Source organism: Macrosteles quadrilineatus, unplaced genomic scaffold (assembly GCF_028750875.1).
Source record: "Macrosteles quadrilineatus isolate MER2022 unplaced genomic scaffold, UCM_ALF_1.0 Scaffold_3__2_contigs__length_128488019, whole genome shotgun sequence".
NCBI lineage: Eukaryota > Metazoa > Arthropoda > Insecta > Hemiptera > Cicadellidae > Macrosteles > Macrosteles quadrilineatus.
The window spans coordinates 35,791,270-35,852,100 of NW_026542596.1; the positions used below are offsets into that span (position 1 = coordinate 35,791,270).

General features: G+C 34.1%; 2 protein-coding genes across 4 annotated transcripts; both read left to right on the forward strand.

Moving 5' to 3' along the window:
* The first annotated feature begins 1,559 nt into the window (after nt 1-1,559).
* LOC128989975 (7-methylguanosine phosphate-specific 5'-nucleotidase A-like) lies at nt 1,560-18,899 on the forward strand. Of its 2 annotated transcripts, none has more exons than XM_054412156.1 (7): nt 1,560-1,786; nt 4,588-4,681; nt 6,845-7,016; nt 7,709-7,931; nt 9,411-9,654; nt 13,456-13,569; nt 18,646-18,899. In XM_054412156.1, the coding sequence occupies exons 2-7, from the start codon at nt 4,652-4,654 to the stop codon at nt 18,745-18,747; spliced, it is 885 nt and encodes a 294-aa protein (XP_054268131.1). In that variant the 5' UTR covers nt 1,560-1,786; nt 4,588-4,651; the 3' UTR covers nt 18,748-18,899. The 2 variants fall into 2 exon arrangements, with proteins under 2 accessions (XP_054268131.1, XP_054268132.1); XM_054412157.1 differs by having other exon boundaries at nt 1,560-1,708.
* A 7,142-nt stretch (nt 18,900-26,041) lies between these two features.
* On the forward strand, nt 26,042-55,433 carry LOC128988949 (caprin homolog). 2 transcript variants are annotated; one of them, XM_054410742.1, is made up of 11 exons: nt 26,076-26,283; nt 36,891-37,133; nt 41,942-42,103; nt 42,794-42,952; nt 44,656-44,767; nt 45,928-46,061; nt 46,926-47,150; nt 48,213-48,354; nt 50,136-50,301; nt 51,786-51,997; nt 54,321-55,433. In XM_054410742.1, exons 1-11 carry the CDS (start codon nt 26,167-26,169, stop codon nt 54,380-54,382), a joined length of 1,734 nt encoding a protein of 577 aa, XP_054266717.1. In that variant the 5' UTR covers nt 26,076-26,166; the 3' UTR covers nt 54,383-55,433. The 2 variants fall into 2 exon arrangements, with proteins under 2 accessions (XP_054266718.1, XP_054266717.1); XM_054410743.1 differs by lacking the exon at nt 46,926-47,150 and having other exon boundaries at nt 26,042-26,283.
* Nucleotides 55,434-60,831: the final 5,398 nt, after the last annotated feature.

Sequence of the window (60,831 nt, forward strand, 5' to 3'; positions counted from 1 at the left end):
CTCATACTTTAGTCTTCAGTAACATGGATTGAGTGAGTAAAAAACGCCAGATGAGGTCCCGGATGGGAGGTTTTATTCAGCTGCTGTCCTCGGAGAGGGTCACCTGGGTCATACTCCACCTTCTACCTCCTTGGGCTACCAACTGCCCTGCTTCTCCGGGCCCCTCCGCCATCTACCTTCCAGTATGGACCACTGCCGCCCACCACTAGTTTGAAATGACCTACCTACCGCAAGTTACCATTTTAAATTTTTTTGAGATTTTAGGACTGAAGACCAGATAGCAAATTAAGGCTGTGATAATCAATTGTCAAGCTTGTTGCTGACAAGTGACAAGCTTGTCACAAACTTGTTACTGAAAAGCGTACAAGCATGTGACAATCATGCGACAAGCTTCATATTTGACAAAAGTTGAGGTTGTCATGTTTGATTGTGACAACCTTGTCAGAGGCGAGATTTCCACAATCATGAATTATTTATTGTTGTGAAAAGCTTGACATATTTACAATTGTGACAAGCTTGTTAAAGAAAGTTTAATAAAACTTTTCATGACAACTCTTTAACAACCAAATTAATTTTATCCTGTAGACATAGTAGTAGGACTGTTTTAAATTTAAAAGGGGCAATGGTAGATTGGGTAAATGGTGCAACTTTCTAGTCATTCTTTAATTTATTTATTTGTTAAAATTTAATTATTTGGTATTTATTTAATTTTTAATTGATTCTTTGTTAATTTGTTCTCTTTGTAAGCACAGAAGGGTAAACCTTTTAATTTAAATATTTTAGAAATGCTTTGGGATAGTTGCACCTTGTTGAATTTTTGATATTATAGGCATTTGTTTTGTCTTTGCAGTTTACCCACGGCCTTTCACATTTTAGTTAGGGATGTGGGGCACTATCACTATGGGGCATATGCTTCATCTAGGGGACGGTGCGAGGAGGGGCCGGCTCACTACATTCAATGCTCAAACGTAAGTAGCACCATTGACTATGGATTGTTAGTTAATGGTTAATGGTTAATAAGTTGTATTGATGGTCAAAGCTCGCACCAGCCACGCGTCAAATAAGCTTGACAATTATTATAACACCGAATAACTAGAATTTAATTGGTTTTATACCATAAAATATGACTTGATAGTATATGACTATAGCAAAATATGACTTACCATATTTATCATCTTAATTCAAACAATAAATGCCGTTCCAATGGTTGACTTACAAAACAGCACTTTCAATGATTGTTACTGCCTACTGGCCCAAAATTAATTATTATTCTAATATTGCTGAAATGGGTCTGTATAACATTAACAAAATAGATGCATAATGAATTGCTTTAGGTTTTTGAATAGTATAAAAGTCTAATTACATTGTACCAATGACATTTGATATTAATTCACTGTTCATTGAAAATTTATAATATTTTATAGGATATAATCAATGCCAGAGGTTTTTCGATCCATGATGTTGTATTATTATTCTCACTTCACTCAACTCATTAGTCAGTCAGATCTCAGATTAGATTTTTTTAGTTCGATATTCGATATTCGATATTTTGATTTTCATAGGTTCAGTTCATAGGTTATGTTTTTGTTGCCATCTTAAGAAAGAAAGAAAAGAAAAACCTAGTTAGCGACTTGATTAGACTTAATTATCAAAAAATAATTTATTCAAGGTTGATACCCAGAAATAAGAAACGTCTAACAACTAATAAGTACGCTTTTTAACTTTTAGTAATTAGAATAAGAACTAAGTGAAGGCTAATCCAATTTCAGTTGTGATCGGAATATTGGTATGTACGTTAGGCCTTAATTATTTTTAAGAAAGTTAAATAGGTAAGTTATTATTAATGGGTTGCTTAAGATTATAGTTTAACCTGTTAAGTTGGTTTTCATGTGATAACATCAGGTTTGATGAGATGAGGATTGAGAATTTTTAAGTTGACATTAGCCTATGTCAATGTGGCAGTGAGTGGTACAGGGTTGGTTGAAGTTAAGCTAGACTAGTGATGTGCGATACGTATCGTATCGTATCGGAATATAGCGATACGCGAGGGACGATACGATATTTCGATACGATATTTGAAAAACGATACGTATCGTATCGCCTAAAACGATATTTGTATTTATATCGGCACATAGAGCGATACGATTCATGTCAAAACGATATTTTTAAGCTTTTTTTGCGCAGGCCGAGCAAACTGCAAAATCTGTACTCTGTGGATGTGTAGTTTGAAAAACTTGAAAGTGGTTTGAAATAGGAGTTTTTGACGTCTGTATTTTTGGTTTTTACTTGATAATGTACCAGTCCCATCCCAGTCCAGTCCATTTACTTTCCACTAGCGTGCTATCTGCTATCTAGCACTAGCAGTGCAGAGTGTAGGCGGCCGTGGTGGGAACTGTCTGTGGCAATTACATTAATGTATCTGCAATCCTAAAATTCTATGGGAAGAATAGGGAAACAGGTCCAAGACGTAGGGAGTTGTGAAGGAAGTAGTAAAGGCGAGCAGTGAGCAGTGTCGAGTGTGGAAATGGATTAATGAATGTATCTGCAATACTAAGACTGTTTTCAGAGTAAACTAATGATTTTACCCGAGCAAAGCTTGGTCCCCAGGTACTTATATAGAATAAATTTGCCGTTTCTAGGTTAGGTAGGGGAGGGGGAAAACGATACGATACGTATCGTTTTTCGATATTTTTGACGATACGATTCGCGTATCGCGATACAGACGCCCGATTCAATACGGCGATACGATATTTTTTTCCGATACGTATCGTATCGCTGTATCGCGATACGCGTCCGTATCGCCCATCACTAAGCTAGACTATTGTTTGCTAGATAGTCTTAAACTTCCAACTAGTGTTAATTTTCTTTTTGTTGTTGTTTCAGTTATAATTTGGTAGTTCATTTGATAAGTACGGTACCGGTAGCTTAGTTGAATAAAGTTTTATTTCTTATCACTGATTTAGGTATGTTTGTATGCCTCAACTTAAATTTTCTCCCAATTACGTTCACAATGGAATTGATTAATTCTGAACGAATCGTTCCAATACTATAGCCTAGAGTTTTGGACAAGAATGTCTAGAAGTTTTGGTCATGAGAGTCTAGGAAATGTTGAGGAGAAGAAGATTCTTGTAACCACTAAACTATGTTGGTCATATTGCTGTTGTGTGTGGCCCTTCAGAGGCACCACCAAGGACTCAGGTAGCCTACACAGCTTGCCGATGGTGAAGTTAACTTTTTGACGGTCCACCGACATTGTGTACAATTTCCACTGTCACATCCATTTTAGTTTAAGCATCGTCTTGAATGATCAGAGTGAAGAGAGATTCACATGGTCAGGTACAGTAATAAATTAGGTACCTTGACAATGTTGTCTTTCATCAGAGTGCTGTTTGCAGCATAAGATGTTGAAGCTGCTAGGTGAACGAATAACTTAGTGATATTCTTCTTGTACCGCAGCTGGAACGTTTACTCTTAGGTTTATTTTTTTCAAAATTTTTGGGCAATCGATTTAATCAGCCTAAGTTAACTGTTGTAAGATATTAAAGTAGGATCAACGTATCAGTAATATTCATCTACACATATGTTTCTTCAAACAAAACTATAGGCCTATTTATTAGATACTAGCTGGCCCGACAGACGTCGTCCTTTCCTAATGTGGTTTTATGTCAAATGCATGTTCATTTTCAAGATGAGCTCGTTCGCATGGCTCAATCACATCTTGGTTGACGTTCGTTCGCTACGCTCACTCACCTTTAGGTTGGAGCTCGTTTGCTGCGCTCACTTGCCTTCAGGTTAGCTCGTTTCCTATGCTAACTCGCCTCCAGGTTGAAGTTCATTCGCTACGCTCACTCACCTTTTGGTTGCAAGTTAGCTGTTGTCATAAATTTAAAAAAATAATAGTGCTGCGCCCTGTTGGTTAACCTATTAACTTTTTAATGCTATTGAACATCACGGAATCAAATTGTTTAGTTGAACCAGCTGTTAAGATTCTTTAATTCCATTTAAATATGAGTACTCATAAGGTTAACATGGGAAACTCCAGAGCCACTGGGGCGGAGCCCTTTTGACGGATCTGCACCAAATTTCACACAAACCATCCTTGAATAATGCTTAATAATGCCTGAAAGTCTCATTACAATCTGTTGAGCGGTTTCGGAGTCCATAAAGGAAAACATACGGTAGGCCTACATTGGATTATCTATATATATATATACCTAATAGATTGAATGAATTTCAAAAACTTTCTCAGATTTATAGAATCTCATCATGATAAAAAAGTAGTTTTAATTAAAGAGTTGGATTTGGCCCTGCCATTATCTCATCAGAATTATGCCCAGTAGATTTCAATATAGAGTTTCACAATAGGAAATGGAATGCTTGGTGACAGGATGTTTTATCCAACGATAACTAAACAGATTATGTCTATGACTGTAACCAATGAATATATAAAAATGCTGTAACTCTGTAACTATGACTATGACTGTGACATTGACTACTAATAATGACCGGTACCTACTAAATACAGTAAATTATTAATTATTATTCTGTAATATCTGTTTTTAATCATATTAAGTTATATTTTTCCAGACCCTATACAAACACAGAAACTTCAAAAAATTAGCAGTCAGTCTCCTCCAGTGGAAAACACAAGATGCCGAGGTGTCTAGAAGATTTAAAAGATGTAAGTTGTAAGTAAGATTAAAATGACTTGCAGTTTTGCTCTATTTTAATTGGAAAAGATCAAAGACCTGAAAGTAAGCTGTAGGCCTAATTTGTAAAATAAATGGTATCAGCTATCTGACACAATAGGCCTACTTTCTCCCATAAGCTTGTCCACAACTTTTATCATGGGTAAGCGGTGGGAGTAACTACAGTATGATATTTTATAGGGAAAATCACAAAAGTTGCAATAACTGTTAAACCGTAATTGTTACAGCAATGTGGGTTGCACTATTTTCTTTAGAATTATAAGGACCCACATTTAATTTGAATTAAAACCAGCTTTTTTCCTAACATCAGATTTTTTGTTATTTTATGGGTTCTTTTTATGGGAAAATAACATAAGTTACTGTTATGAACATATGAATCAGTTGTTACCATAGCAACCAAAATTTTAATCATCAAATGCTGTTTACTTTCCTATTCTGATCTTTAATATAACACAGTTACTTCTATTTCAGCATTTTGTCTTTTTATATTCTAATATTCCACTCGAAAGTCACCTCAGTTACAATAACTTTTGAGCCATAATTTTTTACGGAAATAGGATTTGTACCATTTTGTTCAGGACTAATATAGCCTACTAAATTTTATGAAATTGTTCGGGCCATTTTTTAGAAAATCTTATTTTTCCGTTATTTTATGGGTTTTTAACCCTCTGAGCGTCACTCATTTCATTGAGCGTGAACTTATTTTTTTAAAATTTTTCAAAGATAATTTTTTTTTTACCTAAAAAATTTTTTTGAAACAAATATTCCTTATGTTTTATGTATGATATTGAAGCCCATGATTTTCCAAACAAAATGGTATATAGAACAGAATGGTATATTAACATTGTTTTAAGCTTCTCAGATCCGTTTTAATAAAACCTTGCAAATGCGCCAAAAATAGGTGGACATTAAGGCCTAAACTACATATGGACACTCGGAGGGTTAAGGGAAAATTACCATTAAAAATCAAAATTTTGAAAAAAAATTCCTGGAGATATTCTACAAATGTTTCCCACTTATATCCGCATTAGGTTGTCCATGTTGATCTTCGTCAATGTTAATGTAGTCTGCACGGTACCACCCATTGTCGCCAGTACGTTTACAAATTTCAGTAGTTTTTTTAATAGCGAAAACATTTGTTTACATTACTTAAGAATTACCTGATTTCCTGCATAACCTCTCTGTCACAATTTTATTTGCTTCAATTGGCATTACTTTTGTTAGTTACTGTTATTACGTTAATTCTATTTACCTGAAAAAATGCAGAGTTGAAAGGCCTGATGTTGTTCAAATGTTTTTCCCCCCTTAAATGTGAATAATAGTTGAATCATTCAATGAAAGTTTTAGTAAAGGTTTCTTGGATATAGTCATATTCTTCTAAAATCACTTGACTTTTGATGGAAACACATAATTTAATGTCCTTGCCGTACCAGTTGTATTTAGCCTTATAGGGTTTTCCTCTGCAATAATAACAAAGTTAAGTCAATGTTTCCTACAAAAATAGTAGCACTTCGGCTAACATCCTTGTTCGTTGTTTGTAGGAATCTTCATATTGTATGTGTTCTTCATTATATAGGCTAATAACGATCCTATGTTTTCATAGTTAACAAATCGGTTCTTTCAACGATTGCTCAAGAAAATCCAGTACGGTACTATGTCAATTCATTTTTCTTATTTGGTGAAGTAGCCTATATCAAATTGTCCAGGCTTTCTCGATTTTTTACGTTGTAATATGTAGGCGACAAGAACCCAAATTCAAATACTAAATATTTCATTTAAACCAAATCAGTAAATGTTTATACATGCGTTTCCTTGAATTGCAAAATAAATATTAATAGCAATTAAATCCAGGTGAGCATAATGAAAACAAATATGTTCTTCACATGGGAACTTCAAAAGCCACTGGGGCAGAGCCCGAAGGACTTTAAAATAATAAGGCCAGTTTGCAAATCTACGTGACACACTCTTTCCATTGAGACGTAAATGGTCAAAATCGGTTAAGAAATGGCAGAGGAGTTCAAACGACAAATTTCGTGTTGGCGTAATTTTTATATAAAATATATAGATTAGTTGAAATGGCTGTTTTGTGCACATCTCCAGACTATTACCATTAATAAATTAATTTACTTTTTAAGGCTCCATCGTGGTTATCCCTGCCTCATGTTCACATGAAAAATCCATTTAATGTTTTGGAGAAAATCAATTCTATTGCTTCTGGAGGTCCAGAAAAATTGCAACTTATCATTGACTTTGATCGAACATTAACAAAGAGCCAGGAAAATGGAATACTGACAAAATCCACTTTCTGTAAGTAAAAGTTTTTATTTATTAGGCAACATTAATTGTTCTGTTGTCAAACTGTTGAATTGCTATTGTAATTTAACTTGTTAAATCGTTATTATTGTGTATTGCAAAATAACTCGGTCTGTATACCACTTACTACGGACAATCGCAGAATGATTGATTTTAAAATTGAATATGTTCAAAAATCATCTTTATCGGTGTTTTCAAGAAAACTGCCATAAAACAAATTGAGTGCTATGTGTCTTACTTTACTACATATTGTATTTTGCTTCATAGTTGGTACAGAATTTAAAAAGTTGAACTTTTTTGTTCAAAGTAAACTAGTAGTTGAATTGTGGTGTGCAGGAATAAAATAATGAAAAACATGCTTTTTTTTAAATTAATGACTGCTTAAAAAAGTTAGATTTATATTACTGTACTTCTTCCTCAATTTGTAGGCTCAATAGGCTATTCTTTTAAATGATTATCAAAGATTATTCATTTCATTTTTGCCTAGGTCTGCTAACCCTTCTGTAATTTTTAGCAACTTCAACACTTAAAACCTGAGTCTGTATGCTAAATTCCAATTACCAATTTGTTTAGTGCTGGAAATCGCATGTAAAATGAAAATACTGTTGACACCATTTATTATGTATATCTAACATGAAAAATAAATGGAAAATATTACAAATTAATGTTCTTATTTTCTATCATAGGTCTTCTTGAAAACTATCCCAGCGTTAATGAAGAAATAAGGCTTAAACTGAAACGTAATTTAGATAAATACCTCCCAATTGAAATCGATCCAAAGCTAACAGTAGAGGAGAAAATTCCCTTCATGGTGGAATGGTGGGAAATGGGAATTGAGTACATGAAGGGTGTTGAATGGAACATTGATGATGTAGATAAATACCTCAGACAAAATAGGCAGCCTTTCAGGTTTGTATGAACAAAAAATATATTTCTACTCTTAAAAAAGTTCTAGCCAGATGGAAATTTGACTGAAGTCAAATTTTTTACATATGAGGGTAAGGAAATTGCAATTACTGTAGTTTTATCCAGACTCATGGTGAAAAAGATAGTACTAGTAAGATATGAGTCATTTCATCTTTAAAAGTGCCGCAAGTTGTAATGAAGTTACGCCTACTTGTGGCAACTCTCTCAAAATTTCATGTTGATAATAAAATGAAGGCATTTTTTTTTTGTAGTGATAATAAGTATGTTCAGGTTGCTGTTTTAATGTCAAACCATGTTGGGCTTACTTCTATGCAGGGTTCAATTTGAGGCTCGGTGTTTTTATGTACAACTGGTGTCCCTGTTGCTCGAATTTGAGCAATTGCTAAGTATTACAGGCGTTATTTTAAATCGAATAACAATTATTATGTCTGATGACTTTATTAGATTCGACTCAAAGATTATGGAAATACTCTAGGTGTACATAACAGATCGATATAATCAACATTTCTTGTAAATATCTTATCATTTTTCAAAAGCTGATCTCGTGTTTTAATGTTTTCTACAAATAGCTTTACTCATAGCTGCATTAGGTTGTCCACAATAACGATTATAAATTCTAAAAGAAAAACCGTTATTTCTATTTCTTTTCCAAGGTTGTGTTCTATGACTTTTCTATGTTTCCATAGTTTGCAAACCGGCTCTTTCAATGATAACTAAGAAATGCAGCACAGTGTTAATTCAGTTTTCTTTTTAGTATATCAATCTATCCAGGCTCTCTCGCTATTTCCATTGTAATATTTAAACCCATAATGTTGTTCAAAAGTTTATTGCGGACATTTTCCATCACAATTGTAAAAAACAATACACATTGTTTGCAATAAACCTTTGAACAACATTAACCAAACCAACAATGAACTTCAAACAAAGTAAACCCATAACTTTGTAATAAAAACATTTTATGGAATAAAAAAATATACCAATTTGGTTGCTGAAAAGTTTTGAATTCTAAATACCATTTACATATGTATGTTACTGAACGGTCGCATGTAGACCTGCATTACAAAAATACAATTTATTCTTCAAAGCAGTTAAGAGAGAAACAACCTGCCATAACCAATGGAGCTTTTGCATTATTCTGTGTCTAACTTATATTTGGTAAGATTAAAGTAATTAAAATTCATTGTGTAGCCCCAGAATTTTCATGTCTGCCTCCGTACCGCGACCGGTAAATAGTAGGCCTACTAAGTGTTAAATGTTTCGTACAATGTATCGTGTTTTGTGAATTTATTTAAATGTTTTTTGACGAGTACAATGGACGAAACGTTCTTGAAGGACCACTTGACAATGCCTATGTATAGGCGAAACATGTAGTGGGTTTAACCATACATCTATGAACTGTGGACGTGAAGGTATGTACCTTAAATTTTAGTAAGATTAAAGATAAGTTATTCTGTTTTGCAGGGATCATACAAAAGACTGTTTGGAGCAATTGCAAAACACCAAAGTTCCGGTGTTGGTCTTCTCAGCTGGGATTGGAGAAGTCGTGAAACTTTCTCTCAAACACGAAGGTTTCCTGACAGACAACGTTCACATTGTGTCCAACTTTCTCAGGGTAGAGGACGGAAAAATTGCTGGGTGCCAAGGCGATATCATTCACGTCTTCAACAAAAATGAACAACTCATTCAGAACACAACTTACTATTCAGTATGTGGATTGCTTTAGCTAGCTTATTAGTTCCACAGAGAAGTTTGGTACAGAAACTTGCTTTTGGGAAGACCGTGCGCTTTCAGCTTTAGAATATTGTGCTGGAAATATACTTGTGATATTCTAGGAAGAGCCTGAGTGGCGAGCACTGTTCAGAAATTCCTATCGCACAGGTCACAACAATATAAACAAAAAACAATTTTATACTAAGCTATTAATATTTTACTAAAAAACAGACTTTATTATCCTCCCTGTAGCAGCAAACCTAGGTACTCGTTAAACCTAATGTTATTTGAATAGATTTAGTTTAAAATCAATTCAGGGAAATGGGAATTCTCTTAGTCTGCAGGTTTTCTGCAGCCTGGGGTATTATTATATTTTGTGTCTTTACTGGTCGATTGAAAAAGTACTCCTCAAAGTCTGATATACTGTTCTCTTGTATATCATCTTGTGTCATCATTTGTATATATCTGTTTGTATATCTAATTTCTTGTGCTACTGCAAGGCCACACTAAAAAAACAGGCCGTAATGCTCGTCAAGCATGACGTCACGATAGAAGACGGCAATGACGTAATGTTTGCCGTTTGTGATCAGCTGCTTGTTTTAATCTTTCCTTGGAAAATAAATAAATAAATAAATACCCTCTGTCACAAAAATATCAAACATTACGTCATTACCGTCTTCTATCGTGACGTCATGCTTGACGAGCATTACGGCCTGTTTTTTTAGTGTGGCCTTGGCTACTGTCAACTATATCCTCCTCTTGATGGGTATTTTTTAGTAAATTCTTCTTTGGAAATATTGTCTGTCAATGTAGACTACTTAACCCTCCAACTGGTCATTAAAATTTCCCGTACTGGTAAGGTTTTTTTGACCACCGCGCAAGCATTTAGTAAATACCACATTAAACATATAAAATGGTACAAAAAACATACATATTATATATAGATTTTTTCAGAAAGAAATAACCTATTCAAAAATAATAGTTTTAATGGTGTACTTACAAGTATGTTAACAGGTATTCCTCCTATGTGGGTACAGCAATATTGAAAAAAAAATGTTTCTTCTTCTTTTAGTATATTATCTCTGGTCAAATATGTCTTATATCAAAAAATAAGATAGCCAAAATGTTCACAGTTTCATTGTCTTTCCAACTATGTATAACACTTGCTAGTTTATATAAAAAAAAAGTCTATAAAGCAAATATGTGACAAAAACACGAAGCACTTTTTCCGCACAAACACAAGACCTGCTGGACCTGTGCTGGAAACCACTGCCCCAGGCTTCTCACTTCATTTCTCCATAAAAATATTGTGTTTTAGGCCTATATGTGAATTGAAATTATTTACAAAATAAAAAATACAAGTCTTAGAATCAACTTTGGACAAAGGAGCTAACCGTTTACAAGAAGAATTCTAGTCAGAATCGTTAGCGTTATTTTCCCTTGCTCTCTTACCCCTCTTGGGTGCTCTCCAAAAGTGCTCCAACTTGTGGAAACAGCCTGGGTGCACTCCTGAGTTACATGCAGGGCACCAAAAATGACTCCTGGACTTTTTTTGTGGAGTGGAACACACAACACACATCCTGAGTTGTACTCCAGGCAATCTCGTCAATACATGGGACGCAGAGGGTCCTGCATCTCCTCCAGGACTAACATCTGGTATCTGAGCTCTTGGGTTAGGCACTGCAACATCACTTGATAAACTTTCAACGATGCTAACCATATAGTTGTATCGTGTCATAGGCTGGTCAGTATTTTTCAGGTACAAAATATAACTGTTTAGGAGAGCCATGTCCAAAAAATTTTCAAAGATCTTCTTCCAATATTTTTTTGTAGCTCTTGTACAGGTGCTGTGATATATAGACTTATCTTTGCTGTCCACACCACCCATATGAAGGTTGTAGGCCCTACTCATTTATTAGGGATGGTTTTATAGCCTCTATTCCACTTTTTTTACTTTTTACTACACGGTCATCTGCGGGGAATCCAGTTGTTATAAGGTAAACAGGCTTGCGTTTTTTCTTTTGTTTGTAGCCAACAAGCAGAACTCCTTGCTTTCTAAAATAGATTGATGTCTCAGGTTGTAATTTAGCATCTAAAACACTTTTGGAGAGTTCTTTTGACCGCTTGTTGACGGTACCGGTAATGTAAGTTTCATGTTGAAGTAACTTTTTGGCAAGAGGTAATTTAGTGTAGTAATTATCTGTGTACAGATGATATCCTTTATTGAGTAAGTAGCATTTATTTAGTAGGTGTAAAACTACCTTTTCTGTAAATGCAATATCAGGATTTGTATTTTCAAGGAAGTCTTTACCACTGTACAGCTCAGAATGAAGTACGTACCCGGTGTCACTATCGCACACTTCAAATTTTTTTATACCGAAGCGGGCATGTCTTTTGTTAGGCATATATTTTATAAATGTACACCTATTCTTCATCCCTATCATAGACTCATCTAATGAAATGTTCTGGTTTGGAATAAAATAAACTTTAAAATATCCATTCATTAGCTCATAGAAATGTCGCACTTTGAACCATGGATCATGTCCGAGCTGTCCTTTTGGTATATACTGTAGAGAGCTAAGATGGAACATTGATCTCAGTGCCTGAAATCTTACTAGGCTCATATTATCAGGAAAAAAAGGTAATCTCTGAGATCTAACAGTTGACCAATAATTTTCAATGTTCTGTTTGTAATTCAGACCCATATTTATAAGAAGGGCCATAAAACGCTTCATTTCCTTGATAGAGGTTTCTTTCCACCTTCTTAGTCTACTGTTTGGCGTCAATGTACCTCCATTTATAGCTGATTCTATTTGTCTGCTTGCATAAGCATTTGTTTCCCTCACCATCATACCCCAGATAACATTAGTAAAGCAAAGATAGAAATATGTAATAGGGTTGCTATTCCGGGGAGGAAGATTTCGAGGACCTGGATTTCGTACCTGAAATTTTTCTGTGACGTCAAACATTTGTTCAGGTGGGTAAACCCTAACCCAGTGTACACCCGAGCTAATCCTAGGCCCTGGCAGAGTATAATTAGGTTGGTTCAAAGGGTTATTTACCTCAGGGATAGGATGGTCATCTGGATCTGGGTGTTCTGGAGAACTTGGCAAAGGCCTACGCAAGCCTACTTCATTAGGCCTAGGCCTAGGTCTTGGAAGATCAAAATCTGTAATAGATGTATCTGAGTTCTCATCTTCACTGTTTGGAAAGTATAATTCCCCACTCCCAGATGAAAAATCAGTCAAAGATATGTCAGAATCATACACATCAGAACCCACATCACTGTCATCAATTTCATTTTCATTTTCACTGAATACATCACTTTGTAGGTCAGATATTGGTTCAGCATCATTCAAACAGGCCCTAATTGCACTAGAATTACTTAGTTCACTCATTTTAAGTTAAAAACTAACCACAACTCACTAAAATATTCATTTTAAAGCATTCAAAGTAAAGGGTTAACAACAAAATGCGGCAGACTAGACGACGCAAGCGAACACAAACAATCATCTGAAATACAGGCTTGCCAACATTCTTTTTTTTTCAACAAATGCAACTAAACATATGATGACTAGATTGCTCAGTGTTTGCTCTTTAATACTATATAAAATACATAGATATTAAACGTAAAATAACGGAGTAAATTGTGTTTTACATAACGCTTGCAAATGGGTCGCGATCGCGATCTTACCAGTAATCGCGTGACGTAATTGAGTCGCGATCGCGACTTATACCAGTTGGAGGGTTAAGCAGGTCCTACAACTTAAATTACAATTTAAGTGTGTGTTTGCAGGAGTTGTCTGGGCGCAGTAATGTCATTCTACTCGGAGATTCAGTCGGAGATGCAAAAATGGCTGACGGTGTACCTCATGACACTGTGCTCAAGATTGGGTTTCTCAACAATCATGTAATGAACCTTTCACATAACATAACCTAATAATTAGTAGATTATATTACCTCTAGTAATGTGACAGGTGTACTATACTCTGTTAAGTAACAAGTCCAACTAGGTATCAAGATGACTCAAAGTTTGTTCCTTATTCCTTTAGTAATGGACTCCGTCGTTTGTTTAGGAATTTGTTGTTAGCTTCCCGGTGCATTCCTATGTCAATTTTTGTGTCGATTGAATATTTGGGCATAGATTTCTGAATCATCACTCCAAGTCCACATCGCTGAGTGATGTCGATGAGTACTAAGGACTCAAGTGATAATAGTTCCAAGCATTCAATTAATAACTCAAGTTGAAAAACAATGAAGTAAATTTTTGTACTTATACTTAACTTGTCACATCACTGATTTACTAAAAGTACAAAGCAAACTGGTAATTAGTATGCAGCATAGTTAAACATAGATTATTTCTACCTGATTTGCTTTGTGGGCGGTCTGTGGCACAACAGGGTCTGTGGTATTTTTATACGTTAAAGGTAGTTTTTGACAGAATCTGAATTTTCAATACGTAATGTAACACCTGCTTTTAGCGCATTTCCCTATAGGGAAGTAGCTATTACCGTAGGTGGCATAAACTAACTGGTAAGAACTAGGCCCAGGACTGATTTACTTTTTCATTTTGATGTCCCCAAAGGCCAAAAACACCATTCGTTCAAATTTTTATATATATATATATATATATATATATATATATATATTTATAATATTAGTAGGATGTATATAGATTTATTATGAAAACTGTAGTGATTAGGGCTACTATTTTTACATAGAGGGGGGTTTTATGGGGTAAAAATTTGTTTTTCTCATTTTTGACCCTCTTAACACAAAATTTCACAATTTCTCTCCAGACCTTTTTAAAGAGCTTAAAAAAACAAATAATTTAGTATTTCAAAGTGTTTTTGTACAACTATTGGTTACGGAGAAAATTCAAAAAATCTTTATTTTAAAATTCCCATGTTATTCTTATGGAGATTGTTGTAAAATGTTGTAGTTTGCTTGTTTATGGATATATTTTTATCAAATTTGGTAAATTTATTTATTTTATACTAAGTTATTAATATTTTACTAAAAAAACCCTGTTTTTACCCTCCCTGTAGCAGCAAGGCTAGGTACTCACAAAACCTAAAATCAATTCAGGCAAATGGAAATTCCCTTAGTCTGCAGGTTTGCTGTGACGGGGGTATTTATATTTTAAATTGTATATGTCATTCCATGTCCAAATCGTATATTTCATCACTAGGGCGTAAAGTGACTCTTTTCGACCCGAGCTCAAGTTATACGATCGAGGTGAAGCGAAGGTAGGTAAATAAGTGATGGTTGAAAAGGCACTTTTTGCTCGTGTGTTGAACTATATTTTTTTTCATGCTGCAACTAAATTAGAAAATAAAAAATACTTTTCATCTAACTAAAGATAACTTCTTGAAACGACTTCCAAATTGTTTTCAATTTTGCTAATGCAAACAAGCAGATTACTAGTAAGTGATTACATCATCTTGTCAATTAAGTTTGTTTTAGTGTACTTTATACTATTGATATGACGAACTACGCAACAATAAGCTACAACCAATTAAATCAATCTATACATAATTTTGATCTATTGCTTACGGCGTTTACAGCAGCTGACTTTTACTCCCTAGGGAGTAGAAGAGCTACCTTTGGACCATGTATTAAACACAGCTGTTTTTGCTGCAGCATGAAAAAAACAAAGTTTAAGATGATTCAAATGCTATTGTATCTTCAATAAAATTTAGTGTCATACAATAGTCCAGTCAATGAATGATCCAAAAGTGGGTGTAGAGTGCGTGAGCAGGTAACTAAGCGATTCCTTCAGAAACTTGTTCAGGGGGCTTAAGGTGTTAACATACCAAAAGTCCTGACTCATAGGTGGTGAGTCAGGGGGGTGGAGGAGAGAAAGGGGGGGGGTAAAGGTACGCATTTTGGCTTTTTTGATTATATCTCAAAAACTATCAACTTTTTGTATACTATACTAAATTATAAAATTGAAGATTAAATTTTCTACAAGAAAATTAAATAATGTGTTTATTTTGGTTAAACAGATTACGAGTTATTACTTATTTAATTAATATCTTATTAAAATACTCCTTCCATAAGAAATACATGTATATTAGTATGCGAAATGGGGCGAATCCTATCCGCCCAAAGGAAATATAACCAATATTCTGGAAATGTTGACAAAATTTCCAGTAATTTGACATTTTAATCATAAAAATTGTTCCAAAATTAAGGCAAGGGCGAGGTAAAAAAATTGTCGTGTTTCGTTGTTTTTTATTAAGAATTATGAAAAAACCCTCAAATCATCCCGTTTTTAAAAGCTTACCCACGCTTTAATTTTTGACAAAATTGTATGATTAAAGTGTCAAATTGCTGGAAATTTTAGCAAGATTTCCAGAATATCGGTTATATTTCCTTTGGGCGGATAGGATTCACCCCATTTCACATACTAATTTACATGTATTTCTTATGGAAGGAGTATTTTAATAAGATATTAATTAAATAAGTAATAACTCGTAATCTGTTTAACCAAAATAAACATCTATATATATAATACGTGAAGCCGTTTTTTGTTAACGCAACTCCTCCCTTATTTGTGGACCAATTTCAACGTATGAGGTGTCAAAAGATTCGTCTCAATATGCAGTTTTGCAATAAGGTTTTAGAATTCTAAAATTCCTGCCCTTAAGGGGAGTCGCTACTGAAAAACTACCAATTTTGTAAAAAACTTGATTTTTTTTATTATTTTTTTATCTTGTTCTATGGATTGTAAGGTTTCAGAAAAACATAACATTTGGTATAATATATATTTTTTTCACTGTGAAAAAAATATTTGAAGTGAAGCGCGCACACCTCTTTTGGGGCATCAACTAGGCCTAGTATAAACTAACGTATAAACTTCAACCGCTGTTTTCCGCGACTTTAAAATTTTGTTTTTTTTTATATATAAGTTCTTATAACTTTTTAACTATTGCAGCTATATGAATGAAATTTTTACCACACATTGTTTATACTATAAATCAACTTTCTGTGCATGGATATTGTAATTGGGTAAATAAAAGTACATGAAAAAAAATTTATAACCTATAAATTTTTCAAAAACTTATTTTTGAAGCCATAACTTATAAACTAATTGAGAAAATAACATGAGTATGCACAGAAAGTATGTGCTTTCCTTGCTCTTTAAAATAAGATATCGAACAATAAAATTGGTTCAGTAGTTAAATAGTTATAAGAGATTTAAAAAACCCCATTTTTTCCCGCCAAAAAACTTAAAAAACTCCAAAAAGTATGTAAAAAATTTTTTTTTTTTTACTTTAACGGCAGTAAATCTTTTTCTAAGACTAAATGAACTTAAAAAAGTATATATGATAATTTTTAAAAGGATTTTATTAAAAATCACTAGTTTCAGTAGCGACTCCCCTTAAGAGCGTGAGGCCCACTCAAAGGTCGGGTTTTACCCATAAGAAATACATAGAACAAATAAAAAAAAAAACAGCTGTTTATAAGAAGCTGTAGCTTTTTGGGAGTAAATATTGATGTTTGTAATATTTAGTAGGTTAAGACCAAGTTAAACAGTTCAAATCAGTTTTGTTGGAAGATCAGAAAATGCCTCAAGTTCAAAGAAGAAATATTGAACACGGTAGTAGGACACAATTGATAATAAGATATTTTGTGCGTATGAGGAGAGTAGAAAAAGAGAGACCTGGTCTAACAGATGCCCATCCAGATACACATTCACTTTGTGTGATGAATAATATTTGCCAGTTCTGCTATGCAACTTACTTTGGAAGTGAAAAAATATACGAAGCTCATAGTGTTGTCACGGTGGAAAAGTAAACTTGCCTAAATGTCAGATCAAATGAATGCATGCAAGAAATGTTTACTTCAGACACTGACAGATCGAGATATTTCAAAACATTTTGTTAAAATTACGTTAACCAACTTTCAATGGTGTTGCTGCTTTAGCCTATTCAAAGCAGGTTATGGCTGTCCAGTTGGTACAGCTCGTGACACATAAGCTGGCACTTGGCCTAGTGCGGGCAGTGTAGGCGGGAGGAGGGTGGAGGTAGGGAAAAGACCGGACTGCAAACATTTCCCCTGCCTCACGGGGTTGACTCCCCTTGCATTGTACTTGAGCGCCTTCATATGGGTCGCGAGGACAGTTGATGCAACCCGCATGGCGGGACATAATGTTTTTGAAATAGGTTCTAGTAGCGATAGACCAAGTGCCAGCTTAGATGTCACGAGCTGTAACCCCGAGTTTGTGGGTAAAAAATGAGCACATGAAATGGTTGACATCACCCCACTTTTCAGGTTACTCTACGGAGAAAATTCGTTTGATCGGGGGATGTCTCAAATCAAAGGAATAAAATGGCGCAACTTTAATTACTTAAGAAAGGTTATCAGTACGGCAACAGTGTTCTTCAATAATTCTCAATGCTCGAAAAACTTTGTTGCAACATATTAACTTGAATTGAGGCAGATCGTTTAGCACTCATTAGAAGTTATCAGTTAAAATCGAGAGCAGAAATGATGTAGGTGAACCTTGGTGACGCCATTAGAGATATTTAAAATTAGTTTCTAACAAGTTTTCAAATAACTCTAAGATGTAACTAAAGTAACTAGAATTTAAGCATAAGGTTTTCCTCGGCGTTATGTTTCATACTAGGCGGCTCATTGAGCCGCACGGGTTCCCTAGTATTATATAATTTGCTTGTAGGAAATTTAATCTTCTTCAATTTTATAGTTTAGTATAGTTTACAAAAAGTTGATAGTTTTCGAGATATAATCGAAAAACCCAAAATGTGTACCTTTAACCCCCCTTTCCCCCTTCCACCAACCTGGCTCAACACCTAGGAGTCAGGACTTTTGGTATGTTAACACCCTAAGCCCCCTGAACAAGTTTCTGAAGGAATCGCTTAGTTACCTGCTCACGCACTCTACACCTCATTCCTTGACTGGACTACAAGTATTTTAATTGTGATTATTTTCACTATAAAATTTATTTTTTTCATTACAGATAGAAGAGGCGTTGGAACAGTATAAAGAACTGTTTGACATTGTGTTGGCCGATGATCAAACGATGGATGTTCTGCTTCAAATTCTGAAACGAACTCTGTGATATTCAACTGATATTTAACCCAATAGCTTTATTTTTATTTACAGGCAAGAGATCAAACGATTTTAAATAACACGCTTATTATGTTTACTCTTAAACATTAGGCTTTGTATTATTTGTATACCAGTTGTTATTAAATTATATTTTTCTGTTTACAGATGTTATTTATAGCCTATGTCCTGATATTAAATTTGTCATCCATACTATTACAGTAGACTCCCTCTTTTTCGGACTCCTCGGGACCAATGCCGGACTGGATAACGGTTTCTCCGGTTAAACCGACGTCCCTAAAAACTCGTTAAAACGGATCGTTTACTGTGATATTCGACTTAAATTTAGGAGGGCATTGTATATAGACATCTCAAATATTTCCCACGAAAACATTCGTTTCAGTACTGCCCACCTCCTGCCGATCTAGTCCGGTTAAACCAATGTGCTGATAAAAATTGTCAGCACAGATCTGTAACTTTTTATGTTTTAAGTTAAAATAAATGGAGTAAACATTAGAGTATTATATTGTCTGTGGTTTGCAGTACGGTCTTTTCCCTACCTCCACCCGCCTCCAGCCAACACTGCCCGCGCTAGGCCAAGTGACAGCTTAGGTGTCACGAGCTGTACCCATGATAAAGGTTGTTGACAAGCTAATGGGAGAAAGCATGTGTCAGACTGCTGATACCGTTTATTTAATTAAAAAACATGTAGTTGTGTGAGCCAGATACCGAATGCGTGTCTTAAATTCTATTTCTACCTTATTTTTTGTTGCTGACAAGTTGATGGGTCATAACAGTTGCTATAGCTCATAATAAGTCATTCCATAAGTTTGACTTGGTAACCATAGACAAAAATAAACACATCGTGTATTCGACAGAAATTAGTCATTTACATCAGTGCAATCTGTTGGTGGCTCACATCAACTACAACAAATTCAAAGAAAAAAACTGGTAACATCTTTGGGGATGGAATGTAAAGGTACAGGCTCCTCTATTTTCACCCCACGCTGTAAATAAAACATGTGATTGTAATTTCTTCAATTTGTTTTGATTTTCTGTTTATATTTCGTTGTTATTTTGTCACCAGCATGGCAACCCATAAAGCCCATGTAATTTTGTTTATTTCAAATCCAATTTTTTGAGCTTATATTTGAGCCTATTTTAACTTTTAAAGGGATTCTGCACTTCTGCAGAAAAAAATCTTTCCAACGTATGCCTAGATTTTCCCTACGATGCACACAAGCTGAGAAAACAGGTTTTAAAGAAACATGCTTGCCTATTAATATATAGATAGATAGATAGATACTGTAGTATCATTGGCTATTGGATACATTAATAGTCAAAGCGTCAAAGGTAGGTAGTATCAAAAATATTTTAAGCATTGCGACCATTGCAACTGTCGGATACTCTTTGACCACTTGAAAACTCTCAATACCAACAAGCACAGATAGTTCAGAGGTAAGGAAAGAGGCTCACAAGACGAAGGTATAATGTTTAATCTATGGTATAAGGTTTGAGACCCGTCCGGGCAGAAAAATTTTGTTCTGGTTTTTTTGTTTTTATGAACTATGTATTTAATCAATTTATTCAACTAATAATATGCTTTCCATACTAAATCTTTATTGTTTAAATACATTTGTTTATCATATTTTAATAACATTTATAAAATATTAAAACAAAATATTAAAAAAAATATTTTTAGGATTCATTGGGGTGGAATAGGATGCATTTTAAAAATATACTTTAAGGATTAAAAAAATATTTTTAAAACATCCTTTGCTGTCTGGATGTTTAGTTCACAAAATATGAATGCTGTTTTAAGAAAGCTCTCCCGCACTACTAACTGCCCCCTCACATAGATGCATGGCCATATTTGTGTACCTTTTTGGAGGAAGACAGCATTCCGGTCTGGGCCATCTCCTAGAAGTCCCCAAAAACAATCAAAATTAGTTGCACATTCAGTGCATACTAACCCCCTATGGATTTAACATTTTATCAGGCAAATGGGATGGGAATTCGCTTAGTTTGCAGGCTTGCTGCGGTTTGGATATTTTACAATGTGTTGTAAAAGCTGTGCAAGCCTGTGTTGCAGGCTTAGGGTAAGATTGATGTATTGACGTTTCCTTGAATATATTATGCTTTCAGGAAATAAATCATTCTCGTAATTCTAACAGTAAGCTCTACAATAATTGTCAAAGAGGGGAAAGAAGCACCCCCTACTTTGCATAACATACAGACAAACACTGGTTACACTTTAAAGAGACTGTCAAAAATAAACTAGATCTATCAATTTCCTTAACAACACAAGAAATCGGCGATGCAGTTGAATTTTTTAACAATGTAATTCACAATGTGCTTGGGAAGCAACCCCCATGTCATCGTGTCGACTCGACTGCAAACTAACGATGGCATTAACTATCCTGTTCAAATAAAGAAACTCATAGCGGAGAAACGTAAATTAAGAAGAGTGTGGCAGAATACACGAAATATAAATAGTAAAACCAACTTTAATAGAGTGTCCCAGAATTTAAAAAGACTTTTAAGACATGTTAAAAACGAATGGTTTCAGGAATATACAAGTAATCTTTCTTCAACAGAAGCATCAAACTACTCTTTATGGAAGGTAACAAAAAACTTCAAGAGACCATAAAATCGTCTGTTCCCCCATTATTAAAACCTGATCGTTCGTGGGCTAACAGCTTGGACGAAAAAGCAAAAATTATTTGCGTCCCACTTCTCCCAAGTATTACACCACATACCAGTGCAACAAACTCTCCTGAGGTACAGGAATATCTGGATTCACCCAATCAACTGGATTTGCCTATCCAAACATTCACAAAAAATGAAATAAAAACATGCATCTTCCATGAATTAGGTTTAAATAAATCTCCAGGATATGATTTAATCTCTGCAAAAATATTAAAAGAGCTCTCTGAGAAAGGTTTTAAGTTCCTTACTCTAGTATTCAACGCCATTCTCCGCCTCGAGTACTTTCCGAATCAATGGAAGCCCTAGTAGCACAAATATGTATTTTATAAATATTTTATATATTCAAAGTTGTATTTGATAGAACCTCGAATAAAATATAAATATAATATATCTTTAATAATAGTTTGATATATTCAAATATATATTTAAAATATTACCAAAAAGCAATGCAAAATATAAATTAAATATAAGTTTTGAATATATAAAATATATTCATAATATATATTGATAAAACAAGTATAGAATCTATAATATACATATTTTATATGTATATTTTTCCTATTAAATATTTAAAAAAAATATGTGTTGAGAATATTTTAAATATATATATAAAATATTTTTGAAACTATATTATATATTTAAATTATTTATAAATATATTTTGAAACACGTCAGATATTTTTTATTAATAAAATAATATTATATTTGTAGAATATATATCCTATAATTTTTTATAATTAACAAATAAATAATTTGCATCTTTTTGTTTTTCATAGTGTCTATCAATTTATACATGCATTTTTTTGTATGATAATTGCTATTGTGAAAGCGTTAAAATTAATTTAATAATAATAAGTACTCTGAATGGTGTCACTCTATCATACACGTAAAGAAAAAAATAGCATATAGTTAAGAGGCAGTATACATGTTTGACAGCTACATTCGGGTCAAACGAAAAAAGCGTTGATGGGGGTTTTTTTTTATTGCATATGTGACAATGAATGTGATCATAGAAATCTCGAATGATTGGCTAGAAAAGGGTGCTAGTGACTGGCGACCTTTTAAGAAACTAATTACGGTTGTAGATGACGTTCTAAAAATAATTATTTGATTTACATATGCCATAAATTACATAATATTTGTCATAGTATTTAAATTAATTTTTGTAGTTTACTGTATTTGTATTCGTGGAGACTACTCACTATTCACTACAGCACTATTCAACTCAACTACTTGATGCCAAAACATGTTAACAGAATCATATTATACTGTAGTATCAAAAATATTTCAAGTATTGCAACCATTGCAACTGAGGGCCACTCTTTCACCATTTGAAAACTAAGGCTAACAACAGTCACAAGTAGCTCAGAGGTAAGGTAGGAGGCTCATAAGTCGGAGGACCCAGGTTCGAGACCCACCCGGGATGAAAAAATTTTATCCAGTAATTTTTTCAAAATTTGTTTTTATTAACTATTTAATCAATTTACTCAACTGATAATTGTGTTTTTCATACTAAATCTTTATTATTTTGTGTTTTTATGTTTAGGCCCCATGGGATGTTTGGAAGAGATATTAAATACATTTTAGCGAATTTCCCTATAGGGAAGTAGCTATTACCGTAGGTCTCATGGTAAGACCTAAGCCCGGGACCGATTTACTTTTTCATTTTGATGTCCCCAGAGGCCAAAAACACCATTCGTTCAAATTTTTATATATATATATATATATATATATATATATATATATATATATATATATATATATATATATGTGTCCATCCGCACGATAACTTGAGTAATTTTTGTCCGATTTTGATAAAATTTGGTTTGAAGGTGTAAGGCGGGATAAACTTGAATGAGTTCGCGAACCAGCATGATCGGACTATGGGAACGGGGGTTTATGGGGGGTTTTATGGGGTAAAAATAGGTTTTTCCCATTTTTGACCCTAAAAACACAAAATTTCACAATTTCTTTTTAAACCATTTTGTAGAGCTTAAAAAAACAAATAATTTAGTATATTGAAGCGTTATTATGCGCCTAATTGTTACGGAGAAAATTCAAAAAAATTGTTATTTTAAAATTCCCATGTTATTCTTGGTGACCATTTTATCACCCCCACAGTGTTGACAAGAAGATATCGGTTCAATATCGTGTAGTCATATCGACCATCACTTGCTATCGATTATCGATTAAAACACACTAAAAAGGACTTATGAAAATAAACAAAAATGATGAACTATTAATAATATTTAATTTAATACTAACGCCGGAATGTTAATCTGCCTTTTATCCCAATTAACTTATACTGTATAACTTAAATAACGCGTCTTGGGTATACCTATAACCTTTTAAAATAATGATTTGACAACTAAAGAATCTTTTAACCTTATTATTATTTAACACCAAGTAGGAAAACAAAACACGGATGGGGTAGTTTGACTCGAAACTCAAGGGAAGGAACTATTTTAGTGTGTTGTAACAGACTCTTTTACACAAACCCACAAGCTAGCTAAAATAAACCAAGTGAGAGCCTGTATCACATTACTAGGCTTAGGCTACTTTTCTTTTTTCATAGTAGTAGCCTTCAAATCAAATCAAAGCTTTATTTTCCAATTCTTAACTTAATGGCCTATTATATTAAAGCATTTTCCAGCCAAAAGGTTGTTTAATATATTGCATATTTCAATAATTCATACGCTAGCTGGAACGGACCTGATAAAACTGATAATTACCTATCATTAATTGCTATATATTATTTCATAGAAAATGTTAAAGTTAAAACCTTTTACGATAGCCCTATACGTTCTAATGAACCATCTTGGTGTTTATTTAATTAGGCCTAACATGCTTCAATTATTTATTTGGCCATTAAGCAATGCAATATAGGCTATGTCACTCTCGATACAAAATATATAATAAATAGTCCGTCTTGACTCACAAATGCATGCTATTTTAGAAAAATTTCGATACACAACAGTGGCAGATGTAGGACCTCACAAACTGAACAATCCCAACCCAACAGCAAAGTGAACACCCACATAACAATTCAGAAGCATAATTCATATTTTGGATGTGCTAATAATAACTTAGGCTAAGAAGCCCAAGAAGTATTTTTTATGATAGAAAAGCAATTAAGGAGGCGAGGATTGGCTTTGGCTTTGCTCATGCTTGGCGGAACATCAGCAGAAAACGGGCGATGCTCGATGGTTAAGTTGGATGTCGTCGACGATAATCACTGGTTGACTGGTTTGGTTATCTAAACCGATCTGTTCGGTCGGTTGACAATCGATTGGTCGATATGGTTACGAAAAAAAGGTCAACACTGTGTTGGTGATAAAATGGGCACCGTTATTCTTATGGAGAATAAGTCAACTGTTGTAATTTGCTTGTTTATGAACATATTTTGATCGAATTTGGAAAATACATTAATTTCTTACTAAACCACAGTACTGTACCTTGTAACATTTTACATGAAAAAAAACTTTTTTACCCTCCCTGTTGCAGCAAACCTAAATACTCATTAAACTAATTCTGTTTAAATAGGGAATAAATGTGATATTTTTAAGGAGACATTTTAGTTTAAATCCAATCAGACAAATGGAAATTCGCTAAGTCTGCAGGTTTGCTGCGGCGGGGGTATTTTATTTAAATATTATTCACTAAAATATATTATTGGAACATATTTTTTTAATATTTAATAGATTCAAAAACATATTTTTTATATATTTAATATATTTTAAATATTATATAAAATTGACATTAATACACACTTGAGATATATAAAATAGATTTTAAATACATTTATTCATATGTATTTAATATATATTTGTGCTACTAGGGAGGTCTCAGAAATTATCGTTCTACCAAAACCTGGAAAACCCCCAAACGAAGTAACCTCGTACAGGCCCATCAGTCTCCTTCCCATAATGTCTAAGGTATTCGAACAACTATTTTTAAAAAGACAAGGCCCACTGTTGGATGAACATAATGTTATAGGTACCTAATCATCAATTCGGCTTCCGTCAAAACCATTCTACCATTCAACAAGTGCACCGACTTTCAGACAGAATAAGACAGAGCCGGGAGAAAAAAGAAAATTGCTCTGCAGCGTTTCTTGATGTAAGCCAAGCCTTTGATAAAGTGTGGCATCCTGGACTTTTATTCAAAATTAAACGTTCTCTCCCTCATAACTATTTTCTATTGTTTAAATCTTCTCTGTAAAACAGACATTTTAGAATAAAACACGAAGGAATTTACACCAAGCTACACAAAATAGAGTCAGGTGTACCGGTGTACCGCAGGGAAGCGTCCTGGGACCAATTCTCTATCTCTAGTGATCAGTGATGAGAAGGCTACTCGTACTATTGAAAGTCGATGGCTAAATAAACGTTTCAGACAAAGTTGTGAAAATTGATTGTTGAACATCTGTTAGCTATTATAACCAAACGTACGCTGTTATTGCTGTGTCTACCCCTGTTTGTTGTTTTTAGTGAGTTTTTATTTGTACCGACGTTTTATGAAATGCTTACCTTTTGATTAAGTAAATCACAAAATATAATTCAGATGAACAATGTAAATTTATTTTTATACGTATACATTTCATGACATTTTTTGTAGTATTAGAGGAACTGCTGCAGCTTCCATTTTACTGCTATGGCTGGTTGGTTATTCATTCAGGGATGACGATCGGAAATCTCCTACCTTTGTTTCTATCCCTGTGAAAAATGCCTTCCGCGTCAACAGCTAAACTTGAGAAACAGGCCTCTTCGGAGGCGGTAGATCCAGTGAAACAAGTATATAAGCTGGTTGAACATAAAATTCGGAATCTGCTGAAAAAGAAGGTATGTAATTTATTTCATACGTTTTATTATTTGCAGAGATTGAACTCGTCGGAGGAACCCGTTCCACCATGTGCTGCACTGCCCTTGTCGGCGGATTGTCATTTTGAAAACTAAGATAAAATGCAAGTAAAGTGTATATAAAGTGCATATATACTCGTATGAGTTCAATTTGCACACCTTTCGATAAGAACCATATCTTTTCTGAAGTCTTGAAACTCTTTACAGCCTTACAGGTTAGCCCCAAGTTCACTCCCTTAGCCATATCCCTGGTCATCCTTGCTGCAAGTTGGTAGATTGGCCTACTTGAGGTTGCACTTTAGTTTACGTCCTACATTTACTTTTATACATTAACGGGTACAGTTTCTTAACTGGGCTATGCTAACTTAATATCGATTGAAACCATCGATTGATTAGTAAACTTTCATCCAAAATGTTTATAATGAGCAAGTTAGGTTAGCTTATGACAGTTTTCAATCGATATTAGCATAGCCCAGTCAAAAACTGTACCCATTTTATAATTGATGTACCGGTAGTTTAAAATATTGATTATTAATCGATATTTTCAATTTGATAGTTTCAATCGATGTAGCTTTGTTAAGAAACTGTACCCACAATAACTAATTTACTAGGCTAGGCCAAGCTGATTATAAAATGAAACTGTTCTAAGTTAACCAAACTGCACTAAGTTAGCGGTATGTGAGTACCAGGATGTAAACTAAAGTGCACGACTTAAGTTTAAAACTAAGTCAATTATTTAAATCGTGATATTTCTGTGATAAGTTAGTGGTTCTTCCAATAGGAAATATGGTTTAAACTTACTTTCCTATTATACGGAGACCACTTAATATTTTACAGCCCGCTTTGGCGGTTGTGTTAGTTAGGGTTCCTATCATAATGATGTTTGTAGGCCTTTCCTAGTTTTATAATGAATCGAACGATACCAGATAGCCTAAGTCATACAAAAATTAGCCTATGATAACCCAACCTAACACAACTGGCGCAGCGTGCTGTCTAATAGTGGTTTGTATAATACGAAAGTACCGGAAATATTTCTAATGTACCTATTGATTAAATACAGTAAGTTAACTTATAGACCTAAATCTGTTAATAACACTATTTAAACTCTATCAATAACACGTTCGCTGCCGGTTATTATAACTTAATTGTAGTAACTGAGCAATAACTTAGCACTTCACGTGGCCTACCTACTATAAATATAAGTTAGAACGGTGCTCCCCTTCACTAACATTGCCTCGGTGTGAACTATGTTATTGTAGTCCTGAGTAAGTTATTGCCGGTTTTGTACGGTACATAATCTTCTAGCGAATTTCCCATATTGGGAATAAGCTACCTATTACCGTAGTACTACTCATATTAAGACCTGGACTCGGGAGCGATTTTGTTTTGTTTTGAGGTCCCTAGAGGCCAAAAACATCATCTGTTCAAATTCATATTATATATATATATTTATATATTAAATTATTGTAGTAAATAATTACAACTGAGCACCCTGAATATTATATTTTTAATAGAAGTATATATATATATATATATATGTGTGTGTCCGTTAGCACGATAACTCGAGCAAAAATGATCCGATTTTGATGAAATTTGGTATAAACGTGTAAATCTGCCGGTACATTTATTCTAACGAGTTTGCGAACCAGCATGATTGGACTATGGGAACCGGGGCTTACGGGGGGTTTTATGGGGTAAAAATAGGGTTTTCCCATTTTTTACCCAAAATAATCTAAAATTTTGCAATCCAGACCATTTTGTACAGCTTAAAAAAACAAATAATTTAGTATATTGAAGCGTTATGCGCCTAATGGTTACGGAGAAAATAAAAAAAATAAATTTAAAATTGCCATGTTATTCTTATGGAGAACAAGTAAACTGTTGTAGTGTGCTCTTTTATGGATATATTTTGATCAAACTTGGCAAATTTATTTATTTTAGGCCTACACTAAGCTATTATATTAAAAAAAAACAAAAAAAAACACGCTTTACACCCTCCCTGTAGGGGCAAACCTACGTACTCATTGAACCTAATGTTATTTAAATACATTCAAGTGAAAATCAAAGCAGGTAATTGGAAATATATTTTGTTTTCGGATTGGTAATTATAAATCTTACTGTGTCGGTGCTGTTTGAGGCTTTGGCTTAGATTTAGTGACATGGAATACGTTTAGGATACAACGATAATGACTGTAGGCCTAAGTAGTGTGGCATTGTGGAAGGAACCTAACCTCAAAATTAAATGCATGACGCTTTTTGTGCAGTAGGCAAAAACAAACGACTGTAAGTTAATGAAGTCGTGCTATAAATTGCCCCCCCCCCAATTGGATGAAACTAATTTTAATTTAAACATTTTCATGCACTCCATCCACACAGTGCATTAGCTTTTCCCGTGGCCAGCCATCACTTAAGTTAACCGCAGCAAACATGTTAACAGTGTAGCCATGTGTGTCCAAAATTAAGGATGGTGCAACTAGTAAGTTACTAAATTAACTTGCTGTCAAGTTTATTAAAGTATTTTTAGCGAATTTCCCATATAGGCTAGGGAATAAGCTATTACTGTAATATAATATAGGGTGAAGTGGGGTAAGAGTAACCGGGGGGCTAGTGTAACCACGGCTTATCACTCAACTAATAAGATAATTTTGGACCTAAATACTATCATATCTTGTTATTTGGACCTTCCTTTGTTATATTTAGCCTTAAGAATGCATATAAAATATGTACAAGTAATAGTTTTAGAATGTTTAAAAAAGGCTTACATTTCCACTCCATCGGCAAGTGCCGACCTCAAACTTTGACAATTTTTCATACTCACATTTTTAATGTAAATTTGACAGTTTTTGGTTTACAAACTAATTTTTGCATGTAGAATCTGAATATAATTTCAGATCTGTGCTATTTCCTATTGTTTAGATTTTACAAGCGTGGTTACACTTACCCCTGAAAGTTTGCAGTCGGGGCAAGTGGCTTTTTGGATTCGGGGCAAGTGTAACCAGGGTGTAACTCATATAATATTCAGTATAAAGAAAAAAAAACTTTGTTGTAAATATAAAATTAGGAATTTAGAAGATAAGGTAAAATTTTACACATATTGTTACTGAGTTAAGTTGGTTTGAAGAAAAACATAATTGTTTGTGAGTGAACTGCTTAAGTGATTATATAACTTTCACGTTAAACTTACCCCGTTTTACAATTTAGGATTTTCTTGCCCAAATGTAAATAAAAAAACAATATTACTGTGAGATTTATTCTACACATGTTAAACAACATTAAAAACCATGTAAGTACCAATTAATGTTGTGTTTTTAATGTTTTAACACTAATCTTTCCGTTTTGCATGTTTTGCGTTTTTCACAAAACGCGAGAAGAGGTTCACAAAAAAGTTCGTAACTTGAGTAAAAATTAAGATATTTTAATAAGTCAAAAAGTCTTGGAATCAGCAAAAGATTTGGAATCTGGCCACTTGCCCCATGTCTCTTTTTCAATGCTTTATATATTTTTAACAGGCAGGGGTTACACTTGCCCCGAACCCTGGGGCAAGTGTAACCACAAAACGCAAAATTTTTAGTCATTTTTTTTACCAAAAAAGATTTTATTTTTTAATAACAATGCATATTGTTTTAAAGCCCATTAGTCAAAGTTTATGCATAAAAAATTTCAGAACTATATCATGTATAACAAGATGGCAATTTGAGGTCAAAGCTGAACTATGCCAAAACGTGGTTACACTTACCCCACTTCACCCTAATATAATATATATATAATATAATAATATAATATAATATAATAATCATGGTAAGACCTGGACCCGGGACCGATTTAATTTTTCATTTTGAGGTCCCTAGAGGCCAAAAACACCATCCGTTCAAATTCATATATATATATGACTGTAATAAACAACAGAACTACACAAAAATCTACATTTGCAGAACACATACTTTCTACAGACCATACATATAAAAATTATAACAAAAACATTACCATAGCTTACTAGACATTATTAACAAAGGAACCAAAATGAACATAAAAGAAAATTTCCACATATATAAACACTACAAAGAAGATAGAGACAATATTTTAAATATTGTACACACACAAACTACAAATCCTATATTTAACAAAATTATAAGTGTTAGAAAAACCAACAACTAAACATTCAATCACATGCTAACAAAATGTCCAAAACATGTCACTTCAAAAAAAAAAAAATAATATTCAGGGTGCTCAGTTGTTCTTATTTACTTAAATATTTAATATATATATATGTGTCCGTTAGCGCGATAACTCGAGCAAAAATCATCCAATTTTGAATGAAATTTGGTACAAACGTGTAAACCTACATTTATTCGAACAAGTTCGCGATCCAGCATAATAGAACCATGGGAACGGCGGTTTATGGGGGGTTTTATGTGCTATGGGTTTTTCCCATTTTTGACCCAAAAAACAAAAAATTTAGCAATTTCTTTCCAAACCGTTTTGTAGAGCTTAAAAAAAAGAAATAATTTAGTTCATTGAAGCGCTGTTGTAAGAACGGTCACGGAGAAAATTCAAAAATAGTGTAATTTAAAATTCCCATGTTATTCTTATGGAGAAAATGAAAATTGTTGTAGTTTACTTGTTTATGGATATATATTGATAAAATTTGGCAAATTTCTTTCTTTCATCCTATAGGCCTACTATTGACGTACCGGTATGGTCAAAAAACACTTTTTACTTTCCCCTTAGCAGCAAACCTAAGCACTTGTTAAATCTAATGTTATTTAAATAGGGAATAAATATGTCGAAAATATTTGTAAATTATCATCTTGAGCCTAGTATTCATACTTGTGTAAACCATCTTGTTTGATGTACATTACATATTGTAAAATGGCTGCTTGCCGTAGAAATAAATAAATAAATAAAAAGTTTGTAAGTTGATAAGATAAATTAGCTCAGCTTATTATCACAGACAATAGACCATTAAACTTAAGTCTGTAGTCTGGTCTGCAGTCTGTGTTATTATATTCATTTGGTTTCACTTTGGGCTTTGGCCGGCTTGTTGTGTGCGACCGACATAATGTGTGGCAAATCCTCGACTTTGGAAGTAGCCTTTTCCTGGGAGGTGAAAATGGGCGAGTACCCGTAAGGGTCGTTCTCAAATTCAAGGCAAATTTGGGGTTCGGATAAAAATTTTTTTTTTTACAATCATTTATTTATTAAATCAAAAGAAATATATCCCTTAATAAGAAAACAAAGATGGCTGAGCTTAATTCTAACATTTTTTGTTAAAATTATACAATTTTCTTTCAGGATGTCATACATTTTTCCCCTAGCTCACGTTTCCCCCCCCCCTTAAAAATAAAGAAAAAAAAGAAAAATAGTAAAATTTATAGTTTTAAGTAAAAGTTTATTACTGTAGCTAACAATTAAAAATTTTAAAAACGTTAGCCTATTTAATTAAAAGTAATAGTTGCTGATCCAAAAAAACCTCCATTTTTACCAAATAGACCAAAACAGAAGTTAAATTTTAGAATAAAAGTTACATTTTTATTTAATTCATAAAAAAAAACTAATAAACCTGTGTAATGATCATTGGTTCTTGTGTTGAAATTGAAAACAGGGTTTAAACAAATTTATTTTTTGATAAACAGAGCTTTTACTGGGTGTGAGCGAGGGGAATTAATGTGAGCGAGGGGAACTACAGAGTGAGAGAGGGGAACTACTAAGTGACTTTAACCCAGAGGTTAAATTGTTACATAGGGTAGTAAATTTTATAAAACGAAAATAAATTATCTTTTGATTTTGGAAAGTAATCATGACAACAAATCTCTCTAAATAAGTTATTTGGTCACAAAACATTCTCTTCGCTCACGTTTTTCTCTCCGATCACGTGAGTGAGTATTTTAAACCTAGTATTTATCAAAAAACCCAGAGGTTAAACTGTTACAGAGTAAATTTTATAAAACGAAAATAAATTATCTTTTGATTTTGGAAAGTAATCATGACAACAAATCTCTCTAAATAAGTTATTTGGTCACGAAACATTCTCTTCGCTCACGTTTTTCCCTCCGATCTAGTGAGTGAGTGATTTAAACATAGTATTTATCAAAAAACCGAGAGGTTAAATTGTTACAGAGTAAATTTTATAAAACGAAAATAAATTATCTTTTGATTTTGGAAAGTAATCATGACAACAAATCTCTCTAAAGAAGTTATTTGGTCACGAAACATTCTCTTCGCTCACGTTTTTCTCTCCGATCAAGGTTGGTGCGTAAGCTCCGGCCGACACCATGGGTCCCTGGTTGAGTTATAGGTACCGGGTAGCCGTCGGGGTGTCTTGGCTCCTTTGACAAAAAAACGAACATGAACATGAACATGGGAGTACTTAATTAAGTTAACTCAGTACATCCACAACACAACACAAGTGACAAAACATTTGAGTAGTACAGTAGAACCTCAATTACTCGAACCTCAATATCTCGAATTCCTCAATATCTCGATTTTTATTAAATCCCCTTGAAATCCACATTAATCATAATGTTAAAAGTACCTTTATAAGTCGAAGTTTCTAAATATTTAACCTCAATAAGTCGAATTTGAACAACTTTTGAGCAGTAACATTCTACCTCTATAACTCGAATTTTCCTGTCATCGAGCCTCAGTAACTCGAAGTTTACCTTTATAAGTCGAAGTTCGCATGAATGTGCCTCAATAATTCGAAGTTTTGCCTTAACAGTGCAAGTCAGTTGTGTCTTGATTCCTGTCGAGACGTGAAAATCCAACTTCCTGTGTTTGCTTCCCGTGTCTGTTTGGCTAGGCACTGATGTAGTCACTAGTCAGTGTAGTTTGCCCGTTTTGCCAAAGTAGATTCAGTAAATAACTACATTACGATGCATTTTGTTTAGTATTTCAATCACACTAGAATTTTCCCTTTAAATATTACTCTCTACAGTCTAAATACTTTTGTATGTACAGTATTGTACCTATTCAGTATTTTTGTTGCTACAGTACCTTGTTTTTACAGTACATATAAAGAGTATGACTAACGTTTGCTTTAAACAAACATTATACACAGTAAATGTAGTTCCGTGTATGGATGATATATACTGTATTATTGTTTTGTACAATATTTAAACTACTTTTTTTGTCATTTAACATGTTTTTTATGTACTTTATCAAACTTATTGCCAACTAATAAATACAGTACTTTATGTGTATTCAAATAGTTTTATTTTGCTTCCAAAGTTACTCCTCAGTACGTATAAATACAGTTAGAGTTCGATTATAAAGGCTTAACACGTATAAGTCGAGTTATAAAGGCCGTGACGTAACATCACTGTCAGACCCCAACACCTCAGTATCTCGAACTTTTTCAAATGGAACCTTCATAACTCGAACCTCACTAACTTGAAAAACTTGATAACTCGAATTTTTATCATAACCCCTTCAGATTCGAGATATTGAGGTCCTACTGTACCGTACTTCCATTTATTTCTACCGTAGTCCTATTTTATTTTACATTACCTATATGTTAAAAAAATTAAAGCCTGGATGGATAAAAATAAGTTTAGCCTATAAACCTACAAGATTATATAGAAATATTTCAATCTTTCGGCTAGCTTTTTTTACATTGTAGCCTGGGGATCATAATACATAGCCTAGATTAAAAGAACATATTAAGTCACCATATTAAGGTATAAGAACATATTAACTAACAACTAACAACTAACAACAAGCTAACAACTAACAATGATTTTCAATACATTTAGCTTCAAAAGTATAGGCCTAGGATAGAATAGGGCTAGTGATTAACTCATATTATAAATAGATTTTGGGTGTGTCCCATTTCTACGTAGGCCTTATGTTAGTTAAGATAGGCAATAAAAAATATGTTCATATGTTAACCACGGCTTTAATAAGAATAAGACTACTTCAAGGTTGTGCCTTTGAAAATTGAGCTTGAACTGTGCAGCGAGTATGTCAAATTGATATCATAATCATTCTGATTTTGCTCATTTATTATCAAAAGTTTTTTTACTAGCTAATTTATTATGATCAGATAAGGTAGGTTATCAAACATGACCTGCCTTGGTTGAGTCTGGTTCAACAGTGGCATAACGGTAGGGCTATAACAACAACAGTCCGTTCCAACTTGGAACTTAGCCAACAAAAACAAATTCTAGGAGTATTTTCAATAATGAGGATTCTAAAAAAAAATGTAATCTCTGATTTTGCTAAAAACTTCCTTCGGAATACCAATTAGGAACCAACATTTGTAAACTCTGGCTTTTAAAATTGTTTTCTTGTCTAGATGTGAAGATGTAACTCGAAGATAAACAAACTTTCCAAAATCTATTTAGGAACAGTTTCTTGAAAACTTTCTGTAGAAAAGTGCTCGAGTATAGCTTCGACTTAAGACAGCGAACAGTTTGTTTACTATAATAAACTGTAGTAATAAACTGTAAACTACTTTTTACTGACAGGATTTACAACTATGCGAGTAATCCCTATTTCATAGGAGTAATACCTCGAATGCAAAGTTCCTCATAAACCTCATGGGGACTCCCTAATGTACCTACTCTTCTATTTGGAAAGTTTATTTTTAAATTTAAATCACAAAAGGGTCTAAAACATCCTTTTTAACCGACTTCCCCACTACCAACCAAAGGAGGAGGTTCTCAATTTGTTTGTGGCGATGTTTTTTTTTTTCTATGTATGTTCACCAATTTCTCTGTGATTCTTTTACCGATCAGTGTGGTTCCACCACCAAAATAACCAGGAGAGTTCCTATTTGGTACCTTATATATTATGTTTAAGTATAATATTTGTTTCGGTGAAAAATTCTGAAAACCTTAAATACTCAACATTTATTTTGTTTACATTTGTGCAGATTGTTTACATTTGTGCAGAGAAGGCAATAAATAATAATAACATTCCTACAGCTGTTAGTTGAAACCATTTAAATGAAGCTACAGACAATTCTTCATGAAACAGTTGCTTCATATTGATCAATAAACTATTTCTTGCCATGGAGCCTAAATGAATTACATTGAGAAAAATGCATTTTGTGTTGGTTACTATAAAAAATGTATTTTAACGTTTGACCTGATTTGTGTATACAGTAATTCTGTTTTTAGTATTGAATATTCTGACTTACAAAAACTTATATGTTTCAGTGAATAGCTGTATGATATTGACAAATAAAGGTGTATTGTGAAAACCAAAGCATTCGTAAAACAGGTCTAAATATAAATCAAATGCAATTATTCCTTACACGACCTAAGACGTGTGACAGTGCATAATCGTCAATTGTCTTAAAAGTGTTAAATATTTTAATTACTAAACATGCATTTGCAGATGTGGAATGTTTATTGATATTCTCTACCCAGTTACTATATCATATCAATACTATTATGCCTGCTTCGGAAAGTCCTAGAGAAAGATGATTTGCAATTTCGACTAGCCTATATCTTGAGCAAACAAAACCCCCTACATGACTTACACCACTTTTAGCTGAACCAATCTTTCATATAATATTTTCCAAAGGTACTATACGTGTTAACGACCAATTTTCCACTTTTGCGAGATTTTTTAGTGCTGGTAGCTGAGGAATAACTTTCATATTGTTCCAAAAGGCTTGAGACGTTCAGTCACTAAAAATCATGAAATAATTTATTTTTGTAAAAAAATACAACCGACTTCAAACGCTCTAAAAAGAATGAAATAATTTCAATAAAGTAAACTTTTGTATTACGCAAGCTCACGTATTTCAAGTCGGCGCGGCTCAAACTGCAAATATGATTGAAATTAAATACTGTGTGTGTATTTTGAAAATCAATAAATTGTAGCTGGATAACTTAAATATATAAAAAACATACTGAACTGTTTTGTTTATATATTAAAGGAAATATTTTCTTGTATTTTATGTTTACTTCAGAATAAATGCATTATGAAAATAACACACACAAATGTTCTATATAAATAGGAAAATAATTTAGTTTGATATTATGATAGGGAAAAGAAGCTAGTTTAGTATTAAAACGTTACTTTTCCAAGTTAGAAACATTTAAATGTGTTATAATCTTTTTAAAGATACTCGTTAATACCACTATAATTCTGATCTCTGATTACGGCAATAAAATAACACTTAACGTATTGCTATGAAAAAGACATGCAGATTAACACCTTGATAGTCACCTGCAATATGGACACCCTCTTTCAATTTTGTATCAAAAATCATCATAGAGCCGCGCTGACTTAAAATACGTGAGCTTGCGTAATACAAAAGTTTACTTTATTGAAATTATTTCATTCTTTTTAGAGCGTTTGAAGTCGGTTGTATTTTTTTACAAAAATAAATTATTAAAACAACATCAGTTATAATTCCTAGGATAAAAAATCTTATGAATCCATCAAACTTTTGTATCATAGAAGAAAATCCAACCTTAGTCTCAATATTGCAAATATACGTTTCATTCAAAATATTTAAACGGCAAACCTGGATCACCATCGTGACCATTTTGGAAATATAGGCAGAATCATTATAGGCATAGGCCTAATTGAAACCTTTGGGAATAAAGGCTTTAACCAAATACTTGTTTGTTTAGGGGCGTCTTGATGAATACAGGGAGAAACAAAAAAATGGAATCACACTGGAACCCGATCAGAAGCAGGCTATCCTGAAGTATGACGAGACCTGTCAGAACTTAACCTTTGCACAAGAACTAAGCAAGCAGCTAAACGGGATTTCAGTGGAGGCGGAAAAGGCTAGAAAGATCAAGGAGAAGAAGGAAGCTTATGAACGGGAGAAGCAGGAAGTGTCTAAGGTCAAGGAAATTCTTATCATTCAGGTGAGTGAATAATTTGATAATTTACAGATTTTCGACATAAAACTTGTGCTTCTAGGCTAAGGCTACGATTTTATTAATTTAATTAAATATTCAAAATACCTTAACAAAATTTAGACAGTTGTAGGGAAAGAAATCAATCCCCTCCATTTGATCCTACCTTTAAAACAATAACTCAACAGCTGAAGTTTGCCAAAACGTTACCAGCAGCAACAAATGCATTAAGCCAAATAAGTAGTGGGGAAACTTGCCCTCTCAAATCGCCGAGATATTGTGAACGGACTTTTTAGCCCTGGTGGCTAGGGCAAAGTCCAGCACCGTTCCCCTCGCCCTCATCTACTACTACGCTTATGGTGGAGAGAGACCCTTGTGCTCTGTGCGAAAGAAATTTCTGCATATTGCATCCCGCTCAGGCTCTTCCTTGCTTGTCACAAGTATATTTCCGGCACAACATATTTGAATGTAAGTTCACAGCTGTGAGCTGTCCCTTGATTGAGTTTACTCTGTACTTAGGCATCGTGCTGATAGAGGGGAGCAAGCTGGTAAGCTGGTGTTGTGTAGTGGTTAGACCACAGGACTTCGGTCCATGAGGTCCCAGGTTCACATCCCGCCAAATCACCAATGGATTTTATCCAAGTGATAATTAAGTCGTGAAGCTTTCCCTCGAACACAAAGGTTTCCTGACAGCCAACGTTCACATTTCTTAAAGTTTCTTAGGGTGGGGGAAGGGAAAATTGCTGGGTGCGAAGGCGATTCACGTCTTCAACAATAATGAACAACTCGTTCAGAACACAACTTACTATTCAGTAGGGGTGTGCGAGTACTCGAACCTTCGAGCTTTTTGGTCGAGCTTTTCATTATTCATCTCGGCTCGAGGCATTTTGAAAAAGCTCGAAGTTCGAGCCGAGCTTTTAATACTAAGTCAAAACAAAAAAAAACACTTAATTTGGGTCGTAATTGGAAACAATGTTATCACAATTCTACGTTGTTCAATCATTCGAGGTTTGATAAGCACGAACCTCAGCTCAGTCAAGACGCAATGATTATCGATCGTAATTTTGAGGAGATAGTAAAGAGACAAACTACCACCTATCGCGTTGTCTTTCTAACACAGCTATTCGTATCGTAATATACAACGCAGTGCGAGTGCGTGATTGGCTCGTCGCTATGACGACACACGGTTGCCGTGACAACCTACAGTGCGCACTGAGCACTGCGCCTTGTGTGGGAGGGGAGATTATACCAACAAACAATTTCAGGAATTCTATTTTGGAACGGATGAAAGATAAGGAAGAAACAAAAAGTGGTCACGTGTGCAAATGTAGTGGGCGACACAATAAGGCTGTAAACAAGTATCAATCGTCGTGTCTCGTGTCGTTGTTCCTTGTTTGTTTACTTTTTCAGATTCCTTATCAAACGCCCCTATCTGCTATCTCTCTTTCTCTCTCTGCTCTCTCTAACAATGTACTGATTAAACAGATTGTGGTTGACGACTTTTCTACTTATAAGTTTCCCTGCGGTTATTTTAGTTCAATCAATCCCATAACCTTTCTAATGTTTATCAAAATAATTAATTATCTGTTTTGTATTTTATTTCCTTTAAACCAACCCCTATTTACCATCTGTATTTTATAGAATAAAATGTTTGTTTATAAAGTTTGACTGGCCACACAATGTTGTACCTATTTTATTTTGTATAAAGTAACAGTTACTTTGATGATTATTTAAATATCAATAAGTGGTGCGTGCTGTAATGAATGCTTTTTATTATCAAAATAAGTAATGGATTATTAATTTTTGATAATACATGGGTCATTGAATACCATAATGTGATGTAGTTTCCTATTTGTAACTTGCAAATAATAATAATTGAGAGTTAATCCTGGAAAATGAAAAATAGTGAATGCATTCATAACCCTGTTGTCAAAACAGCAATGCAGGTGTAAGGGTTTATTGTTTCAGAGGCTAGGGTGTTTCAAGGACAAAGTGCTGGGCCTCCCGGCTCAGGGGGGGGGAGGAAGGTGGTGAGACTGAGAGAGAAATGGGGGAGGAAACTGGTTTTGGCTATTTATTGATTAGTTCACCGACCCTTCTAGATAACAGAATTTAGTGACAGTGTTAAATCATCGTGTTCATTATTTCATTTCTTGTTTACTTTGTGTGTTATTCTATTAATTTTAGTGTTTTGGTCTATTTCCTCTATATGTCAATTATATATTTTTTAATATATAATTTTTACTTTTTACTTTGTCTCTTCACTTTTTTGGATCCAAACCAATCATGTTCTTTTTGATTAATACGATTCATAAAACAAAAATATTTTGTGCATGGAAAACAACAAGAATAATCACGTGTTTTTATATTTATTTATTTATACAAAATGAAATAAAATATTCATAGTAGTTACAATATACATATTTAATCGACTTGCTAGTTGTTTTGTTGTCATTCAAGATAGCGCTGTTCTGTTATGAAAGACAATCTGATTGGCTCAGTCTGCACTGCATATCTCGTCAGGCATTCAATCATATCCATTTATTTCTTGCATCTTAATTTAGTTCAGTTCAGTTTTTATCGTGATTATCTACTATTTGATGTCTTGACAATTCTCAATGTTTTTAGACATATTAAAATAATATTGTGTTTATTTAAAAATTGACTGAACATTATTATTATTATGCACTTTTTGAAGAAAAATGTTTAATAATTTATTTTTTTGATAATGTTCAGAATTCAGAATTATATTTGAAATTCCAGATAGGTTTAGTTGCAAAACATTTTTTGCTGAAAATAAAATCATAACACTCTCTAATATTTTCATTTTTTACAATTTAGTTTCCGTTTAATCTGTTTTATTTAGAATCTGAATAAATTTGTTCCTTGCAACTCAATCCATGGGTATATCACCAGACAATCAAAAGATTTATATATTCCTCAAGCCAGGCTATCAAAATTTATCAAAAGTTATAAATACTTGCAAATAAAACTATTTAATAAACTTCCAATATATTTTAGAAATCAGGAAAGTATTCATTTGTATAGGTCAAAATTATCAGATTGGCTTACAAGTCGTGCTTTTTATTCAGTTGATGAGTTTTTGCAGAATGAAGATTTTTTAACGCTTAAATGTGAGGCCAAGCAGTCTTGATGATTCTTTGTTCTTGTTATGGTCTTTTCCCTGTTAATTTTAAAGTTTTTATTATTACTGATGCTTTATCCTTTTAACTTTATTTTAACATTTTCTGTAGAATATTTAATATTTTATTTAACATATGTAACAAAACATGTTGACCTTGTCTATTGTAATGTTTATATTACCAAACGACAATAAAGATTTATTATTATTATAAGGTGACGCTAGGAAAAGCTCGGCTCGAAAAAGCTCGAGCTCGAAAATATTTTAAAAAGCTCGGCTCGAGGTTGAAAATCACTATTCGCACACCCCTACTATTCAGTACCTATGTGGATTGCTTTAGCTAACTTATTAGTTCCACAGAGAAGTTTGGTACAGAAACTTGATTTTGGGACGACCGTTCGCTTTCAGCTTTCGTAGCTATTCATATGGCACAGGTCACAGGGGTCTCCTTCCAGTGGCGGTTCTAGGACCTGGTCAAGGGGGGGGGGGTAATTGGACATCCACACCAGAAGAATGTCCCCCCCCCCAAAAAATTCATATTTTTAAAGCTGTGTCCAAAACCCTTCTTTACGTTTATATGACAAAATGTATGTTTAAATTGATATTTCCAGAGTCCCATGGAAGGAGGGTGCCACCCGTCCCGATTCTGCCGGGATAGTCCCCGAGTTGTAGTATATGATGGAGAGGGGGGTGGTATTGGATTTTTTTGCTCCTTTGTAACCACCACTGTATTCCTCCACCGTGAGAGTTGTAGTATATGATGGAGAGGGGGGCGGTATTGGATTTTTTTGCTCCTTTGTAACCACCACTGTATTCCTCCACCGTGAGAGTTGTAGTATATGATGGAGAGGGGGGCGGTATTGGATTTTTTTGCTCCTTTGTAACCACCACTGTATTCCTCCACCGTGAGAGTTGTAGTATATGATGGAGAGGGGGGCGGTATTGGATTTTTTTGCTCCTTTGTAACCACCACTGTATTCCTCCACCGTGAGAGTTGTAGTATATGATGGAGAGGGGGGCGGTATTGGATTTTTTTGCTCCTTTGTAACCACCACTGTATTCCTCCACCGTGAGAGTTGTAGTATATGATGGAGAGGGGGGCGGTATTGGATTTTTTTGCTCCTTTGTAACCACCACTGTATTCCTCCACCGTGAGAGTTGTAGTATATGATGGAGAGGGGGGTGGTATTGGATTTTTTTGCTCCTTTGTAACCACCACTGTATTCCTCCACCGTGAGAGTTGTAGTATATGATGGAGAGGGGGGCGGTATTGGATTTTTTTGCTCCTTTGTAACCACCACTGTATTCCTCCACCGTGAGAGTTGTAGTATATGATGGAGAGGGGGGCGGTATTGGATTTTTTTGGGAAGCGAGCTGTTCTATTGGTTAGTACGGGACTTTGGTCCCTGAGGTTCCTGGTTCAAATCGCACCAAATCACCAATGGATTTTATCTAAAGTGATAATGCCGCAACCCCTAGGTCTAGCTGAAGTAATGTGAAAAACAATCCCGGGCTTGTGCCTAGCGTCCTAGAAAAAATAAATAAAAAGAAAGGTCCCCGTGCTGTGGAGTAAAGAGGTGCAGGCATTACTAAGTACTGACCTTGAACAATGAAAATTGTAAATTGTAAATTGTTTTGGAAATAATTATATTTTACTGTGTTATATTTTTTTCAGGATGTGTTGGCTAGTATGGGAACTGAGAGTGTGCGGGCAGATTTCCTTGCCGGACAGAACAAGGCGGTTCAACTCACAGAAGCAGAGCTGCAATACTTGGACGATCTGTTTGTTGAAGTTTCTCCCAAACGCGAGATTGAGGAGGGACAACCACCGTTCTTGGTAAAATATGACTAAATAGGCTATAATCTTTTTTAGGTATTTGTTTGTAGCTTGATATAGGTAGCTTATTTTAAAATTTTTATTGCCACAGTTTTAAAGTAATTTGTATCCCATTCTAGACACAGAACCTTTTTACAGTGTTAAGGAAATTTTGAAACCAACTTAGTTACAAGTTTAGTACCAATAGAATGATAGGACCTATGACCTAATATCCTTTTGTTTCATTTAAGTATGTTACCTGTATTATAAATATCTGAGATTTTATCTGTTGGGCCTGTATTGTTATTATGTGTTCTCAAACTTTTCATTGATTTTGTTCTCTATATTTAACTGTTTTTATCTGTTGACTTTCAGTGATATTATTTGATTAAGTAAACTTAACTAGGCACTAGGCCTAATTCATTTGATAGGCATACTAGTAGTATTGGTTAGTTTTAGACAAAGAAGAAAGATATTGGTATCCACAGATTTTTCTAACAAACTATTGTATATTTTTTACATTGACATTAGCTTTTACATTTTTGTAATGTTTTTGGCATTAAATCTATTCTATTCTATTCTTGGACGAGCCTACACATTATCAGGCATGGTGGTCTGCTGACAGACCAAGATTGTTAAAACTCAAGTCTAATTGAAAGAGGGAGATTTTAGTTTGGTTCAATAATAGTTAAATCTTGTTCTCTTTTTTAGGAACAGACATTGAACGCAGCTAAGCATCTGATAAACATTGTCGAAGGGAAGGATAAAGAAATCGTGGGTACTAAATACTCCGTCCTTAAGGAGCTGATTGAGAAAATCAGCAACTGTGGATATTTCGACCAGACAACTGTTGAAGAGACTACCCCCCAGGTAAATAGTTGCAATCTTTTATTAATGCTACAGTAGACTCCTGATTATCCACGAATGAACTAACCACACTGCGAATAAACCACAATAAAAAACAAAAAAAAGTCAAAATCATAATTATTATATTTAATTAGGGATGGTCAAGTCTCGACATTTCGGGAAATTTTCAATCTCGTTACACGAGACGAGATTACTTTTTGGCCGAGATTTTTATCGAGACGAGAATAAAAAAAAAAAAAAAAAAAAAAAAAAATTAAAAACGCCTGCAGAAAGTCAATGCAATACCCGCAATACAGGAGCGTGTTGTAGTTGCGTTTCCTTTTCGAAGGCGTTCTTATTTAATTAATTCTTTTAATGTAAATATTACTTTCATTATTTTAATAATATTACTTTAATAACATTTGAGAAGTTTTGTTAAGTGTAAGCAGTGTGAGGAATGTTTTATTACTATAAAAAAAGTCAAAACAAGTAACTATTTTATAAAAATTAATATTGCTTTTATTTTATGATTTATTTTATTTTAGGATAAGTTGAACTCTATCCTAACTGATATCACCATGTTTCCTAATCGTAGGCATTTTTAATAAGTTAGGCGTGTTTAATAAAAAAATGTTATGCTGATGTTATTTAATGAAAGATTGTAAATATTCTTGCCTATTATCATTATTTTAGTATTTAAACAGTCATCTAACAATGTTACAAAATCAGGTAAAAATTTCGAACGTGCATTTCCCGTTGTGTATGAGAAGAGAAATCTCGTCTCGATCTCGTCTCAAAATTTTATGAGAAATAAAAAATCTCGTCTCGTCTCGTCTCGAACTAAAAATCCAATCTCGTCCATCCCTATATTTAATGCATGTTAAATAGTGTACAACACCCAAGATATTTAACGTGAGGAGGCCCATTTTCTCGCAAAAAGCTACCTTTGTTTAAATTACTTTATCGACCACCGATTACAACCAGATGAGTTAATAGATCTTACGGATCGTGTGCGTTTTAATTTTTGCCATTACTGGGCTTCCAGTATATTATAATATGTATTTAAAACGTTTTATTATCACCTAAAGACACTATCAATCTTTTCCCCGATCAAGACTCCGAACTGAGAAGGGAGAAGGAAGGTAAATATAAGCAAAATTTCAATCCGAACATCTCCCCGAACAAGACCAAGACCAGACAAGTTCTACCGAGCGCTGCAAAAGGGAGTTTAGAATGCCCATAATATATAACAGCACAATATTACCCAAAATGTATTTATTTTACCAATTAAAGAGTTTAATTGCTATATTAAATTAGAACTATCAACTAACTAGAACTATCAGGTGGCCGCTCTGTGCGGCGCTCGCGACAAAGTACAGGGCAAAAATATACCGTGACACTATCGTACATCACTCTGTACATCGGACCGATCTTTCTTTCATCTTTTGCTAAAAAAACCGCCCCCCAGGGCGCTCGTCTCCCTGCTAGGCCTGATGTCTGGTTCGCCGTCTGGATCGGTGTACGGACCCCTGACACACTATCGAACATGCTCCTTTTGACCTCCCTTCTCCCTGCTCCCTGCTCGGTTCAGGGAAAAGATCGTTAGTGTGTCCCTGTCTTAAACACAAATGAAACCTTTGTTTGGTGTCACCTGTCTATTAAATCAATAAAGCAATTCATTTTGGCCAGTGGAAAATGTGAGACTTAAAACATAGTTATGTCCACAGCCCGTTGAAGCTCCTGTGCCAGAACAGGTTCCAGTTGTGGAACATGCCACTCCTGTTCCTCATGTGGAGGAGATCGTTCCGGAACCTGTTCCATCTGCAACCTTCCAGCCCAGTGAGTTTAATTTATTTCATTTCTATTTACCATTTCTTAATTGGTAATTTCTTAGGTTTTGTCACTTCAAATCATAAACAGTTTTAAGGTGGATTCCAATTTAGTATATTCAAAGTTCTTAACCTTATTAACAATCCTAGCATAGAGCGCTTAGTAAAAAACTACCCTAGTTACCTTGCTTTGCAATGGGGTGAGAGCTCAGAAGAAAATTAGGCCTAGCAGTTATAAAAAAATATTGGTTATACAACCTTCATTATTTATTAAAATATAAAAATCCACTTTTCAGCACAAGTCTGCCCCGTGATTATTGTAGGTTAGGTTTATATTGGTTAACCATTGCCTATTACTGATTCATCTCTCCTACAGATTTGTTGTCTAGGTTTTAAATGACGAATAATTTCTTTCAATAAAGTATACTAGGTCAGAGAGTAGAGAAATTGAAATGGTTCACAATTGTTACCAAAAAATGTAATCTTATATATTAAAAAATTTGGTGTTTCTTTTCCGAGTTCGTTTGGCTCTACTACCCCACCGATTTTCATGATTGAGGTCTCAAATTGAAGGTATGCACGCAAAGATTTGCCATCAAGCATCGGCTTATAATTTTCTATAGTCTCACTTGGTTTATACGTAAACGAAAAAATTTGCTCTCCATGTATTTCTTATGGAGTTAAATTTGGTTTCTCTTTGCCGAGTTCATTTAGCTCTTCTACCCGACCGATTTTCAGATTGAGGTCTCTATAGATAAATGCCGATGCCTGATGGCAAATCTGTGTATGAACACACAGATTTGCCATCAATCATCGGCATATATTTATCTATAATCCCACTCGGCTTATACGTAAACGAAATTTGCTCTTTATGTATTTCTTATGGGAGTTAAATTTATCTTCACTTTTCCGAGAACGTTTGGCTCTTCTACCCGACCGATTTTCATGATTGAGGTCTCAAATTGAAGGCATGCGCGCAAAGATGTACACATCAAGCATCTGCATAGTTTTGATTCATTTTTAAATTTAAGATTACTTCAATTTAAGATGTATTTCACCAGTTATAATTATATAATCCTATATATTTTGGTCTAGGAACCTTCAGTGAAATACCGGCTTTCTTTTAAGCTGTTAGTTATTCTAATCGGAGAGATTGTAACTCTTGTCTAGGTGCAGTGCCCGTGGTGGAGCCAGTGGTCGCCCCCGTAGTGGAGACTGCGGGACTCTACATCTCCCAGCGCCCAATGGCCGATGTTTTGACTAATGTCATGGGCGGCGGACCCACCACATTTAACTTTATTCAGGTAAGTTGTCATGATGCTAATGGCTGTGGCTTTAAAAATATTCCCTATTTAAATTTTTCCTACTTGGCAAGGAGGGTTTAGGGGTGCGGCTGGTCTTGGGCATTGGAGACTGTACTTCTCCCTCTTAGAGTTGATTGTATGTAATTAATTGATTGATAATTTAAACCTGTGGGAAATTTTTAATTTTTGTATTATGACTTTTTTACCATATGAAATCTATAATTGCTTAGTAAAATGAAACCACTAGATTTTATAGTAAATTCTTTGGCTTTCCTAACCAACATCACCTCGTCTATAAAGTCTCCGGTAAATACCTATTGCAAGATACAAGATCAAAAACTGATAAGAATTAAAGGTGGGCGTTTTTTAACACAATAAGATATTAATACTATTACGTAAGTGTCATCTAATAAAAAAATACCTAGGTAGTATTTTACGGAGAATAACTTATTATTTTTGGATACATAATCTGAACTTTTTGAACAAGCAAGTGAAACAATCCTGCTAGTTCTTCCTGTTACCATTACGAAATAGTAAAGTATCTTGGTAATAGATTTTACTGTGAATACCCTATTATTTTTTATCGTCGTCTGAACTATTAAAAACGATTGTATTAATAATGTTCATCATATCTTACTATTAACAGGGAGTATCTAAAAAATAGTCTTGTTTGAGGAACTACTGATCAAGAGAATAAAAATAGGAAGTTAAATTGCCCTGCACTAGAACAACAAGTAATAAGTGACAATGTACGAAATGTACTGGATAAGGAATTAATAGGTGACAAAATAATAGTATTATTTCACCGTTCCTGACTATTATTGCAAATTAACGGTATCTCAAATAAAGAATCCTTTTGTGTAGGAATCAGAGCTGGAGCCTGAGGTCGCAGTTGTGCCGACAAGTGCTCTGCCCATTCCTACACAGACCTTCACAAATGCCAACTTTGCGCCGCCGGTAGCGGCTCCAGTCTACCCACCCGAGGTGTTGTACGCCGCACCCGCAGCCGCACCCACACCCGCGCAGTACAGCCCCATACCGCCACAGCCAGCCCCAGCCCCTGTACCCAGCAACACTTACCAGAACACGGTAAGTGTTGGAGATTTATCACCCTCTAGTTCTGTTTTTGTACGTGAACATTGCTGGTTTTGTGGTTAGATCATGGGACTATCATTCGTTCTGGACACCGAAGTTTGATCTACTGTGCATATGAAAGTTTTCCCCCCATAGTTCTGACATGTCTTTGTAATGGATGGGCTGGGTTTTTGCTTCTGTCAAGCTATTATCTACATAATGTGTTTTTGAGAAAACATAATTTCTGTTCTTCATGTGGGAATAGGTGGATAACATCAAAAGATGGATTCAGTAAAACCTCTCACCCTGGCCTTGGTTTATCCAGCCACCTCTCGGAAGCCAACTTAGAAATGTATTTTCCACGGATTAGGACACAGTCTCTATGCTGCTTTTACTGATTGTATTATTTCTTATATGGATATGGTTGTTTAGAATTGGTTATAAACAGGGTGACAATTTGTAAATTGTAAATGGTGACCTAGAACTGGGAAACCTTGCTGCAGTACGCCAGTAGTCTAAAATACCTACTAACTCCCATAGCCACACATATCTAAGGAGATATTTGGTCGTACCAACAACTCCGCTCCATCTTTCTATATCCTCTGCGTATTCCTCGGTTGCTTCTAATCGCTCCAGGTATTTTTTCACTTGGCTCCACCACTTTTGCTTTGGCCTTCCTCTTGGTCGTTTTCCTTCAGGATTTGTCATTAATATTTGTTTCATATTATTATCCACCTCTCTTCTCAAAACATGCCCAGCCCATCTAAATTCACAAACCACATCTGAATCCTTGTGGAGTTCTCTCAATTCCCTATTATGTCTTCTTCTCCACTCTCCTTCTTCAAAAATTGGGCCATAAATCTTTCTTAGAATCTTATTTTCAAAAGTTATTAATTTCCTCTCTGTAATATTTCTAAATAAATATAGCCGCTGTGAAGCAGTGAAAACATTTCAAGTCTGCTGTGTGGAACAAGAATATTAGTTGGCAGAACTAGATGATTTGTGTAAAATGTTTGGTCAATAATGTTACACAGTTTCTTGTTATTCCTTTAATGTAGTCAAGTATTTTGCTTTTAGAAACCTCAATCTGGATCTGGAGACTGGAATGACGCACCTGAACAGACCAATGACTGGGGGGTGCAGGTGGAACAGAGCGAACAGAACCGCTGGAACGAACCAAGTCAGCAATCTGATGATTGGGCTGAAAACTCCAATGATGGTCAGTTGATTTATTTTCTGTTTAATGTTAATGAGCAATCTTTTTAGGCAAGGCAGGTGTTTACCTATTCAATTTCCTACAAGTTTTTTTTTGTTTTGCGGGTTTTTATGAAAATTTATTTAGGTACCGCAATATAAAAAGCTTCCCTTATTTAATTAATTACCTCTACGGCTACACTATCCTATCTCACACTCAAAGCACTTGTACTTGAAAGTGCATCAAAATTCCAATTCTATTTGATGCATCAAATCGCGATTTGATTCAGTGGTAGTAAACTATTCATGGGGGAATCAGTATCCATATACGAAAAAGGCCTTTAGAAAGTCAATGCAATACCCGCAATTCAGGAGTGCGTTGTTGTTGCGTTTCCTTTGCGAAGGCGTTATTTTAATTGATTCTCTGCATGTAAATATTGCTTTAGGCTAATTGTTTTCTTTTTTTTCTTTTGACATTTGCAAATGAAGTTTTGTTAAGTTTAAGCAGTGTGAGACATGTCTTACTACTGTAAACATAGCCAAAACAAGTCACTCCAAAATCATTCTAAAAATAACACAAGTCAGAAAAATAGTTACTTGATACTTGACTAGGAAGACTGATGTTTTAGGCTGATAATTTGGTATTTTTGTAGGTCCGAAGCTATATAGCTTTTTTTTGCTGTAGTAGAATTGGTACAGGACAAAAGCCTATATCCTGTCCTGATACAGACCAGACTGGTATTTCATCATGTAATTTGAGCTTAGTTTTAAGAATTGACAGATAATTGTTTCCTTTTTGTACAGTATTACTACTACATTTTTTAAGTTTTAATAATTTTAATAATTAGTTTTATCAAATATAACATTTTAGTATTAGTTTTATAAATATTGACAACTCCTATCTATGTACATTGTACTCCAAAAGATGTTATGAGTTAATACCGAATTTTAATTTTAATGTGGCCTTGTAGTTTGTAGGTTTGATTCTGTCATCTCATTTTTTCAATGTAAAGTGTAAACCAATTGAAAGTTTCAGTATAAATCTTACAATTGTTTTTATTTGTTTACACAATGTATTGCAGGTATTGCATTGACTTTCTGCAGGAGTTTTAAAATTTTTTTTACATTTTTTTATATAATCTTGTCTTGAAAAAATCTCGATCATAATAAAATATCTTCTTGTAGAACAAGATTTAAAATTTCCCAAAAATTTCTCAAAATTTCGAGACCCGTCCATCCCTACTTCGAATTGAGTTGCATCGGTTTGAACAAGAATCTTTTGAATGGGATCGTTGCTTTGAGTCAAAAATGTTTTGAGCTGCTTCACACACCCCTACTATTAACTTTATGGATTTATGTAGAACTATAGTAAAACACCTAAGTCAGATGAATACTTTTTAAAGTTACTTAGAGTAATTATCCTTCATTTAACTCATCTGTATCACTGTGTTTCACCTGTAATATATAACACTGGTAAGTAGCTGTCTTACTAGAGAGGTTATGATTATTGTATTAAACAAAATGGTCCTTAGATATTGGCTTGGAGAGTTAAGACCGTTGAATCCTGAAGTCACACTTGTGATGATAATAATATTGATGGATGAAATAAAACAGAGCAACACATTTGATTTATTTTGTTGTTATTCGGCTTATTTCTAGGTTTATTACTATTAGAATCTTGAATCTTAGGATAGCCTATATCCTTTAAAATTGGGCTGGGCTTGAAAACAAAATTGTCTGTTAATTATTTTAAATTTTGAATAGTTCTCCTAACTTAATACTACTGATAATGTTTATTGGTTGCAGGCTTCCAGACAGCTGGCCGTGGAGGTGGTAGAGGAGGCCGAGGGAGAGGTGGAGGCTCTGACAGAGGAAGGGGAGGTCCTAGAGGAGGGAGGGGAGGATATCAGAATGGCAGAGGCAACTATGGCAACAACCAAAACAGTCGAGGAGGTGGCGGTGGCTACTACAGGTATACAATCAAAATCAAGTGTATAGACCCCGATTCACATTCTCTGTGCGGTACAGAGAGCCCATTAACCACGTACACTATTTCGACAATTGCCTTCTAAAATATCAATACCCTTTAAACTTTCAAATTTTACTCATTATTGTACCACAGTGACAATTCAGTCATTGAATCCAAACACTAGTGCATTTTTATTTAAACAATGCTAATACTCCTTTTAGCGAATTTCCCTATAGGGAAGTAGCTATTACCGTAGGTCTCATGGTAAGACTTAGGCCCGGGACCGATTTACTTTTTCATTTCAATGTCCCCAGAGGCCAAAAACACCATTCGTTCAAATTTTTATATATGTATATATATATATATATATATATATAGATATATATATATGTGTCCGTGAACACGATAACTTGAGTAATTTTTATCCGATTTTGATGAAATATGGTTTGAAGGTGTAAGGCGGGATAAACTTGAATGAGTTCGCGATCCAGCATGATCGGACCATGGGAACAGGGTTTTATGGGGGGTTTTATGGGGTAAAAATAGGTTTTTCTCACTTTTTACCCTCAAAACACAAAATTTCCCAATTTTTCTCTAAACCTTCTTAAAGAGCTTAAAAAAACAAACAATTCAGTATATCAAAGTGTTTTTGTACGGTTATTGGTTACGGAGAAAACTAAAAATATTGTAAATTTAAAATTCCCATGTTATTCTTATGGAGAATATTGTAAAATGTTGTAGTTTGCTTGTTTATGGATATATTTTGATCAAACTTGGCAAATTTATTTATTTTATAGTAAGCTATCAATATTTTACTAAAAACACACTACTTTATTAGTTTCCTTGTAGAAGCAAACCTAGGTACTCGTTAAACCTAATGTTATTTAAATAGATCAATTGAAAATCAATTCGGCCAAATGGAAATTCGCTTAGACGGCAGGTTTGCTGCGGCGGGGGTATTTCTTTGTTTAAATGGAGAAAAGTGGTAATTCATTACGAAAATAACACGTGTCTCTGTTATTATTTATCCAATCTTGACAAATAAGGTATCATTGAAAACTACATAAAATTTACTAACTTTTTTGTCTCTTGCAATCTTTTTGTAAAGTTATCAGTTTTTGTGGAATTTGGCATCAAATATTTTAAACGACGGCCATTTTGAAACGGTTATGTTTTTTAGTATAATTTATAACATAATAGGTCTTAATAAGATAAAATTTTTTGCAAAATATCAATGCTGTTCTCAAACAGTTCAGGAGTTTTTTTTTTACACATAAATACAGACAGACAGAAAACTAGGCACCACAGACCCATGTTCCTATGGTGAAATGTGTTTGTCTTGACCTAAGGAATAACGCTATATACATATGTCCAGAGAGTTACGGGACACCCTGTATTCTTTTTGGTATCTTAACTGCCAAGAAAAATCCTTATTTTCGAGTTCCATTTAAGTTTATCTATGTTGCTAACACTCTATATTCTCTTAGAAACAACAACAGCGAAGGTGGTAACAACTACTACCAGAATGGATACCAGTCGCGCAATGATGGCGAGAGGGGAGACAGGGACAGAGGAGAGAGAGGAGACAGAGGAGAGAGGGGAGACAGAGGAGAGAGGGGAGAGAGAAGTTACAGAGGTGGTGGGGACAGGAGGGGAGGACCTCGTGGTGGACAACAAGACAGAGGCGGTTACAGAGGAGGTAGGTCACTGCGGTCATTGAGAGGTATTCCAGGGTGTCTACCAACCGGGAAATCCGGGAAAACCGGGAATTGTACTTAAATTTTTACTGGCCATGAAATGTACGGGAATTGTCCTTAAATGCCAGACAATGTCCTAAAATTTTTAATGGGCCATAATTTTATTGATCGCTAGTTGGTTAGGAGCACATAAAAGGTTTATCAGATGTTTGTTTACATTTTCATAAATTATTACTAGAGTAATTATGCAATAAAAATCCCATTAACAATCTCAAACCCATTAATATTTTATCACGACAATCAAGTGTCAAGTCAAGTACTTCCAAGAACTGTTGACTCAGCAGCTAGCTCATAAAAGTTGTATCACTTTTATTCCTTTACAACTTCTTTTTTTATTACTAGGGTAATTATTATTAGATCCCAAACATATTTTATCGTGAAAATAATAGCTTTATAATGGCTGTTAAATTTCACTTCTTACTTGTACTTTCGGCTTGAAGATTCAATTTGCCATGGCCAGTGCCTAGTGCCATAAAACTGTTTATGGTTTCATATTAAACATGTAAATAATCTACAGTCTTATTTTGTAAGTTAACCCCTTTTTTATGGACATTTTATCTTTCAATTGACAAAACCACAAGCATTGTTGTTTCGTTGTTTGCATTAATGTTTTATCACTATGTAGGCCTGCTTGGTTTCAAATTATGTCATTGCATTTTCTGTATCTTTGTCTTATATTGTTGGCTATTCAGGTTTCAATGTTTTTTGTTTCCCATATATTTATTTATTGAGTTGTATGCTTTAAGCAATCAAAATCTTATGAACTAGAATGATGATAGTAACTTTGCTGCTATTATAACCTCATTGTTTGTTACTTAGTTTATATAGGCCCTCCTAAATAATTAGGTTTAGGCCTGGGTATTTTGATATTCTTGAAAGAGCTGTAAAATATATTAAGAAAATGTAATTGAGCCTAAGATAAACAACTAATGATTGCTATGTGTGATATTAACTTTACAAATGAATACAATAATCTTACTCTGTGCTTATTGCTTATTAATAGCCGCTTACCATACCTTGATTTTGTACTAATAATTGAGTAACAATATGCATTAAAGATTTTTTTTCAAAAGTAGTCGAGAACCTAACGTTGTGCCAGGGCGAATCATGCCAAATTAATCCGCCTGGATCGGATAAGCTATTTTATAAGGTTTACGTGACGGATGGAGATATTTGTCGCTATCGCAGGAGACAATGATTGCGTTTCTCTGTTACACTACACTGTTACACTACTTTGTTGCACTGTTTCTTTGTTTACTTTCAATAAATTTCTATTTTGCAATTTTTAACTCTTATCTATTATTATTTACTTTTCTCTCTGGTATAACAAGATTAATACAGTTTGACAAATCAGGAAAATTATTCGGTAGGCCTAATGACACCGACAAAGGTTACGGCAAAGTGTCCTTAAATGTACGGGAATTGTCCATGAATTTTTTATCCAGAATGTAGTAGACACCCTGTATTCTCATTTGCCCTTGGGTTACATTAACTTTTGGATACTGGCGTAGACAACCGACCCTTATAGGCCAGCTATAGGCAATATTTTATTAAAACAGAACCTAACTTATCTGGGATGGGACTAGGGAGACCATAGATAGTGAAAACCATGGTAAATCCAAAATAGTATACAAATTTCAGTATTAATGATTGTAAAAAATACAATATTTCACAATCATTAATACTGTGCAATCATGATAACTTTTAGGAATGGATGGATCCAAACATTATGGAAAAATATATTTTCTATTCATCGGGATTGGACCAGTATGGAATTTGTTCCAGCGTTTTTTCAAGATTGATGAATGTTGATGTGTGTGACATCTCTGGGATCGCGGGAGATATTGCAATGGTAGGCAGGGTTGCCACCTTAGGTTTAGGAAAAATCGCGACATGGCCCCCATCCCCCCGGATTAACATAGGCTTAAATGCAAGTGCATAAGGAACCGAAATCGGGACTGTCCCAGCAGAATCGGGACGGGTGGCAACCCTGATGGTGGGGGACCATGATGATGAAAAGGAGATTAAGGGAAGGCAAATTTAGAGCAAGGAAAATCAGCTTACCATTTTTCCCTTGACCTAAGTTAGAGCTTGGGAAACAATTACTTTTTTTAATATCAGCTGTTATCGAAAATACTAAATAGCTATGTTCTGCATGGTGTGATGAAAAACCCTTTGCATTAAGAGTTTAGCAATTGGTTTTTGACTAACTAATCCATATTATTAATTTATTTATTTTACGTGTTTTTTGTATAAATGTTGCAGCTCCGAGGGGCAACCGAGGCGGCAACCCTCGCGGTGGCAACCGAGGCAACAACCGCCAATAACACACCAACCACGACCAAACTTTCTGTGATGTTACGTGGAATCAACTCTGCGAGTATTAAAGCAGAAGAAAAACAACACGTTTTACTTTTGCTAGGCAGGCTTTTTTCACAGGGATAAGATAACAAGACTTTAAACCTTTTTGTAAAGTGTTAAAAAAAATAAAAATACCAAAAAAATAGAAAAAAATGTGCAACCGCAAGAGACAAGTGTGTGGAAGTGACCCGAGATGTGTTGCCTCAGTATGTTCTTAGTTTCCACCGCGTCGTAAGTGACAAACCGACTCAAATATTCTCTTTACTGCAACTCGCATTTAAGATTGAAAGAAACTTGTAGTTAGGTGAACAGTTGAGTTGGTTTTGTAAGTTACTAATGTATATACATCATGTCGGACCCCAGACTTCGAGTTTGTTATTTTTATATGCCTAGAGACGTATCGTTATAGTTTCTAGGTTAACATTGCGACAATACCCACCCCATTTAGTGTGCTGGTTTATTGTTATTACAATGATTAAAGTAATATTTTTATAACACGTAGCTTCTGATAGCTTTTTGAGCAACAATTGTTCTTTCTTTAAATAAATGTTATCCCCTTTTTTGTACTTTTTGATAGTATGTTTGGCGATTTTGTATAGTTGAAATTCTTTTTGGAATAAGTTTACTTTGTAAACAATCGACTGCTTTCTTAGTTTGTATTCCCAGTTTTCTTACTATAGCTTATTGTATTTATGATCGGGTGAGTCTAGAGCGAATGAATGGCTTTTCCTAAAATGATAAGACTTTATATATTTCTCTTTGTTAGAAAATAGCAATATAATTGTCAATGACAAAAACAGTTTAAAGTTTTCACTTGTAATGTATTTTTTGTTGTGTCTTTGGTATTTTTTATATTTAAACAGCCAGCAATTTGGAATATTGATTTTGACGTAAAGTATAAACTTCTGTTTTGACGTATTCTCTCTGTGAGCTACATGAGGCACTTCTCTCATATGTTTATATATCAGTGATTTGCTGATGATTCCTAACTATAAATAAAGATAGTTTAAATAAATACTTTCAGTGTGGCTTCTTTAATCCTCCCAAGGACTATTATTGGTTTTATTAACCCTAGCAGCAGGCCAACGATCGATACACACGTTATACGTTATGTCTATAATGGCCACTATCGTAATGCGATTGTACGGGCCAAAATTTTTGTAACAGTAAAGAAACCACCAATAATCAACTCAGAAGTGAACGATTTTATGAAAACAGCTGTTTTCGGAATTTATAAAAAATGGCCAACCATCGCAATACCATAGTAGAGAAAATACGAATTATATACAGTGTAAGTTATTATTACTAGTCATATAATATGTAATTTTGAAGAGGAAGAAATAAAGCTTTTGAGAGTGACAGCCCTTTGCTCAAGGTTATTTCCGTTTGCTCTCAGGAAGATGACAAAAGTGCTTCACTCACTACTGTCAAGGTCTCATAAACAAAGTGCCTTGTATTCACCATCGCGTGTTGTTGTCGGTGAGTATTTTTTGCTCTCATGTTATCCACGATTAATTACTAAATTTTTTATTATTTCGTAGTGTTAGAGAAAAAATGTGTGTGTGTATATAACAGTAATCTTTATGCATTTTATTATGCATGAATATTACTGAATAGTGTGAAATAGTGTTTATAAAAGGTTGTATTTTTCTTACGGCTGTAATTTGCGGTTTTTCGTTTATTATATTATTATGCCCCTAACACGTACAAAAAAAAAAAAAAAAAAAAAAATATTACCCAACGTGTTATACATTTTTATTTTTTATGTAGGTAATTGAATACAATCAATAATGTCTCTTTGTGTATTTGGGTTTGACGTTTTTTAACACTAAATGAAATGGGGCCTTTAGTGTTAAACCCAAATAGCATGAATTTTGTAAGGAAAATTAGGTTTTTTGTTATTTACACAAAAACTAAAAGAGATACAAAGTAAGTGTAAATTACAAAGTTGTTAGGAATTTAAAAACCTAAAATGATGTACCACTTGACATATGTTGCTATTTGAAAAAGTTGAACAATGAGCATTTACAAATTTTCAAAAATGAACTTTTTTGGAATTTTTATTATTTCAAAAAACCTTTACTTGTAGCATATCAAAGTAAAGCTTATTTCATAACGAGTAAGAAAATTCAACCAGAGAAGGGCTAAATACATTGGTATGGGAAACACTGAGTATTAAAAAAATATTGATTTAAAAAAAACTGCCATTTTGAAACAAAAAAAGATAATTGATTTCTGTTTCTGATAAATGTTTGTCTATTAAATGCCTTTAAAATCATGACATATGTTTACATTTGAAAATTCTGAGATACAAACTAGTGACGGTTTAGTGAGTTTTTGGCACACCTTGTATTGAGAAAAAGTTAAAAATATTTTTACGTTACTCCCTGGGGTTGATTTAGTGGGAAATAATTTTATATCATCCTTGTACGTTAAGCTGTTTTTCCGTAATCAATCTGAGACACCTCTCATGGGACACCCTGTATATATAATACGTGAAGCCGTTTATTGATAACACAACTCCTCCCTTTATTTGTGGACCAATTTCAACATTTAAGGTGTCGAAAGATTCGTCTCAATATGTAGGTTTGCAATAAGGATTCAGAATTTTAAAACTCCTACCCTTAAGGATGTAAGACCCTCTCAAAGGTTGGGTTTGCCCCATAAGAAATACATGGAACAAATACCCCCGCCGTAGCAAACCTGCAGACTTAGCGAATTTCCATTTGCCTGATTGGATTTACTCTAAAATGTCTCCTTAAAACTATCACATTTATTCCCTATTTAAAAAGAATTAATTTAATGAGTACTTAGGTTTGCTGCAACAGGGAGGGTAAACGTTTTTTTAAATGTAAAATGTTAAAAGGTACTGTAGTTTAGTAAGAAATTAATGTATTTTCAAAATTTGATCAAAATAAGTTCATAAACAAGCAAACTACAACAGTAGACTTATTCTCCATAAGAATAACATGGGAATTTAAAATTAACATTTTTTTGAATTTTCTCCGTAACAATTAGGCGCATAACAACGCTTCAATATACTAAATTATTTGTTTTTTTAAGCTCTACAAAATGGTTTAGAAAGAAATTGTGAAATGTTGCGTTTTTAGGGTCAAAAATGGGGAAAACCTAATTTTACCCCATAAAACCCCCCATAAACCCCCGTTAACATAGTCCGATCATGCTGGTTCGCGAACACATTCAAGTTTATCCCGCCTTACACCTTCAAACCAAATTTTATCAAAATAGGACAAAAATTACTCAAGTTATCGTGCGGATGGACACATATATATATATATCTCTATATATAGATATATAAAAATTTGAACGAATGGTGTTTTTGGCCTCTGGGGACATCAAAATGAAAAAGTAAATCGGTCCCGGGCCTAGGTCTTACCATGAGACCTACAGTAATAGCTACTTCCCTATAGGGAAATTCGCTAATAAAAAAAAACAAAAAAAACAGCCGTTTATAAAAAGAAACTCAATAGCTTTTGGGGAGTAAATATTAATGTTTGTAATATTCAGTAGGTTAAGACCAAGTTAAACAGTAATCAGTTTTGTTGGAAGAACAGTAAATGCCCCGAGTTCAAAGAAGAAATACTATTGAAAACGGGAGGAGGAGGCAAAATAATAATCAAATATTTTATGCGTATGAGGAGAGTAGAAAAAGGGAGGCCTGGTCCAACAGATACCTATCCAGATACACATTGAATTGGTGAGATGAATAATATTTCTCACTGACAGATCGAGATATTTAAAAACATTAGTAGAAACTATAATAAAGCCTTTGGCTATGATAAGTTCAAGTAGTAAGATTATACCAAAACTTGGCGGACCTTATAGAAAAATGGATTGTTTACTTCTAGGTTATGTTGCCAGTTCCTCGGACAAACTTATACAAAGTTTTTTTACTGAATTCACCAACACAATCCAGACATTTCAAGTCAAAAATAAGAAGTTTCAAAAACTCATTTGCTATTGAAAGTGTTAGTGGCAATATTAGACCAAACATAAGTAAAGGAATTAGTGTTTATGTGTTCCAACGATCAAATTGTTACGGTAAAATTTATTTTTATGAAGAATTACTCAAATTTAAGCATAACGTTTTCCTTGACGTTATGTTTCATACTATGCGGCTCATTGAGCCGCACGGGTTCTCTAGTATACTTAAATTATTTTTTTTTTTACAGGTTTTTTAATTTGTTATTATATTACGCCCAAAAAACTTACAAAGAAAAAATATTTTCCTAACATGTTATAATTATATTTTTACATATGTTAGAAAAACATATTACCATTTTCTGAAGTCAGATAGGCTTCAGAAAACAAAAGTCCACTACAGATCAAATATTTATTAGCAAATTTTATCAAAATATTGGGAGTTTAACCGAGATGCCCACTTACTAATTATTGATTTTAAAAAGGCATACAATAGTATATATAGAAAACAAAATGTGGAAATACCTTATGAAAATGGGAATCCCAAACAAATTAGTTAAGCTAGCACAAATATGTACAGAAGACTCAAGATGCAAAGTACAAATAAACAACGAATATTCAACTGAATTCAATGTAGTCACCGGAGTACGACAAGGAGACATACTCTCTCCGTTGTTAGTCAATGTAGCTTTAGAAAGTGCTCTTAAAAGAGTGAAACAACAACAACCTGGTGTAGAAATTGGAAAAAGGTAAACATTCTACCTTTTGCAGATGATATGACTATTAGCAGAGGATGAAAACTGTCAAAAAACCCTCACAGAGGCTCTAATTAAAGAAAATAGAGCAATAGGCTTAGAAATCAGCGAAGAAAAGACAAAATACCTAATATAGTTGGAAGATTTTGACGTGGAACGTTCCTTGCAAGTTGGAGACTATAAGTTCAATAGGACTGCAGAGTTTAAGTACTTAGGAGTGACCATAGACCAAGAAAATAAAGATGAAGTAGAGATAAACGCCAGATTATAACTGGGGAATAAATGCTTTTGGACCCTTAAATCACTGCTAAAAAGTTGACTTTTGTTATGGAGCACCAAAGAAAAACTCTATAAAACTATAATACAGCCAATAGCACTCTATGGATCTGAAACCTGGACATTGACGAAGAACAACGAAAAGAAAATAATTGTTTTTGAAAACAAAATACTAAGAACTATCTACGATTCCATCAACGAAAATGGGGTGTGGAGGATCAGAACAAACAAAGAATTGAGGGAAATCTATACAGACCCAGACATAATAGCACAAATAAAAAGCAGGAGACTGAGATGAGCAGGTCATGTGAAGAGAAGAGAATATTTTACGCTAAGAATGGTGTCTGAAAATCTCCCTCGGAGAAGACGACCACTAGGACGACCTCGACTAAGATGGCATTACCAGGTGCAAAGAGACATAGGGAAACTAAGAGCAGAGACAGGATGGATGGAAGACAGAGAGAGGTGGCGACTTGTTGGTGAGGCCAAAAACCTACTGAGGTTTGAGTTGCAACATAGGTAAGGTACGCAAGGTTATATATTTTTATGTAGGGAATTAGATTCAGATTGTCTACTAAATGTATATAACGAATTTCCCATGAAAAATCTGTAAAAAAATTTTACTTTTGAAATTTAAAAAAGAAAATTCTTAAGTTTTTTATTCTTTTCACTTTAAAGAAAAAAAAACTTCTAAATCATTATTATATTACTATTTGTAGAATCTCCTGTTCTTTCCGAACAAAAGGAATATGAGGTTGGCTAGGTTCAATTCTACGGTTGAATTAGTACGAATTTTCAAAAAAAGGTCTCTAAAATTGCCAAAATGGGTTGGCCATTCCACACTTCTTACATTGGCCACTGCTAGGGTTAGACAATAAGTTGAGTCTAATTACAACCTACTCTTGTTTAAGTTAATATTGTCTTGCTTAAGAGTAAAATCATGATTGCTCGTGAGTAGGCTACGAGTTTAAGATAAGTTATCCATTTAATTGCTTATATTTCAGAGGCTCTGGAGTGATTTTGTGACGCCCAGCCTTTTGGAATCTTATGCAAACTTCCTTCTGAAATCTACTGAGGGAGGAAGGGAAGAAAATGACCTTGATGATTTTATCAGTATTTATGTAAAAATAATTAGAGGATCATCCAATGAAAAGGCTAAAGCCATTGCAACTATTCTGGGGACCCAGACAAATCAAGAAGGCGTAGAAACTAATATTGGCCACTGCTAAGGTTAATTTTTACCCGTGAACAAAAAGGTAATGCCACTTAAGACAACCTCCTCATAATATATTGTGCAATATCTTACAATGAGATTTAAAACTGTATTTATTTGTAGGTTGTTGATGCTCACTAAGAAATATTTTTTTAAATTTACTCAGGGCCATGCCTAAGTTTTTTTAACTGTATTCTTCACAGTTTCTAAATTGCCAAAGAAAGATCAC

Bases quoted from the DNA above. Each gene is read 5' to 3' on its own strand.
- LOC128989975 (XM_054412156.1), top strand. From the start codon at position 4,652: ATGCCGAGGTGTCTAGAAGATTTAAAAGAT. The intron at 9,655-13,455 runs GTATGTGGATTG...GTGTGTTTGCAG, and splicing joins AGAACACAACTTACTATTCA to GAGTTGTCTGGGCGCAGTAA. The intron at 13,570-18,645 runs GTAATGAACCTT...TTTTCATTACAG, and splicing joins TTGGGTTTCTCAACAATCAT to ATAGAAGAGGCGTTGGAACA.
- LOC128988949 (XM_054410742.1), top strand. From the start codon at position 26,167: ATGCCTTCCGCGTCAACAGCTAAACTTGAGAAACAGGCCTCTTCGGAG. The intron at 44,768-45,927 runs GTGAGTTTAATT...ACTCTTGTCTAG, and splicing joins ATCTGCAACCTTCCAGCCCA to GTGCAGTGCCCGTGGTGGAG. The intron at 51,998-54,320 runs GTAGGTCACTGC...TAAATGTTGCAG, and splicing joins CAGAGGCGGTTACAGAGGAG to CTCCGAGGGGCAACCGAGGC.